The 72089-nt window shown below is 42.0% G+C and overlaps 1 protein-coding gene across 1 annotated transcript; it reads left to right on the top strand.

Moving 5' to 3' along the window:
• The first annotated feature begins 19264 nt into the window (after nucleotides 1-19264).
• On the top strand, nucleotides 19265-71886 carry SLC27A2 (solute carrier family 27 member 2). The gene is made up of 10 exons (XM_027971844.3): nucleotides 19265-19925; nucleotides 33920-34129; nucleotides 40755-40913; nucleotides 47583-47707; nucleotides 57633-57827; nucleotides 61610-61700; nucleotides 62563-62761; nucleotides 64448-64545; nucleotides 70341-70471; nucleotides 71416-71886. The coding sequence occupies exons 1-10, from the start codon at nucleotides 19448-19450 to the stop codon at nucleotides 71590-71592; spliced, it is 1863 nt and encodes a 620-aa protein (XP_027827645.1). The 5' UTR covers nucleotides 19265-19447; the 3' UTR covers nucleotides 71593-71886.
• The last annotated feature ends 203 nt before the right edge of the window (nucleotides 71887-72089 follow it).

Genomic DNA, 72089 nt, shown 5'->3' with positions numbered 1-72089 from the left:
ACTCCCTGCCTCACAGGAGACGCACTGACTCTGCTGCTACAGGGGAAACAACTTCCTCTCTCCCGCAACCCCCCAAAAACGCTAAAAACTGTCTAACAACTCCTACACGTCAGGCAGAAGCAGGGAAGGCCCACACGAAAGCGGGTGGGAGGGCCTGGGTTGCAACTCCGCCATGAACCCTACCTCTGGTGCTGCAGAGCCCAGAGTTGGGAGGGAACTCAGACCTGGAGCTTCTCCCTGAGGAGTGAAGGGTTTGAACCCCATATCTGGCACCCCAACTTTTAAGACTTGCGCCTTAGAGACCAGCCCCGAAACACCTGGCTTTGAAAACCAAGCGAACTTCCGCCCAGGAATCCCACAAGGCAACGGGGAAACCAGAAGCAGCTCTTAAAAGCCCCGTGGGCTCGGGCTCACCTGCAGGTGCCCAGATCTGATGTGAATGAGACTCACCTGCTAATTCTAAAGCTTCCGCTTGAGAGACAGGCGTCTAACTGAGCACCCTCAAACCCCTGCCGGCTTGCGGGCAGCCTGCTGAGCTCTCCCTCTGCCTCACTCTAGCCAGTGAGTGTGATCTTTTTCTCCTTTTCCCACCAAGCACCATCTCTCTCCCTCATCCCAGCTGGTGGGCGTCAACGTGACACTACCCCCTCCGCTCCAGAGCCCCACAGCCCCTACAGGGGACCTCTTACTCACATCTGATGGCCCGGTGTTTGTGGCTGCCACAAGGGGATTCACTTGATCGCCTGGTTCTGGTGGGCAGGGGGCTTTCAATCCTGGGTCTCATGGGACAGGAGCCATCAGAGAGACAGTTTTGACAAGCTACTACCCCCAGGGCACTGCACAGACAGCCAAGTGACACACACCCCCGTCTTTCTGTGAAAGAGGCCTATTTGCTTGCCCAGGAGCTTTGGCCTAGGGGCAGGCTTCTGCTCTGGCACACTTCTACAAACCCAAGACACTGTCTTTGCAATCTCATTCTGCCTTGCTGCAAATAGCTGGTATCTCCTAGAAAGGAGCTCGTGCCCTTGTCTAGCACACCAGTTTTTTGCAGCTGCCACCAAGGGACACCAGAGGGTGGCCAGTTGGCTTATACCTGTGGGTCCCATAGGTCTGTAACCAACAAAAGAAGACTTCTTAAACAGCTGCCATCCCCGTGGCTTGGAGAGGTTAAACGGCAACCCACTCCAGGATTCTTGCCTGGAGAATCCCATGGACAGAGGAGCCTGGTGGGCTACAGTCCATGGGGTCACAAAGAGTGGGACACAACTGAGCAACTAACACTTTCACACTTTCATGCCTCAGCCCAGTCAGGGCTATCCTGCCAGCTCATCTCAGTAGCCAGCTAGCAAGTGGGAGGCAGAGAAAGAACAGGATGAAAAGTAGGGGAATCCTGCAATTTGATACCTGGCGTAGAGTTTCCAGGCCTGTTCCCAAGCCTTCAGATATGTGGCTTTTGGCAGTAAGACTAATTCTACACTTGCCTAGCTATTGGAATGAGACTACAATTGGAAGATACTTAGTTCCTTTAGCCTAATAAAGTCACAGAAGACAGTGAGTGAAGTGAAGTTGCTCAGTTGTGTCCAACTCTTTGTGATCCCATGGACTATAGCCTACCAGGCTCCTCCATCCATGGAATTTTCCAGGCAAGAGTACTGGAGTAGGTTGCCATTTCCTTCTCCAGGGATCTTCCTGACCCAGGGATCAAACCCAGGTCTCCCGCATTGCAGGCAGACGCTTTACCTTCTGAGCTACCAGGGAAGCCCACAAAAGACAATAAGTGATATTAAATACTACTTTTTGCGAGATTTGCTAAGTTAATCAGGGTATGGTATTACCTCTATAATTTCTGAAAATAGTTGCCAGCTCCTAATCTAAGTTAGAATGAATCCTGCTGTTTAGTTTACTTTTCAATTTTGTCCTTTTTTAAAAACTGGTTTTTAAAATCAGGCTCAAACCAAAACTGAAAGGAGTTAAGATCATTTTTAGTAGAGAAATTTCAATTAACTTTAGGTTTAAAATACAGTCTACTGAGTCTTAAAATTAGTTTTAATATTTGCCCTCTATAGCATCTTGCCTGATTTGAGAACATATAGATTAATTCAGGCTTCACCTGAAATAGATTTTCACCTGCCAATGCAGGAGGTTTGATTAAATCCAGGTTTGATCCCCGGGTTGGGAAGCTCCCCTGGAGAAAGAAATGGCAACCCACTACAGTATTCTTGCCTGGAAAACCCTGGAAAACTCCATGGGGTCAGAAAAGAGTCAGACATGACTTAGCCACTAAACAACAACAACGACTAATAGATTGATTCAAGGTCACAGTCTGTCTGTCTCTCTCTCTCTCTCTCTGGCATAATATTAGATTACTGAAAGATGAACAGGATTGAGCCTGATATTTTTTTTAAGTTAAATTGGTATGATCTGAAGAGTAAATCCATTTAAAAGATTTCTGCACTGGGCGTGCTCCACAGTTCCTTCCTGGCAGGTTTATCCCCTTCTAGAACTTAGAAACCTTATTCCTAGGGCGTTACTGCCATCTAGTGGAAATTATATTAAATGCTCTCACAAGGCAAATTTTCTTCCCTACTTTCTCTACCAGTGTAATCAGCCATGCATTTCTTTTTCTGTTCCTCTACCTGATAGCTGCCTCAGTGCACCCAGAACAGAAAATATTTGGTCAGTCACTAGGGCCATCTTTGAAATATGGGACCTAGTGCCAATCAGACAGTTCAGTCGCTCAGTCATGTCTGACTCTTTGAGACCCCAAGGACCGCAGCACGCCAGGCCTCCCTTCCTGTCCATCACCAACTCCAGGAGTTCACTCAAACTCATGTCCATCGAGTTGGTGATGCTATCCAACCATCTCATCCTCTGTCGTCCCCTTCTCCTCCCGCCTTCAATCTTTCCCAGCATCACAGGCTTTTCAAATGAGTCAGTTCTTCGCATGAGGTGGCCAAAGTATTGGAGTTTCAGCTTCAGCAACAGTCCTTCCAATGAATAGTCAGGACTGATTTCCTTTGGGATGGACTGGTTGAATATCCTTGCAGTCCAAGGGACTCTCAAGAGTCTTCCCCACATCACAGTTCAAAAGCATCAATTCTTTGGCATTCAGCTTTCTTTCTGATCCAAATCTCACATCCATACATGACTACTGGAAAACCATAGCCTCGACTAGACGAACTTTTGTCGGCAAAGTAATGTCTCTGCTTTTTAATGTACTGTCAAGGTTGGTCATAACTTTTCTTCCAAAGAGCAAGTGTCTTTTAATTTTGTGACTGCAGTCACCATATGCAGTGATTCTGGACACCCCTCCCCCACAGAAATAACGTCTGTCACTGTTTCCACTGTTTCCCCATCTATTTGCCATGAGGTGATGGGACTGGATGTCATGATCTTAGTTTTCTGAATGTTGAGCTTTAAGCCAACTTTTTCACTTTTCTCTTTCACTTTCATCAAGAGGCTCTTTAGTTCTTCACATTCTTCCATAAGGATGGTGTCATCTGCATATCTGAGGTTATTGATATTTCTCCCAGCAATCTTGATCCAGCTTGTGCTTCATTGAGCCCAGCATTTCTCATGATATACTCTGCATATAAGTTAAATAAGCAGGGTGACAATATACAGCCTTGATGTACTCCTTTCCCAATTTGGAACCAGTCTGTTGTTCCATGTCCAGTTCTAACTGTTGCTTCCTGACCTGCATATAGGTTTCTCAAGAGGCAGGTTAGGTGGTCTGGTATTCCCATCTCTCTCAGAATTTTCCACAGTTTATTGTGATCCACACAGTCAAAGGCTTTGGCATAATCAATAAAGCAGAAGTAGATATTTTTCTGGAACTCTCTTGCTTTTTTGATGATCCAGTGGATGTTGGCAGTTTGATCTCTGGTTCCTCTGCCTTGTCTAAATCCAGCTTGAACATCTGGAGGTTCATGGTTCATGTACTGTTGAAGCCTGTGTTGGAGAATTTTGAGCATTACTTTGCTCGCGTGTGAGATGAGTGCAATTGTGCGGTAGTTTGAGCATTCTTTGGCATTGCATTTCTTTGGGATTGGATGAAAACTGACCTTTTCCAGTTCTGTGGCCACTGCTGAGTTTTCCATATTGAGTGCAGCACTTTCACAGCATTATCTTTTAGGATTTGAAATAGCTCAACTGGAAATCCATCACCTCCATTAGCTTTGTGTGTAGTGATGCTTCCTAAGACCCACTTGACTTCACATTCCAGGATGTCTGGCTCTAGGTGAATGATCACACCATCGTGATTATCTGAGTTGTGAAGATCTTTTTTTGTATAGTTTCTGTGTATCCTCACCACCTCTTCTTAATATCTTCTGTGTCCGTTAGGTCCATTCTGTTTCTGTCCTTGATTGTGCCCATCTTTGCATGAAATTTTGCCTTGCTATCTCTAATTTTCTTGACAAGACCTCTAGTCTTTCCCATTCTATTGTTTTCCTCCATGTCTTTGCATTGATCACTGAGGAAGGCTTTCTTATCTCTCCTTGCTATTCTTTGGAACTCTGCATTCAGAAGGGTATATCTTTCCTTTTCTCCTTTGTCTTTTACTTCTCTTTTTTTCTCAGCTATTTGTAAGGCCTCCTCAGACAACCACTTTGCCTTTTTGCATTTCTTTTCCTTGGGGATGGTCTTGATCCCTTCCTCCTGGACAATGTCATGAACCTCTGTCCATAGTTTTTCATGCACTCTATCAGATCTAATCCCTTGAATCTATTTGTCACTTCCACTGTATAGTCATAAGGGATTTGATTTAGGTCATACCTGAATGGTCTAGAGGTTTTCCCTACTTTCTTCAATTTAAGTCTGAATTTGGCAATAAGGAGTTCATGATCTGACCCACAGTCAGCTCCCAGTTTTGTTTTTGCTGAGTATAGAATATAATCAATCTGATTTTGATGTTGACCATCTGGTGATGTCCACGTGTAGAGTCTTCTCTTGTGTTGTTGGAAGAGGGTGTTTGCTATGACCAGTGCGTTCTCTTGGCAAAACTCTATTAGCCTTTGCCCTGCTTCATTCTGTACTCCAAGGCCAAATTTGCCTGTTATTCCAGGTGTTTCTTGACTTCCTACTTTTGCATTCCAGTCCCCTATAATGAAAAGAACATCTTTTTGGGGTGTTAGTTCTAGAAGGTTGTGTAGGTCTTCATAGAACCATTCAACTTCAGCTTCTTCAGCATTACTGGTCGGAGCATAGACTTGGATACTATGATATTGAATGGTTTGCCTTGGAAACTAACAGAGATCATTCTGTCATTTTTGAAACTGCATCCAAGCACTGCACTTTGGACTCTTTTGTTGACTGTGATGGCTACTCCATTTCTTCTATGGGATCCTTGCCCACAGTAGTAGATATAATGGTCATCTGAGTTAAATTTACCCATTCCAGTCCATTTTAGTTCACTGATTCCTAAAATGTCGATGTTCGCTCTTGCCATCTCCTTTTTGACCACTTCCAATTTGCCTTGATTCATGGACCAAACATTCCAGGTTCCTATGCAATTGCTCTTTAGAGCATTGGACTTACAGCCAACAGGACAACAATATTTCTATTCAGTCAAAAGTGAAACACATGTAAGAGAAAATTAAAATTTTAAAATATTTATGTGAATAAAAAATAATTTTAAAATATGAAAAACAAAATATATATGGTATGCTACCTTTTATGAGAAAGAAGGTAAAATTTTAAAATATTTGCTTACAGGAATTCCCTGAAGGTCCAATGGTTAGTGGCACCTTCACTACCATGGCCCAGGTTCAATCCTTGTTTGAGGAACTAAAGTCCTGCAAGCTGTACGGTTCAGCCAAAAAAAAAAAAAGTGCTTGCAATGTTGTATATCAATTGTATCTCAATCAACCTGGAGGAAATACATTTGCTTATTTTTCCAAAATGAAATGCAGAAAGGATAAATAAGAAACTAATGGGATTGGTTACCTAAAGAGAAAAGAAAAAAATGAGTAGAAAAGATACAGAAAACAATGGAACCACTCTGATTATATATTTGATTTTTGAATCCTGTAAACATTTATATTTTTTAAAGATAAAAATTAAGCCAACAGGTTGCAGGAACTCTAAATTGAACAGAAACAAAGCAACCTGAGTATGAGCTGCTGCTGCTGCTAAGTCGCTTCAGTCATGTCTGACTCTGTGCGACCCCATAGATGGCAGCCCGCCAGGCTCCCCCGTCCCTGGGATTCTCCAGGCAAGAATACTGGAGTGGGTTGCCATTTCCTTCTCCAATGCATGAAAGTGAAAAGGGAAAGTGAAGTCGCTCACTTCGTGTCCGACTCTTAGCGACACCATGGACTGCAGCCCACCAGGCTCCTCCAACCATGGGATTTTCCAAGCAAGAGTACTGGAATGGGGTGCCATTGCCTTCTCCGTGAGTATGAGCACATCAATAATATGACTACTTACAAGAAGAAAAAACTATTACAAATAATTTTCGAATGTAAAACTAACTTTCCATCTTTAGGGAGCATTCTAAGGATAATGAGAACTGTGAGAAAATCTTGAACCTGGTAAAGTTTATTGTTGGCAGCAGTAGTAATTCTGAATCTAGTTTTGTGTGTATTTTAAAATGCCAAATAAATATATTGATATTGTTGGAAACAAGTTTTCCAGGAGAGATTTTTTTTAAGTCATGGAATGGGGAAGAAGATGCAAACCGTAAGGCACTGGATTAAGAAATTGGTGGTATTATTACAAATCCATGTTTTTTAAAAGTACTTATTTCCACCTATATGGGAATAAAATCTAAAAAGAGTAGATATATGTATGAGTGAAGTGAGTGAAGTCTCTCAGTCGTGTCCGATTCTTTGCAACCCTGTGGACTGTAGCCCACCAGGCTCCTCAGTCCATGGGATTCTCCAGGCAAGAATACTGAGGTGGGTTGCCATTTCCTTCTCCAGGGGATCTTCCCGACCCAGGGATCGAACCCAAGTCTCCTGCATTGCCGGCAGACACTTTAACCTCTGAACCACGAGGAAAGCCCGATATACGTATACTCCAATAAAATTTTTTTTTAACTTGCAGACATCAAATATATAATAAAAGAAATTTAAGTATATATTTCCTAGGTTTGTCTGTTAAAAGAGCTTAGAAGCAATGAGTCTCCTGTAACAGGGAGTACACTTTATATCCTGATCTCAGTGTCCAAATGCCACAGTCCAGGGGAAGGAAGCAGGGTCCCATGATGAAATAACTAACTCCAGGCTGAGTCAGGGTAATCCTGGAACATATTCTCATTTCAGAGCATAAGAATGTGCTCAAAGGCTGATCATTCTTGTTGTTATTTAGTCACTAAGTCATGTCCAACTCTTCTGTGACCACATGGACTGTAGCCCACCGGGCTCCTCTGTCCATGGGATTCTGCAGGCAAGAATACTGGAGTGGATTGCCATTTACTTCTCCAGGGGATCTTCCTGACCCAGGTATGGAACCTGTGTCTCCCACACTGGCAGGCGACTTCTTTACTACTGAGTCACCAGGGAAGCCCCTCAAAGGCTGAGGGGGACATGCAAAAGGACACAGAAGCCAGCCAAGATAGACAGCAGAAAATAATTACGCATTAAACTCTTTGAAAACCCATGAGTGTATACCCATCCTCAAAAAGAAAGGAAAAAAGAAATGAATGCCAGTGAATGCATGCAGAAGGAATAATAAAAATGAAAGATCATTATTCTAGAACCACCATAGAAATAATAGATTCAGGCAAGAATAATTAAAGCATGCTAAAATCATTCAGTGAAACAGTGGGGCATAAAAGAATATTTATACAGTCTGAAAGTGTCACTCCACAGTGATATAGATTTGTTACAAAGGAAAATATACCTTTACAACACATCTGGCAGCCAGCACTTTGACTAAATGATTGAACTTAATATGGGTAAAAATCAGCAGGCTCCTCTTGATATGACACACTGAGAAGGATTCAACATCATCCCAGTGATATTCCTTCCCCAAATGCCTGGGCTGAATCTATTCTTAAGGAAACATCAGATAAATTCAATTGAAAAACATTCTACAAAACAACTGGCCAGGACTCCAAAAACATCAATGGCATAAAAGACTAAAAGTGACTGGAGAACTGCTCTTGATTAAAGGAGACAGATAATTAAATGCAATGTGTAATCCTTGATTGGCTCTTAGATGACTAAAACATTATGAAAGACATTATTGAAATAACTAGGGACATTTAAATAAGTACTTATCTTAGAAAATAATATTAAATATAATATCAGATCATAGAATTGTATCAATTTTAAATTTCCCATGTGTTATAATTCTATTCTAGGTTAGAGAATGCTCTTTTTAGGTGATACATGATGAAGTCTTTAGGAATAAAATGTCACAATGTCTGTAAGTATCTCTCAAATGGTTTAGCATGGTCTTGTTCATTAATATGGGCTTCCCAGGTGGCTCAGCAGTAAAGAATCTGCCTGCAATGCAGAAGACACAGGTTCAGTCCCTGGGTCAGGAAGCTCTCCTGGAGAAGGAAATGGCAACCTACTCCAGTATTCTTGTCTGGGAAATCCCATGGACAGAAGAGCCTGGCAGGCTACAGTTCATGGTGCTGCAAAAGAGTCAGACACAACTGAGCAACCAAACAACAAATGTGCTCAGCCATTCAGTCACGTCCGATTCTCTGTGATCCCATGGACTATAGCCCACCAAGCTCTTCTGTCCATGGGATTTCCCAGGCAAGAATACTGGAGTAGGTTGCCATTTTCTACTCCAAAACAGTAAACTTACATCCATTAACAAACTAGTATGTTTCTCAAAAATATAAGAGGTCCTAGAAAATGATTCTATGCCTAGGAGAGAATGTCATGATTGGTTGCCATGGTGCCCAGAAGGTTCCTATATATTCTCTGGAACATGTCATAAGCATGAAACATGTAGACACAAAAGAGAGCTACAAGCTAGAAGATAAAAAGGAAATCCCAGCACCATTAGTTGAGCCAAAACTTTTCTTAGCTAGCTGACCTCCTCCCTTGCAAAGAAATGAGGACAAGATCTGTTTTTCTAGTTAATGATAACTAACAGTACTTCTTAAATATTTATTTATTTGGATGCTCGCAGTCTTGGGAACAGCATGCAGGATCTTCAGTCTTCATTGTGGCACGCAGGATCAATTGCAGCATTCGAACTTTTAGTTGTGGCATGTGGAACCTAGTTCCCTAGCCAGGAATCAAATCCAGGCCCCCTGCATTGGGAGTGCAGCATCTTAGCCACCAGGCCACCAGGGAAGTACCGTGACTAACATTGTAATGAAACAAAAGGCAAGTGTGTAGGGGTATATGTGTATGTGCTTTAAACTTTCAAGAACTCTTGAAATGGGTAGGAAATAGCTGTAGAGAAGAGCTCTTTAGAGTAAAGCCACTATAAAAAAAAAAAATGCATGGGCAGTGTGAGGAACACTAGTAGAAATGGAAAGTACATGAAAGAGTCAAATGAAAATGCTGGATTAAAAAAATAATACCAGGAGTAAATAATTATTTAGATAAACTTATGACAGCTGAGGGAAAAATTCAATATATGGAGATAGGTCAAGAAATTCCCCCAGCTGAAACACGAAGAATTAAAAAAAGAATGCATAAAAAACTGTTGAAACGTGTCAGATGGCCCAGTATATGAGTAACTGGAGCCATAGAGGGAAAGAGTAGAAACTTAGGGCAGAAGAAATATTTGAAGAGATAATGATAAAAAAAATTTTTCCAAAATTAGGAAAGACATCAAACCATAGATCAAAATTTCATAGAACCCCAAATAAGATAAATTAAATACCATACACACACACACACACACACACACATACATGCCACTAGTCTAATTGCTGAAAACTAAAGAAAAAATCATGAAGACAGCCAGAAAAAAAATCAATTACATAAGAAAAAAAAAAACCACAAAGATACAAAATAAAGGAGTCATGCTCAATCGTATTTGTGTATCCACTGTACAGACTCTAGATATCGTCAGCTACCTCGAAGGAGGAAGAAGTATAGTCATAGATTACTGGACAGTAGGGAAAAGGGAGGATGAAAGCATGCCTTGCAGCTCGGAAGGCATATTTGTGCAGTAGTTTACTTGCATGGTCTTTGGGGGCAGACAAACTTTAATTCCATCCTGAATGTCATTGACCAGTTGTGTTCAGTTTTCCTGTCTATCAACCAGAGATAATGATGTATACTCTGGAGAGGCACTAAGAGAACTACATTTTAAAGAAGACATAAAGCACTCAACAGAGGGTCTGGCATAAAATCAGTGCTCCGAATTATAAGCTGAATTATTAGCATAAGTTTTGTACCTATGTCTTAATGAAAAATTCCAAGCAAGTGCAGAGGCTTCAGTAAGCTGTCTTGGACTCATCTCAGTAGTCTACTTCTATCTCCTCCCTGCAATATTGTCAACATAGTCTGTGATCAGACCTAACAGCTTTATATCCAAAAAGCTTTCAAGGAAAATCCAAACTCTTCTACTTGCCATTCATGGTAATTTCTACACTTTCAGTCATTCCTACTAAATGATGTAACTTAAATTCATTATGGACTACCCTCTTGAATAGAAAGTACATTCTTTCATCTTTGAAGATTTTAAGCAAAATTTATGTATGTCCCCATGTTACTAGGGGTTTCCAGGTGGCTCAGTGGGTAAAGAATCTGCCTGCAATGCAGGAGACCCAGATTCGATCCATGGGTGGGAGAGATCCCCTGGAGAAGGAAATGACAACCCACTCCATTATTCTTCCTGATAAATCCCATGGACAGAGGAGTCTGAAGGGCTACTGTTCATGGGTGGCAAAGAGTCAGACATGACTTAGTGACTAAACCGTCACCACCAAGTTGCTAACAGCAATTGCCTCTAGGAGAATCTGAGGGACTTGGGTTCAGGATGGAAGGAGCATTTACTCTGCACAATTTTCTACTCTGACTTTTACTATGCTTATTTTCTTAACCCTGCTCATGTGCTATTTTAAAATAAAAATAATCTTTAAAATTACCAGGAGATAAAAGAAATAGAGCAGTTAGAAACTATGCAAACCAGAAGGCAAGAGTGATATCTTGAAAGTACCAAAAAGATTAGAACTATTCATACCAGAATTCTTTACCCAGTGAAAATACCATTCAGAAATGAAGGTTAAATAAAGACTTTTTCAGAAAAACAAAAGCTAAGAGAATCTATTTCCAGAAGACCTATAGTTCAAGAAATGTTAAGGAGAAGTTCTTCAGACAGAAGGACCATGATACCAAACTTGCTGCCGCTGCTGCTAAGTCACTTTAGTCATGTCCAACTCTGTGTGACCCCACAGACGGCAGCCCACCAGGCTCCCCCATCCCTGGGATTCTCCAGGCAAGAACACTGGAGCGGGTTGCCATTTCCTTCTCCAATGCATGAAAGTGAAAAGCCAAAGTGAAGTCACTCAGTCGTGCCCAACTCTTAGCGACCCCATGGATTGCAGCCCACTAGGCTCCCCCATCCCTGGGATTCTCCAGGCAAGAGCACTGGAGTGGGTTGCCATTTCCTTCTCCAATGCATGAAAGGGAAAAGTGAAAGTGAAGTCTCTCAGTCATGTCCTACTCTCAGAGACCGCATGGACTGCAGCCTTCCAGGCTCCTCCATCCATGGGATTTTCCAGGCAAGAGTGCTGGAGTGGGCTGCCATTGGATCTGTACAAATAATCTTGCCACATAAGTATGGCAATTATAATTTATTAGTGAATAGAAGGTAGTTACCCATAACTGCTGTATATAGTAGAACTCAGTGGAGACATTACAATCTGAACAAATGGAAGAGAAACATAAGACAAGCCAATTAATATGTAAGGTTGCAGTCTCCCCTGGAGGCATGGGTTTGAATCCCACTGGAAATGGCAACCCACTCCGGTACTCTCGTCTGGAAAATTCCATAGATGGCTACAGTCCATGGGGTCACAGAGAGTCGGACACAACTGAGCGACTTCACTTTCTTTCTTTCTTTTCTTTCTGACAAAACTATCTTTAGGGCTTCCCGGGTGGCACTAGTGGTAAAGAAATCGCCTGCCAATGCAGGGGACATAAGAGATGCGGTTTCAACCCCTGGGTCAGAAAGATCCCCTGGAGAAGGGCATGACAACCCACTCCAGTATTCTTGCCTGGAGAATCCCATGGACAGAGGAACCTGGCGAGGCTGCAGACCATGGGGTCGCAAAAAATTGGATACAACTGAATTGACTAAGCACATCCACACACACACCATCCCCATAGTCCCTTTACAGGAAAACTGCCAAGTTTCCACAGCTGAGTACCTATACAGTGATGGTATTTGGAACTGGGAGACTCCATGCCCCTCCCCCTTCCCACCCCCATGCATCTCTATGAATGAACAGAGCTGACTGGACCAAGACCATGCACTTCATTCAACTGCAGTTATCTATAGGCTGGACAGCAACCTATGGATATTTGCTTTAAGAATTCTATACAATTGTGTATACAAGTGATTTGTTTGGGCTACCAGATTTGTTATCTCAAGAATATGAGCTAGATATTTGGCATCTTGTAATAACCTATAATGGAAAAGAATCTAAAAAAAGAATAGATACATGTATAACTGAATCACTTTGCTATATAGCTGCAACATTGTAAATCAACTATACTTCAATAAAAATATGAATATAAAAAAAGAAGATGAGCTATAAAATTAGGGGTGTAATTGAGCAAGAAGAGAGTCCACGCTGAAAGATTTGCAGGGAGAAGGAAATAACCACATGATGTAAGGTAATAGAAGACACCATTTTAAGCAGAATCCATGCAGTGGGCTGCAAGGCAATAATTTGAAGATCTGAGAGTTTGTGGGAGGAGCACCATTCAACCCACAACACTTTATATACCAGTGCCTACAGGAGCCATAAAACTGGGGGTGTAGTCCCTGCTCCACAACCGACCTGCCATGTCTGACCTTTAGTACATTGGCTAACCTCCCTGGATCTCAATTCACTGACCTGAAATAATAATAATATTTGTCCTACCAGTTTCACTGTGAAATAGTGTTCACCTAGTACACTTTAAATAAATGCTAAATGAATAAATTAGCAAGTGAATAACTGAATTCATGTGGAGGTATTCAGTGTGCCATATCAAACCAGATTAGGAACTTAGCAGAAGGTAAGGGCTGAATATTTAGACTTGGGAGTCCTCAGCATTAACCGGAATAGATGAGGCTACCTAGAGAGAAGGAGACAAAGAGAAGATAGAGTTCCAGAAAAACATCTATTTCTGCTTTATTGACTATGCCAAAGCCTTTGACTGTGTGGATCACAATTAAACTGTGGAAAATTCTGAAAAAGATGGGAATACCAGACCACTGACCTGCCTCTTGAGAAACCTGTATGCAGGTCAGGAAGCAACAGTTAGAACTGGACATGGAACAACAGACTGGTTCCAAATAGGAAAAGGAGTCCATCAAGGCTGTATATTGTCACCCTGCTTATTTAACTTCTATGCAGAGTATATCATGAGAAATGCTGGGCTGGAAGAAGCACAAGCTGGAATCAAGATTGCTTGGAGAAATATCAATAACCTCAGATATGCAGATGACACCACCCTTATGGCAGAAAGTGAAGAGGAACTAAAAAGCCTCTTGATGAAAGTGAAAGAGGAGAGTGAAAAAGTTGGCTTAAAGTTCAACATTCAGAAAACTGAGATCATGGCATCTAGTCCTATCACTTCATGGGAAATAGATGGGGAAACAGTGGAAACAGTGTCAGACTTTATTTTTCTGGGCTCCAAAATCACTGTGGATGGTGATTACAGCCATGAAATTAAAAGACGTTTACTCCTTGGAAGAAAAGTTATAACCAACCTAGATAGCATATTCAAAAGCAGAGACATTACTTTGCCAACAAAGGTCCATCTAGTCAAGGCTATGGTTTTTCCAATGGTCATGCATGGATGTGAAAGTTGGACTGTGAAGAAAGCTGAGGGCCAAAGAATTGATACTTTTGAACTGTGGTGTTGGAGAAGACTCTTGAGAGTCCCTTGGACTGCAAGGAGATCCAACCAGTCCATTCTGAAGGAGATCAGCCCTGGGATTTCTTTTGGAGGGAATGATGCTGAAGCTGAAACTCCAGTACTCGGCCACCTCATGCGAAGGGCTGACTCACTGGAAAAGACTTTGATGCTGGGAGGGATTGGGGGCAGGAGAAGGGGGCGACCGAGGATGAGATGGCTGGATGGCATCACGGACTCGATGGACGTGAGTCTGAGTGAACTCCAGGAGATGGTGATGAACAGGGAGACCTGGCATGCTGTGATTCATGGGGTCGCAAAGAGTCAGACACGACTGAGCAACTGAACTGAACTGAACTGGTGGCTCAGTGGTAAAGAATCTGCCTGCCAATCCAGGAGACATGGGTTCAATCCCTGATCCTGGAAGATTCCACATGCCTCAGAGGAACTAAGCCCATACACCACAGGGATTGAGCCTGTGCTCCAGAGCCCAGGAGCTGCAATAAGAGAAGCTACTGCAATGAGAATCCTGAGCACCACAACTGGAGAGTAGCCCCTACTTGCCACAGTGGGAGAAAATCCTGCACAGCTACAAAGATCCAGCACAGTCATAAATAAATAAATAAGATTTTTAAATAAAATAATTAGGAAATTTTTTTAAAAATAAACCTTCTCCAATACTTTGGCTACCTGATGCAAAGAGCTGACTCATTGGAAAATACCCTCCCTGATGCTGCAAAAGATTGAGGGCAGAAGGAGCAGGGGGTGACAGAAGATGAGATGGCTGGATGGCAACAATGAACATGAGTTTGAGCAAACTCCAGCAGACAGTGAAGGACAGGGAAACCTGGCATGCTACAGTCCATAAGGTCAAAAAGAATTGTACATGACTTAGCAACCGAACAACAACAACGAAGAACATTTGAGGTTGGGACTGGGGACACTGGGGCTTTCCAGGTGGCACTAGTGGTAAAGAATCCACCTATTACTGCAGGCGACCTAGGTTTTGATCCCTGGGTCAGGAAGATCCTCTGAAGAAGAAAATGGCAACCCAGTCCAGTATTCTTGCCTAGAGAATCCCATGACAGGCTACAGTCTATCGGATCGCAAAGAGTCGGACATAGCTGAAGCAACTTAGCACACACACTGGGGACATGATGGGATTTGGGAGCTGCCACTTGGAGTCTTTCTCTAAGATACCAACAGAGGTGGATGAATGAGGGTGAAGCATCGGGAAAGTCCTGACCAATGCCACCAGGTGTCAACATGTGCTCCAGTTACCAAGTCTATCTCCTGAATTCTTCTTGCAGTGACTCAGAAGAGATCAGAAGAGAGTGGGGATTTGCAGTAACCTAGTGCCCTGTGGGGCTTCCCTGATACCTCAGCTGGTAAAGAATCTGCCTGCAATGCAGGAGACCCCAGTTCAACTTCTGGATCAGGAAAATCCCCTGGAAAAGGGATAGGCTACCCACTCCAGTATTCTTGGGCTTCCCTGGTGGCTCAGATGGTAAAGAATCCACCTGCAGTGCAGAAAACCTGGGTTCAATCCCTGGGTTGGGAAGATCCCCTGGAGGAAGACATGGCAACCCACTCTAGTATTCTTGCCTGGAGAATCCCAGTGGACAGAGAAGCCCGGTGGGCTACAGTCTATGGGGTCACAAAGAGTCAGACACAACTGAGTGACTAAACACAGCAGAGTGCCCTGTGAAGAGAGTTTAAGAAAAAGAGGAGTCTAAGAGGCTGCATTGAAGTGACTGGTCAGGAAGGAACCAGACTCTCAGTGAAGGTAGCAGGCTCAGTGGACATGGGGGCATGAGAGAGGAGGGAATTAGGTGGCTTCATTAAGGGTGTGGGGTGAGGACGCGCCATGACTGAGACCTCAGTGATGAAACAATCCTGACTCAATATCCAAGAGATTTGGTTGTAATTCATGTATCACTGTTGAATTTGTATTTTCAAATGTTCAAACTTACATAGAAACAATATCTATAGACAAAAAAAAATACAATAAAAGTTGTATTTATTCTGCATTTTAAAATATTTTAAGTTCTATCTTTTGTATATGTTGGTATAATGTAGTCTTCATCCTTCCTTGAAAAGGTCTATACTTTTCTTCTGGTGTGTATTTTTCCTTTTTGTGTATATTTTTGTGGTAAAATACACATAAAATTAACCATCTTAAACATTTTTGAGTATACAGTTCAGTTATATTTGCCTTTTTAATGCTGAAAAATGTCCTTTTTTCATGAAATAGTAGTAAAAACAGACTATAGTTGGCTGGGGGAGCTGAGTTTTCTGGAAAATTTTTTAAGTTGGTACTTTATTTTGAAATGCTACTGGACTGAAAAAACCAGAGAGTTCGGGGGTGGAAATAGGCAAGAATAGTCATACAGAGAGGAATATGCAGGGCATTTTTTTGAAAGGTATAGACCAGATTTGTCAAAATACAGTGCAATTAAGTTTTGATCCATTTTCGAATACTTAGTGTCTAGTGATATCCGGCTCATAATAGAAACTCAACACAGATTTGTTAACTGAGTGCAGCGAAAGTTCAAGTCAGAATCAGAAGAGCCAGAAAATAAAGTGTGAACTTCATTTTATAAACCAGAGCTGCCACCGCAGATGTTTCTAGAATGTGTAACCAATGTGCTAAGCTACCAATCTTCTCCCTCCACATGGGAGCCAGGCAGGACCCAGGGAGTCTAGCCACCTCTAGCCTAGATGTGTTCTGGTATGCTATACAAACATGACAGTTGTCTATAGACACCATGAGTGAAAGTGGGTGGGAGGCAATGAGGCAGCCACTGAAGATAACTGAGCATTAGAGAGGCAATTCATGATAGCATTTCCACGAAGACCATCAGGCTGGTGGGAGAGCACTCAGCACAGCCCAAGCTGGAAGCTAGAATCATTGGTAAAGAGAGTTCCAAGATATATATAACAAACATTAAATATCTCTCCAAATTTATTTCTTCTCCCCACTTCCTTTTTAACAAGACTCTGATTTTTCCATAGTATGGTGTACATGGAATTGACTTTACCCTCAGCTCCATGAATGAGCCCTGACTGGCTTAAATCAATCAGCACTTCTCTTCCCCCATCCCACAAAGACAGACACATATCCCAGGAAGAGCTTTCTTTCTTCTTTCTCTTTCCTTCTTTTCTTTCTGTCTTTCTAATGAGGACTTTTAAGGAAAAGTTTCTTACATTTCTGTTTGAAGTCGGCTCAGGAAACAGGTCACTCTAAGGGGTTGGCAGCCATCTTTGCACCATGAGGGAAGAGCTTGTCTGAGAAAGGAGTTGATGGAGCAGAGAAATGGAGAAAGGGAAACTTGGTCCAGATCTCAGTACTTTTAAGCCACAGAGGAAGGCTTACCTGAAGCCCTGCCCTGGACCCTGAGTTTTAAATTCCCATGTCTGCTGAAGCCAGTTTGGGTCTTGTTCTCTTTCATTTGCCACTGAAAAACTATGGATGCACAAGGCTAAAGTGATCCTCAGAGTAAGAGAGGAGAAAGTGGGCATTTGGGGCAATCAAGCACTCTGAAGAAGGAGTGACTGTTTAAGGACAAGACAAGAGAGGTCGGTCAAGGAGGCTATGCTGAAGTGACTGGTCATGAAGGGACCAGGTGGCACTGGGCTGGAAAAGGAGGGCTGGATCTAGCTTTAACATGAAAAGAAGAGGTGCACACCTGAATGGTTTCTGTCCTGGCTTCTACTTTAACACTACAACCTTCCCCTCAGGGATAACCAAGTCCACAGGATCCTTCCCTCTCTTACTCCCAAGGGAAATGATGCAACCAGTCATTAGACAGTAGCTGGTTTAGCCATGGAAAAGAGAAAGGGTTGTTGCAGCAGGTTCAGGGATTTAAAAAGGAGGATTAAAAAGAAATGAGGGAAGGGGAGTTTGTGATAGGAGGTGGGGGGAGAAAACTGCTAAAGAAAGAAGAAACCCAGAGAATAAGAGAACAGCATAACACATTGCTCTTAATAAAGCAATGGGCCCAGGACCAAACAGATATACCAATTCCCAAATCTGAAGCATCACTTACCAGCTGTCTTACTTCACCTCTCTAAGTGTCCCTTTCCTGTCTATAAATGAGCTTGAAAATTCCACCTTTAGTTGACCATGAGGCTCCAAAAATATCATATAAGGAAGCCCCTAGCAGAGAGGAGTGAGCATTCATTTCTCCTGGTTGTCGCATAGAATATAATGAATGAACAGCAGGAAGACAAGCAAGGAAGAGAGGAAAATGCTGCTTTACTTAAATTCTGACCCTCCTCTATAGCAAGGAGCCAGGGTTCACTCAGTACAGAAGCAGCACTTGAGGAAGTGAAAAGAAAGGATGACACTCAAAGAGATGGCTTCTGAAAAATGCCGACGTTTGCTTCCTTTTCTCTGCGTTGTGCCTGTTTCTCACGGAACCACTTAGTAAACCGAACTGAATCGGACTGACAATACTTGAGAATTTTCAATATACGGTGGGGGGGGGGGGGGCACTTAAAGAACAACGTATCATAACAAATCAAAACTTCCCCGAAGCTTGATTTCATGTGGCAAAGTGTGGCACCACTTCCAGCCTAATCTGAGCTAGCTGGGGCCTGCAGGACGTCTCGGATTAGAACGCCCGGGCCTCACGCACTGCCCCCCAGGCTGGGATGAGCTGGAGGCGGCAATCTTGAAGGCGCTATTGTTCACCCCTGAATTCTTCATCACTAGAGCCTGCCTGGCAATTAGCTCGGGGTTTGGCGGGGTCCGCCGGGGGTGGGGGTGGGGCTGAGGTTGCAGGGGGCGGGGGGGGGGGGGGGGGCGCGTGGCAGAAAGCAAATGTGAGAAACAGAAAGAGACCAGGCGGAAAGCCCCGGAGACCAGGTAGGAGAGATGGGATTCTGATTTGGCAGTGGCACCTGCTACCCGCTACTAGGAAATCATAGGATTGTTCTCGTATTTATAAGACACGTTATTGGTAATAACCATCAGTCATCTCTAAAAGGTGCACTAGCGCTCCGCCTGTATTATCCCCTCTAATCTTCTCAGCGTCTTCTAAGGCGTCTTACTGTCACCATTTTTGTAAGGTCACACCGTCGGGGAGCCCAGCTTTGCCCCCAGGCCGCCACGCTCGCGCGGGGAGGTGGCCGAGGCCTCAGGGAGCCGCGGAGCCGCCCTCCCAGCCAGCGGAGGACCGCCGGGGCGGGGCATACGCGCAGCTGCACCCTCACGACGGGGCAGGCTCAGCCGGCCTGTCACACCCAACAGCCAGCACCCCGGCTCCTTCTGCCAGAGATCCCGCAGCGGTGCGCGGGCGGCCCAAAAGCTCCACTGTCGCCCCCTCCTCGCTGTGCAAACCCGCACCGCCCGCAGCCCGGAGGAAGTCCATTCCGCCGCCGCCGCCGCCCTGCACGCCCGAAGTGCGCCCACCGCCCTGGAGGGGGTAGGGGGCTCCGCCGCCGTCATGCTGCCAGTCGCCTACGCGGTTCTGGCGGGGTTGTTGATGCTCCCGCTGCTGGTGAACCTCTGCTGCCCTTACTTCTTCCAGGACTTGCGCTACTTCCTGCGGGTAGCCGGCGTGGCCCAGCGGGCGCGCAGCAATGGAAAGCGCCGGCCGGTGCGCACCATTCTCTACGCCTTTCTGGAGAAAGTGCAGCAGACTCCACACAAGCCTTTCGTGCTCTTCCGCGACGAGACGCTCACCTACGCGCAGGTGGACCGACGCAGCAACCAAGTGGCTCGGGCGCTGCGCGACCACCTCGGCCTGCGGCAGGGAGACTGCGTGGCAATTTTCATGGGCAATGAACCAGCTTACATATGCCTGTGGCTGGGACTGATCAAGCTGGGCTGCGCCATGGCGTGCCTCAACTACAACATCCGCGGAAAGTCCCTGTTGCACTGCTTTCAGTGCTCTGGGGCGAAGGTTCTACTGGTCTCACCAGGTGAGCCTGGGGACCACCTCACCCTGGCACTGAGCTCCTTCTCTTCTTGGCAGCCTGGCATAGGGGTTGCGGGGAACGAGGGTTCAGATCGCAACTAGAGATGTAGAGAGAGGGGATGGCAACTCTTCCTCCAAACGCTAATTAATGGTCATTAGAACCTTCCGTTGTAGAAGCTGATCAAGCCAGATACTATGTGAATCACCGTACATATAGTGTTGCTGGTAATACTTACAACAGATAGGGTTGACTTTGTAGATGAGACCAGTCAGGCCAGAGAGGTGAAGCTTTATGTCCCAGATCACAGAATTGGGAGGAGGAGATTAACTAGATCTGTCTACCTCCAGAATTCAAGTTCCTAGCTGGTGCTGACAATATCTGCATTAAAATGCAGAGGGTCTAGAGTGTGAAGTCCAGAGGATCCAGAGAGACTGCTCCCTCTGCTCCTTGATTGACTGTATAATCCTGGGAAAGTCACTTTCCCTCTCCATATCTTGGTTTCCTCCTCTGTAATGGTCTTCAAGGCTGCTTCCAGCTCTCAAATTCTGTTAGCCTCCCTGGATTCTCACTGCAGAAAGAGAGAATCCACCTGATCCCCAAGAAGACTTTGATCCCCTGCTGCAAGCCCTAGTGAGCACTCATTACGTTTATAGCGACAGTGACCTTTGGTTCTGTAGTTGCCTTCTGCAACTTTTCAACAAGACTTAAAATGGTAACTTCATGCTCCAGTGGTGACCAGGTCAGGAAGAATCCAAGAATCTGTTACCCAAAGGACTGACTGGGTTTCCTATCCCAGGAAGCTTGTCCCTACACTTGAATAAGGACCAGGATTGCTTTTCACTCTCTCAGTAAGAGGAGGCCTAAACAGGTGTGGGCTAAAAGATGTGGAGAAATAGGGAGCCAGGAAGTCTCACCTTTCTGGAATGTCTTTCTTTCTGTGCCAAGCTCTATACTAGATGCTTTTATTACCCTGAGAATTAATGTATCGTTACCCCCTGTCACACAGCTGAAGAAACTGAGGCTTAAAATTCCAGGCTAGGTCTGTCTAGTTTCAGAGCTCATCACTCTCCTTATACCATGCTACCTTTCTCTTCACAAATGAAAAGTGTTAGAGCTGGAACAGACTAAGCATCCATCTTTTCTCCGCCTTCATTTCATAGTTGAGGACTCTGAAGTATGCTAAGGAGTTTGCCTAGTTACAGTAAGTCAACATGTCTATTCATTTTGGGAAGCCAGGAAACTACACACCTGTTCCATCAGACATAAAATAAATAATCCAAAAAGAAATGAAGGCTTTGTATAAAAGCTGAAAAGCAAAGAGGTAATTTTAAAGGCATAATCTGAGGTCTTTCCACGTGACATAGTGGTAAAGAATCCGCCTGCCAATGCTGGAGAGGCAAGAGATTCAGGTTCAACTCCTGAGTCGGGAAGATACCCTGGAGAAGAGCATGGCTACCCACTCCAGTATTCTTGTCTAGAGAACCCCATGGACAGAGGAGCCTGGTGGGCTACAGTCTATGGGGTCACAAGGAGTTGAACACAACTGAGTGCCTGAGCACGTGTGTGTGTGTGCACACACACACACACACACACACATATTATTTGAAAGGGATAGCCTTTTGAAGAAAATTCCCAACAATTTCTAGTTGCCTGGGAAGAGAGACAACTTCACTATTTAGTAACTGGAAGACTCTCTTAAACCTATTTACCAGTTGATTCAGAGGAAAGTTATTAACACAGTGATCTGGGTACCACTTCAGGAGTCATTTAAGTAATTTTACCTGCATATTATCCCAGGTCCCCTAGTGAGGGAGTCCAGGCCTGGGAGTTTTGTTGACAAAGAAGCTTCGATTTAAATGACTACACTGGAGTTTGGTTCTGTAATCAAATCAGAAATACAACCAGATATCTCCCTTTATGCCCAGGCAACAGTCTTCTGTCACTGAGTATTATGTGGTCAGCATACATAGATAGTGTAATGAAATTCCAACATTCAGATCAAATTTGAATGACTTTCCAGGGGACCTACAGCACTCTGACAGTAAACTGACCTTTGAGAGAGGCCACACATTTGAAAACCATTCTGTTTTTCCAAATCACTGAGAGACCATTACACCACATGCAGAATTGCACTCTGATCCAAAACAGTTACTGTCATGGGGGTAACAGAGTCCAAAGTTGCATGCTGATTAGTAAATGTGCCCATGTGCAAATGTGTTGAATGGACTGATTCTTCAAATTCTTTAAAGTTGGAAAGAATTTTAGAGATATCCTAAGATTAACAAGTGTGTTATATAACAAGTGTGTTGTTTATATAACTCTTAACAAGTGTGTTATACTGCAGTAAAAAGTTTAGAAGAGTCACTTTAATGAGTGGAAGAATCACCTGGGGAGCTCATTTTAAAAAACAATTTCCTGAGCCTCATCCCCAAAAAACATTGATTCAGCAGGACTGTGGGGGAGGCAGGAAAGTATATTTTTATAGCTAGCCCCATCCCACTCCTAGATGATTTGGAAGCAGATCATCTAAGGAATAGGCTTTGAGTCTGGTAATTCCCACTTTGTTTAATAGTTGTTTGTTTAAAGTTGAATGAACGAAGGCCCAGAGGAGTGATATCAATTGCCCAGGGTCAGAGAGAGCTGGAGACAGAACCTAATTATTTTTGTCTCACTTCTAGGATGTTTTTTTATATTCTATTATGCCATCTAAACATGGGACATAAAGATAAGAAGTTTTACAAATGTTGGAGGGGTGACAATTCAACAGGGTTTGATTCTTCACTTCAAATTTCAACCTCAGAGCACATGGGTTTCTTGAGTTTCAACTGTGTCAAATTCTGGAGTGTATGCAAAGGACTGGCACAGTGGTGTTTATGATGAAGATTGATCCCCTTATCATGAATTTGGGGGACTCTTCATAAAGTTTAACAGGGCTCAATCCTGTCAGGCATTTCAGTGCCCAATTTTTTTCATCAGAACTTACTATACTTAGAGAAAGCCAAAGACTCACAACACCTCCCCGCATCAATCAGAAACACCCATCTCCCGGAGAACAGGATTTTCTCTGTGTGGTGCATTTCAGAATCCTTATCCATAGAAGGCTCTAATGTAAGTAATCACATGGTAAAATTACCTTCAGCTATTGGAACCTCCGTCAGTGTTGTAGTTGATAGAAACCAATTTGTTGGGCCAGTATTTTTTTCAAGCAGTTTCCCAAAACAGGTAAGACAGAGAGCCATATTTAATTTCATACAACATAGAATATTTTTTTTAAAAAAAGAGTCCCCCAAATAGTGAATTTGCTTGTTTCCATTTATGCTAACATTAAGATTGTTACTAACCTAGCTCTTCTCCTGGAAGGATAACTCCTTCATTAGCTCACTGGCCAGGTCTACCTTGCATGGCTCAACCAATGATGCGCAACACCCCCAGTGTTGATACTCCTCTTGTATAAGGGTTTAGTAACAAAGATGGGCTTCCCAGGTGGCGCTAGTGGTAAGGAGCCCACCTGCCAATGCAGGTAGACATAAGAGACCTAGGTTTGATTCCTGAGTTGGAAAGATCCCTTGGAGAAGGACACAGAAACCCACTCCAGTATTGTCTGAAGAATCCCTTGGACAGAAGAGCCTGGCAGGCTGCAGTCTATCGGGGCACACAGAGTTGGAGATGACTGAAGCGATTTAGCACCAAGCAACAATTAAAGATACTTTGTGTTTCAAGATTGAGATCCAGAGAGGTTATAAAATGTTCCCAATTATCTTTGACCTGGTCTTTCAGGGTTGTAAAATATAAAATTTGACCTCCAATGTGATAAGATAAAATGTTCCCAATAGCTTTCAAAAGTATTGCATCACTGAAAGTTCTAAAAGAGGAGAACATTCTAAAACTAGTGTCAGGACCAAAGAGAACTCTTGTCAAATAAACTTTTGAGGTTAGATGCAGAAAAGCAGATGGTATAACAATTTGATATCATATCAAAAAAACATTTCCCACAAGGTACAAGCTAGTTGCCCTGGTGGGAGGCAGAGAGAGAAAGCTAAATTAGTTTAAGGATCTTACAGTCCAGTTGAAGAACTAAGTCACATGTGATTGGAATGACGAGGAGAATGTGATAAGTATACTGGGAGGGCTTCAGAATGCTCTAGAGGAAAAAGAAGAGATGAATGTTTCTTAGGGGCATTGATAACAGCTGCTGCTGCTGCTAAGTTGCTTCAGTCATGACTGACTCTGTGTGACCCCATGAATAGCAGCCCCATCAGGTTCCTCTGCCCAAAGGGACTCTCCAGGCAAGAATACTGGAGTGGGTTGCCACTTTCTTCTCCATGACAACAGAGCTAGGCAAGTGCAATTGGGGAGCAGGAATTCTAGGCAGGAGGAGCCCAGAGGCATTTTTCCTCAGGTCTCCAACTCACTCCAGTATTCTTGCCTGGAGAATCCCATGGACAGAGGAGCCTGGCAGGCTTCAGACCACAGGGTCACAAGAATAAGACATGATTTAGTGACTAAACCACCACCAGCACAATGAGTTGCTTTATTAAAGAGTTTTACTATGTAAGGACTATAGCAGGCTGGACTTAAATGTTAGTCATTTTTAAACTGTTTACTGAGGAAACTACTGTAGAGAAAATAGGACTCAGAAAACCCAAGGAATGGCCAACAGTGGTGGCCTCACACTCATGCAAGGAGATAATTTTCTAGTGCAAACTTCAGTCAAGAATCAGGGCATAGATATAGCCTGTCTCCATGCCTCTTCTGGGCTGCTCAAGGAGTAACTTAGGTGTGTTGCAACTTAGGTGTGTTGCTTCAATGTACTTTGTCTCAACAGCTTACAGTTCTCTCATATATCTTTGAATAATGCCTTAGTAATACCTAGCACATAGTCGTCACTCAGTAAATATTTGCGGCATTAATCAGTTCAGTTCAGTCACTCAGTCGTGTCCAACTCTTTGTGACCAGATGGACTGCAGCGCGCCAGGCCTCCTTGTCCATCACCAACTCCCAGAGTTTACTCAAACTCATGTCCATTGAGTCTGTAATGCCATCCAACCGTCTCATCCTCTGTTGTCCACTTCTCCTCCTGCCTTCTGTCTTGCCCAGCATCAGGGGCTTTTCCAATGAGTCAGTTCTTCGTATCAGGTGGCCAGAATATTGGAGTTTCAGCTTCAGCATCAGTCCTTCCAGTGAACACCCTGGACTGATCTTCTTTAGGATGGACTGGTTGGATTTCCTTGTAGTCCAAGGGACTCTTAAGAGTCTTCTTCAATACCACAGTTCAAAAGCATCAATTCTTCAGCATTCAGCTTTCTTTATAGTCTAGCTCTTACTTCCATACATGACTATTGGAAAAACCATAGCTTTGACTAGACAGACCTTTGTTGGTGGCATTAATAAGTTCCATTTTTTTAAAAAAAGTTCCATTATTTTGGTTAGTTGTAACAAGCTTTCTTCTTTGAAGTTTAAGAACTATTGGGATGGTCATGAGGGCATGAAAAAAAAATGATATTAAAACAGTCAAATATATCCTGATCTGAGAAAATCCATTTAGACCCAATCTGCCCCAGGCCCATCCTCTCCCTACCACAGACTTTTAAAAAAATTTTTTAATATAAATGTATTTATTTTAATTGGAGGCTAATTACTTTACAATATTATATTGGTTTTGCCATACATTGACATGAATCCGCCACAGGTTTTTTTAAACTTTTTATTTTATATTGGGGTATAGCCAGTGGGCTGCCATCTATGGGGTCGCACAGAGTCGGACACGACTGGAGTGACTTAGCAGCAGCACCAAGCAATGTTGTGATAGTTTCAGGTGAACAGCAGAGGGATTCAGCCAGACATGTACACGCATCCATTCTCCCCTAAACCCCCCTCCCATCCAGGCTGCCACATAACATTGAGCGGAGTTCCCTGTGCTAGTAAGTCCTTGTTGGTTATACATTTTAAATACAGCAGTGTGTTCATGCCCATCCCAGACTCAAACTATCCCTTCTCTCCATCCTTCCCCTCCACCCGGCAACCATAAGTTCATTTTCTAAGTCTGTGAGTCTGTTTCTGCTCTATAAGTAAGTTCATTTGTATCATCTTTTTAGATTCCACATATGAGGGATGTCACAATATTTCTCCTCTGACTTACTTCACTCAGTATGATGCTCTCTAGGTCCATCTATGTGGCTGCAAATTGCATCATTTTGTTCTTTTTTATATCACAGACTTATTTTGCCTCCCAGTTTTCTTCTGGCAGAGGGCTACAGGAGAGACTCTCTCTCCAGGACTCACTGCCAGAGAGGGAGCTGGTGATGGGCACAGAATGGGCTGCTGGGGAGAGTCTGTGCCCAGGATGGAACAGCACAGAAACCCATACAACAAATGAGGAAGGTATTCAAGAGCTAGGATCCCAGACAAGTAGCCCAAGGTCTGAAGACAGCTCGCTTAAAGACGTTCTGTGAAATTTTTCTTCTTGACCTGCTCATAACTAAAGCTTGCAAGGGAGGACAATTGTACATCTCCATTCAAAGACAAACCAGCACATTGCTGGCATGTATGAGAATGCTTATCAGTTTATTTTCTTTAGCAATACAACAGAGTGAAGGGGTAAAGACAAAATAAATTCTAAATCCGCAGTGAATGTTATTGAATTAGGAAGAAGGACAGAGTTCAAATTATACTGCATACTGAATGTAAGCAGTCAGTGTTTGAAAAAGACCTCCCACAGCCTCTGAGAAACCGGGAAGTACACAGGTGGTAGATAGGTGACTTGTTTGCTTATGGATATCAAATGATTATATAGGGCCTGGTATGATCTGGTAATCTCTGACAAGGAATTACCTTTGATTCTAGAGCTAGTTAGAAAGCAAGATACTTTGACCAAGAACTTTAACTGAGAGAAGTGAAAAATAATGTTAAGAAATTATGTAACTATATAAATATGAGATGAGTGTGTATCTCCCTGCTAAAAATTTCTTTACTCTTGAGGGATTTAGCCTTGATTAAACGTCTTTCTGACCTCCGGGTGATTTGCATTGTGGAGGGAAGGTGAGGGTATGCGAAAAGTGAAAGTGTCAGTCATTCAGTTGTATCTCTTTGAGAACTCATGGGCTGTAGCCCCATAGGCTGTAGCCTGTCAGGCTCCTCTGTCTTTGGGACTTTCCAGGCAAGAATACCAGAGTGGGTTGCCATGCCCTTCTCCAGGGGATCTTCCTGACCTAGGGATTAAACCCAGGTCTCCTGCATTACAAAAGGATTCTTTACCTTCTGAGCCACCAAGCAAGCCCTGGGGGAGGTTATGTTTGGAGGGTGTTCTATGACATTGTGTTGATGTACAGACCATATGCTAGATTATTCATTATTATAATTCCAAACTGCCAATAACAGAAATGAGAGATCACAGTTACAAACTGTATTTTTTAAACATTGAGATCTCCATGATCTCTGTTAGAACCAGTTTGTTTCAGTTGCCTTTCTGACTGAAGGAAAGTCTTCAATCCTGATTTGGTCATCTGCCAATCAGTTCACATCATCCTGAAATTCTGATCAAAACCATTTCTTTTCACTGCCTTCTTTTCAAATCTTACTTCATTGATAAACATTTCTGGGGTGCTTTATGTAACTAACTTGGTTAGTTACTTGCTGCATGAGGCAATCTAATAGCAAAATAAGCTACTAGATTGAATGCTTTTCCTATTTAAAAGCAGTGGGTTTAGCCAGTAGCATTTTGCCACTTTGGTGATGAAGATTGATTCAGCTCACTACCCACGCTGTCTCGCTGCTTTCAAGGAATGGGCCTGTGTCCTCAGAAATTTATCTTCTGACCTTCTTTAAAAAAAAAGTAAATGGGAGAGGAAACTTCATATGCTAACCTGATTTTTTTCTTTTCTATAAAATGGATCTTAAGGAGTACAGATTTTATAATCAGTTGATTTTCCATCATCCAAATGTGTACTGCTTTCTCTGAGATTCTATAAGTGAAAGTGAAAGTGTTAGTCACTCAATTGTGTCTGACTCTTGTCTCCTACATTACAAGCAGATTCTTTATCATCTGAGCCACCAAGGGGGCTCTCTGGGGTTCTACACCCATCCATGATTTCAGCTCAGGCTAATGAAGAAAGAACAGATCTACTGTACACCCTTCAGGTGCAGGCAACTTTCTGTGAATACTATTTCTCATACCCATGCTTTTCGTAAAACTTGAGGTTATTCTCTTCATCAGAAAGACAAATAAGAGATAATCCATATTACTATTGAAAGGCAGATCCGAATGCTTTCACGAGCACTGAGCATGTCAGGTAGACAGTGTCTTCCAAAATTTCAAGGTCCTTTACCGAAACTTGAACTTGAATCACTAGTACTAGAAAGTGGTAATCCTTGAAGCCCAATATAATTCTTTTCATTTTGTAAGTAATGATCCATATAGAGACTCACTGAGCTTCTGTCCTCATTTGTAGAAACAAGGTTACCATCGTCTCTAACACAGGATTGTTGGGAAAATTATGTGAGGTGATGTATGTAAAGCTACTATACAAACTGTCCTCCACAAAAGAAATTTGTAAATTTTTAATCAGTAAGAATGAAAGGTGTGGTGGATGCTGTGATGCGCTGCCCAATTCCCCACTCCAGGACTGAGGTACACCTTCCTCTGCTGCTGGAGGCATTGGCAACTGCCAGCTGTCAGCCGAGGACCATTCCAGGACTTGGCGTTGGTTGAAGGAAGCCACTTTGCCCAAGTTCAAGCACTACCGCCCCAATCTGCATCCAGTGACTGGTTGGTGGGCAGGCACAGAGGTAGAACCCACTTTGTTTCACTTGGGACAGCCTGAAGGGCCATCCCGGGCCCAGAGTCCCCGTAGGATCAATTGAGGGAGGCCACTGTGCGGCTGGCATCGAAGCACAATCTCTTTCTCCATCCAGTCTACCTCCATTGCAGCCCCACAGACATCATTCCCAAGAGGACCCCTATACAAAGGTCTCAGAATTCCAGGGAGCTCAATCTGTGTCAAGTAGAATTATTTGATCTTATGTGTCCTTGTTGATTGCCACATCTATCTTAAGTGGGTTTCCCTGGTGACTCAGATGGTAAAGAATCTGCCTGCAATGCAGGAGACTCAGGTTTGATCCCTGGGTTGGGAAGATTCCCTGGAGAAGGGAATGGCTACCCACTCCAGTGTGCTTGCTTGGGAAATTCCATAGCCAGAGGAGCCTGGTGGGCTACAGTCCATGGGCACAGAAAGATACAACAATATGGGCACATGGACACAACTGAACAACTGACACTTTCACTTTTCACTTAGTCTTCAGTAAGCAGATTTATAGTAATAATTACCCAAAAAATTCCTGTGTGAAGCAGAAAACATGGGGGCCAGTCCTATTTATAACAGATGTAAGAAAAGACATTAAATATTAAATATACAGTTAATGAGTTACATTCACATCCAGAATTTCCCTTCCAATCTCAGTTTATATATGTATGTATAGATGTATTTATATAAATATTGCATCTTTAGTTTAAAGGGGAAATGTCTGCTACCATAGGACATATGTTGTTCAGTCTTTAAGTTGTGTCTGACTCTTTGGCACCCCATGGACTGCAGTACACCAGGCTTCCCTGTCCTTCACTATCTCCCTGAGTTTGTTCAAACTCATGCCCATTGAATTCGTGATGCCATCCAACCATCTCATCCTCTGACGCCCCCTTCTCCTCCTGCCCCCAGTCTTTTCCAGCATCAGGGACTTATCAGGTAGGTAAAGTAAAGGTCAGTATAGGACATGTGAGGTATGCCTTGATATGATTGGGAGCCACTGGAACCTCAAGTCAATATCCAAACGTAAATTCTACACCAACAGCCCAGAGGTCAGATAAAGAAACTGTGCTGGGCAGGGGCAATGGCCTTCCCTTCAGATAAGATGACCTCTGTGAAAGGTCAGGGATTATAAACCAAAAGCAGGCAGAGGACCAAGTGGAAACATGAGGGAACGGAAGCCCCAGTTATCCAAATTACTTGAACTGTGATCAAGCATGATACCTGCTTAATTGCATTTCCTTTTACCTTTATTATTCTGTTGTTGTTGTTCAGTCACTAAGTTGTTACATGGACTGAAGCATGGACCAGGCCGCCCCGACCCTCACTATCTCCTGGAGTTTGTCCAAGTTCATGTCCATTGAATCAGGTGATGCTATCCAACCATCTCACCCTCTGCTGCCCTCTTCTCCTTTTGCCTTCAATCTTTTCCAGCATCAGGGTCTTTTCCAATGAGTTGGCTGTTTATTTTATTATTACTATTATTATTTTATATAATAATTATAAATTATATAAGAAACTACTAATTTTGGATATATCACTAATGCCTGCATACATCTACTTTCAAAAAATTACGGAAAAAATTAAAGTCCCTTTTGACTTATAATTTTTCTCTCATCAAGACTTATCAAATCTTGTCTGTTCTACCTCCCAAACATCTCTTAAATGCATCTACTTCTCTCTAGGCTCTGTGGCTACCTTAATGCAAAGTTTGATCTACCAAATGGCCTCCCCACCTCTGGTCCTTGCCTTCTCCAACCCATGTACCTGATGTAAGCCAGAGACCTGGTCCCCACCTACATCCAGTTTCTTCTTCCAACATTTTTCCCTCTCATTCTACGTTGCAGTCAGCTTTAGCCTCTTTGAGCTGCTCTGGCAACCTGCTGTTTGCCTCTGGGCTTCCCTGGTGGCTCAGACAGTAAGGAATCTGTCTGCAGCACAGGAGACCCAGTTTCAGTTCCTGGGTCAGAAAGATCCTCTGGAGAAGGGAATGACTATCCACTCCAGTATTCTTGCCTGGGGAATCCCATGACAGAGAAGGCTGACAGGCTATAGTCCATTGGGGTCACAAAGAGTCAGACTCGACTGAGTGACTAATGCTCACTTGTTTGCCGGTGGGTCTTTACATAAGCTGTCCCTTGGCTACAAACAGGCTCAGTCCATCTCAGTGGGGCTTCATCTTGCCAACTCCTACTCACCCTTCAGGTCTCAGTTGAGATAACACTTCCTCTGGGTTGTTTTCGTGCCCCTCCTCCGTGCTTCCAAAACACCACCTATGACACCTTATTTTAATGGATTATTTCTTGATTCCTCCCCCTTAGACCTGGGCTCTGTGAAAACAGTATCTGCCATACACACTGTTGCTTCCAGTGCTGAGAACCGTGCACACAGGAAACACACTTTAAATAGATGTCAAATAACTGTTGGGAGAGAGAGAGGAGAGGAATAAGAAATAATCCAGGTAATTTATGAACACACTATTTAACTAAATAGGCTCAGTCTCGGGTAGAAGAGAAGGAGGGAGAGAGATTTCGTAATTCTTTAAGTAGCAATAGTAGTTATGTTTTGTTTTTAATTTACTTTCGTGTCCTTCACTTGGATGTAAGACATACCTCTATCACAAAAATGATTTAATTTTGCATTTGACTGGAGATTTATCAACTCACAGTATTGCAATATCTAAATCCTTGAACGTCAACAGCTTTCGCTTATTCCTCTGTCTCTTCCCCAGTGAGTAATACAATATTTTGTGTAGATTCTTTCAGCTGTAAACACTTGTTAAGCACTTACGGCAGGGCCAAGATGCTCAAGTTATAATCCCTTCACCTCAAAGTTTTCACTGCCAAATAGAGGAGAAAAAGAAGTGAAGTGTGTCACACTACACACTAAACAACTGCTAACCGTATAATGCAAACTCCTGTGGGAGGACCACAGAGTTAAAAGCAATGAGACTGTTTTAAAAGATGAACAGAAGTTTTTCCAGTGACCAGGGGCTGGGGGCAGGAGGGCGTTCCAAGCAGATGAAACCACCTGGACAAAGGTGGTAAGATGTGAGAATTATAGCTCCATTCACTTCAGATAAATCAGTGTGGTTAGAGGAAAGGGGACAAGGATAGTTAAGAAGATGACATCAGAAAAATTGGGGCGAGTGATGTAGGCTGAGAAGAACCTTAGAACCATCCGCTGCATTAGAAAGATTCTATCACAAGGGATAAGCAACCACTGAAGGATTTTAAACAAGGCAGGAACAAGAAGTCGGGCAGTGGTGTCACGGATACTGGAAGCAGGGAGAGGTTAGAGGCAAGATCGGTCAAGAAGCTGTTGTGACAGTTTCAGTAGGAAATAATGAGAATCTGAACCACGGCACTGGCAAGGGACCTTAGCAAGCCAGTTACTGTTTTTACAACAGTAATATTTCTGATGATCTTCTCGAAATACTGAAGAACTAAAGAGCAACCATTCAAAATGAAAGAGGGGAAGAGAGCATCAAAAGGAATAAGCTGATCTGATGGAGGTTAAAAAAGAACTGAGACAAATAGTACATTAAGGAATGATAGCCAGTAGACACTCCAGGAGAAAACTGTTCAAGAAAGGAAAGATGATTATAGTGTGTTACTTGGCTCTACAGTCATATTTGAAATAATTACATTGTCATAATCTTGTCAATCCTGATTATTTGTTCTAGAATCTAGAGTCAACACATAGACAAAGCTAGAAAGACAGAATTATAGTCTCAGAATAGATTAAAAATACCATTAACCCTGACAACATAAAGTGAAAATAATATCTGTTGGGGGTGAACAAGGGGGGAATGGGGGTGGGTTTCAAAAATGGTAAGTCACGAGGTAGCAGGGAAAGTATGTAATTTGGTGATGAAGAACTGACTGCTAGAAGAAACAGCTAAAAAAAAAAACCCCTAAAAGTCCCTGCCTCCAGGCAGCAGGTTTATTTGTGAGATAAGGGCATACTGACTTGTATTATAAACTCTTTTGTACGATTTCATTTATATTTATCAGGTGCATGACTGCTTTGGTTACAAAACTTTTTAACTTTTTAAATGCATCTATCCAGATGCTATCTCATGTCTTGATGGAGACATCATACATAAATATCTGAAAAACAAAGCTTGAAATATGAATCAGATATAGCCTCCCTAAGGTAATTCCCTGGGATATTGAGTCACCTTCCTATTAAGAATAAGCCTATTCACTTCAGTTATCACAATTCAAGACAAAGAAGCTTAAGGAGCATCTCATCTTATGATTTAAAATTTAAAATAAAATTTTAAATGGTATAAAAATTCAAGTAACAAGCCAGAAATGTGGTTTACACATTACATCAATGCCTTTAAAATGTTTTACCTTGACCCCTATGAAAACTACATTTGTGTGTAGCTCAGCACTCACACACTCACACACCTGAAACAAAAAAAAAAAAAAAAAAAAAAACCTTACCTCTTCCTATGTATGATATACTTTCTATTTTATTTTTTAGAATAATCATCACTTTAAATTATTTTAACAATCCACTGCTGTATTGTGACTCAGAGTTTGAAAAACATGCTAATCAGTCCTTTTTTTCTTAGGTCGGATAATGTGCTTATGAAATTTGGAGCTTATGTCTCAGATCAGCTGAACCTTCCTAGTAGAACTACTTGTTGCTGATATTTTTAAAATGTGTTACATAAAGTTAGCGTCTCTTATCCTTTTAGTAGCATGGTTCCCTTCTTTTCATTTCTCTTTTTCCTTAAAATTTTCTTTTTTTAAAATCTCTGGTCCTGTGGGGCATACATTGGGAATAACTAAATTCATTTCTGAAGTGTTTTGAGATATATATATATATATATATATATATATATATATATATATATATATATCAGATATGCATATAAGTCATACACATATAATCTTGGTTTTTACCCTTATGTGGCTTGTTGGCACTTACCATGTAATGTATAGATTTCAATCATCTGTCACTTTTTAAACCATCAAAACCCAGCCTTCCCATAAATATTGGGATCTTGTGATATTTTTAGATGTGGTAAATTCCATGTTAAAAATACATAACTATAAACATTACTGTGTCTACATGCTTTAACAACACTTAGTGGAAACAAAATCAGTACAAAATGTATTGCACTAATAGAGCTTAAATGAACTAATTTAGTTTGTTTGGATTTTTTTCTCTTATTAAATTAAGAACTACAAGCCGCTGTTGAAGAGGTGCTGCCAAGCTTGAAGAAAGATGATGTGGCTGTCTATTATGTGAGCAGAACTTCTAACACAGATGGGGTCAACTCTTTCTTAGACAAAGTGGATGAAGTGTCAAGTGAACCTGTCCCAGAATCCTGGAGGTCGGAAGTTACCTTTTCCACTCCTGCCTTATATATTTATACTTCTGGAACCACAGGTAAAAAATAGAGGATTCTCAAAGCAATGGACCTATCCTGAAAGAGTTAAATGTTGGGTTAGATTTTTAAATGCTCTCTTTCTTTGGCAAAGCTTATCAGATAACTAATACTTCAGGGGATTTAGCTCATTGCCTGTGGGAAGTATGATCTTGTTCCATAGCATAAGAAAACATTTGGGTTTCTCTAAGGTATGCATACTTCCCCCAGTTGGTGTATAGAACAGGTAGAGAGATTAACCAAGAACTACAAAAATAATTAGGGTGATGATAAGATTTGGCACTGAATAGGTTGTTAGGATTTTTTTCAAAATGATTGTTGCTTTTTGATTAAGATTTGGCACTGAACAGGTTTTGGAATTTTTTTAATGATCGCTACATTTTGATTATACTCTGTCCAGCATCCATATATAATGTATAACCAATTATAAGTGAACCACCAAGAAGACTGTAGAACAATAATGGGGTTATATTTGTACGAACATTTTGATCACTATCTTTCCATGCAACAATGACTTGAAGCTGTTTGGTTCTGTGGGTGTAGAATGGCTCTTAGCTCAGGGCCTAAAATGGTATATTTCATCAAATCTAGGATGTCTTACACCTTTGGTGTAAGCTGTACTATTGTTTTACATAAGCCGCTAAGAGAAAACACTGCCAACTGTCATATTACTGAAACACTGCTGTGTGGAACAGGCGACATTAAAGGTAGATAGATGTATTAGGTGCTCTTCTAGGAGCTCTGTGGTGTTCATACATTTCTCCCACCGCTCTTAAGACAGGTACTACTCTTATTCCTGTTTTACAGATTCAGAAACTGATGCCTAGAGAGTTTAAGAACTTCCCATGATAGGAAGTAGAAGTGTCAGGCTTCACTTTGCTAGGCTGACTCCACAGCTCACACAACTGACCTCTCTGCCAGAATACCTCCTAGTTCATCCATCTGATAGCTATTTGGTGTCTGCCTATTCAAGGTCAGGGAAAATGTTACCAAAATGTAATCATATGAAGACTGAGAGATACATTTAAGAAAGGATAGGAAGCTACCCCCAGCATCCTAATTATTCTTAATAATATTGGGAAGTTGAATATGTGAGTCATTCGGTTAAAATTTTAATTCAAGCAGATAATTATAGCATGCATTCTCCTTGTAAAATAATCAAACATTAGAGATAAGGGTTACTTTGAGCCTTATGAGGAGGGGTATCTTGGGATGACCTATTAAAGCTAATCTCGAGAGCATAATAGCTATCGTTCTTTTGTTTGTCAACAGTTCTATTTCACCATGTCAGCAGAATGGTAGGATGACATGGTTTAACCAGATGCTTCCACTACATCCAGAACTACCTCAATATATGGAACTTATACCCTCATTTCTCAATAGAATAGTAAAACTAAACTGTAAACTTTGATTTGGGAAGTAACTGAGGTAAAACAAGCCCTTAACTAGTGACTGGAAGTTCTAGTCTTAATACTAAATAGATAAGCACAGAACTTGTTCACAACTGCAGGTTTTGCAATGAAGTATAAAACCCATCTTAGGTGAAAAAGAGATTAAGCACTCTTTCATCCAATCCCATAATTCAGAATTTAGATTAATTGGAATATAATTGGCTTGATGTTTATTTTACCTTTCTTCTTATCTCTGAATAAAATATCTGCCAAGTTACTAGTATTCAGTTCAGTTCAGTCGCTCAGTCATGTCCAACTCTTTGCGACCCCATGAATCGCAGCACACCAGGCCTCCCTGTCCATCACCAACTCCTGGAGTTCACCCAAACTTATGTCCATCGAGTCGGTGATACCATTCAGCCATCTCATCCTCTGTTGTCCCCTTCTCCTCCTGCCCCCAATCCCTCCCAGCATTAGAGTCTTTTCCAATGAGTCAACTCTTTGCATGAGGTAGCCAGGGTATTGGAGTTGCAGCTTTAGCATCAGTCCTTCCAATGAACACCCAGGACTGATCTCCTTTAGGATGGACTGCTTGGATCTCCTTGCAGTCCAAGGGACTCTCAAGAGTCTTCTCCAACACCACAGTTCAAAAGCATCAATTCTTCGGCGCTCAGCCTCCTTCACAGTCCAATTCTCACATCCATACATGACCACAGGAAAAACCATAGCCTTGACTAGATGGACTTTTGTTGGCAAAGTAATGTCTCTGCTTTTTAATATGCTATCTAGGTTGGTGATAACTTTCCTTCCAAGGAGTAAGCGTCTTTTAATTTCATGGCTGTAATCACCATCTGCAGTGATTTTGGAGCCCCCAAAAATAAAGTCTGACACTGTTTCCACTGTTTGCCCATCTATTTCCCATGAAGTGATGGGACCAGATGCCATGATCTTCGTTTTCTGAATGTTGAGCTTTAAGCCAACTTTTTCACTCTCCTCTTCCACTTTCATCAAGAGGCTTTTTAGTTCCTCTTCACTTTCTGCCATCAGGGTGGTGTCACCTGCATATCTGAGGTTATTGATATTTCTCCTGGCAATCATGATTCCAGCTTGTGCTTCTTCCAGCCCAGCGTTTCTCATTATGTACTCTGTGTATAAGTTAAATAAGCAGGGTGACAATATACAGCCTTGATATACTCCTTTTCCTATTTGGAACAGTCTGTTGTTCCGTGTCCAGTTCTAACTGTTGCTTCCTGACCTGCATACAGGTTTCTCAAGAGGCAGGTCAGGTGTTCTGGTATTCCCATCTCTTTCATAATCTTCCACAGTTTATTGTGATAACTCCAGAAAGAATGAAGGGATGGAGCCAAAGCAAAAACAACACCCAGTTGTGGATATGACTGGTGGTAGAAGCAAGATCCAATGCTGTAAAGAGCAATATTGCATAGGAACCTGGAACGTTAGGTCCATGAATCAAGGCAAATTGGAAGTGGTCAAACAGGAGATGGCAAGAGTAAACGTCAACATTCTAGGAATCAGCAAACTAAAATGGACTAGAATGCGTGAATTTAACTCAGATGACCATTATATCTACTATTGTGGGCAGGAATCCCTCAGAAGAAATGGAGTAGCCATCATGGTCAACAAAAGAATCTGAAATGCAGTACTTGGATGCAATCTCAAAAACGACAGAATGATCTCTGTTCGTTTCCAAGGCAGACCATTCAGTATCACAGTAATCCAAGTCTATGCCCCAGCCAGTAAGAAGCTGAAGAAGCAGAAGTTGAATGGTTCTATGAAGACCTACAAGAACTTCTAGAACTAACACCCAAAAAAATATGTCCTTTTCATTATAGTGGACTGGAATGCAAAAGTAGAAAGTCAAGAAATACCTGGAGTAACAGGCAAATTTGGCCTTGGAATGCAGAATGAAGCAGGGCAAAGGCTAACAGAGTTTTGCCAAGAGAACGCACTGGTCATAGCAAACACTCTCTTCCAACAACACAAGAGAAGACTCTACTCATGGACATCACCAGATGGTCAACACCGAAATCAGATTGATTATATTCTTTGCAGGCAAAGTTGGAGAAGCTCTATACAGTCAGCAAAAATAAGACTGGGAGCTGGCTGTGGCTCAGATCATGAACTCCTTATTGCCAAATTCAGACTGAAATTGAAGAAAGTAGGGAAAACCACTAGACCATTCAGGTATGACCTAAATCAAATCCCTTATGATTATATACTGGAAGTTACTAGTATAAACATTAATAAAAAGAATTCCTTTAGAGAACAACATGTTTTCCCTGTGCCTCAAAGGCAGTCATTAGCACAAAATTATATAATAGTTACCAAATATTATTTCTTCACTAATACAAAAGTTTATATCAGGAAGTTTTCTGAAAGTGCTTAACACCACAAAAGATGTGTGTTTCTGTTTTAAAAAATATAATTCTGAGTTTTTACTATCTGGATAATTTTTTTTCAAGGTGACTACAATTGATTTGTTGATTCTTTCTTCTGTTTCTCATTATTAGTATAGAATGGAGCATTAATACTCATGACATCAAAGACCATCAACTGTGAACTGTGTTTACAATGATGGTAGTTTGCCAGTCATACTGCTTTGCCTTCTAACAAATTGCTTTTATTTAGGCAATACCATCAAATATTGAGGCATCTTAATCTAAACAGAATTGCCTTTCTCTTCACAAAGCCAATTGACCCACTCTGGTTTTAAACTCTAGACTCATCCGCTGTGCAATGACTTCATGGCCTCCCCAACTAAACTGACTCCCATGGGCAACAATATAAGCATACTCTTTCAATTGAGTCTTATAAAAAAATCTACATAAATTATAGTTCAATTCAGTTCAGTTCAGTCGGTCAGTCGTGTCTGACTCTTTGCGACCCCATGAATTGCAGCACACCAGGCCTCCCTGTCCATCACCATCTCCCAGAGCTCACTCAGACTCACGTCCATCGAGACCGTGATGCCATCCAGCCATCTCATCCTGGGTCGGCCCCTTCTCCTCCTGCCCCCAATCTCTCCCAGCGTCAGAGTCTTTTCCAATGAGTCAACTCTTCGCATGAGGTGGCCAAAGTACTGGAGCATCAGCTTTAGCATCATTCCTTCCAAAGAAATCCCAGGGTTGATCTCCTTCAGAATGGACTGGTTGGATCTCCTTGCAGTCCAAGGGACCCTCAAGAGTCTTCTCCAACACCACAGTTCAAAAGCATCAATTATTCGGTGCTCAGCCTCCTTCACAGTCCAACTCTCACATCCATACATGACTACTGGAAAAACCATAGCCTTGACTAGACGGACCTTATTCGGCAAAGTAATGTCTCTGCTTTTGAATATACTATCTAGGTTGGTCATAACTTTTCTTCCAAGGAGTAAGCGTCTTTTAATTTCATGGCTGCAGTCACCATCTGCAGTGATTTTGGAGCCCCCCAAAATAAAGTCTGACACTTTTCTACTGTTTGCCCATCTATTTCCCATGAAATGATGGGACCAGATGCCATAATCTTCGTTTTCTGAATGTTGAGCTTTAAGCCAACTTTTTCACTCTCCTCTTTCACTTTCATCAAGAGGCATTTTAGCTCCTCTTCACTTTCTGCCATAAGGGTGGTGTAATCTGCATATCTGAGGTTATTGATATTTCTGCCGGCAATCTTGATTCCAGCTTGTGTTTCTTCCAGTCCAGCATTTCTCATGATGTACTCTGCATAGAAGTTAAGTGAGCAGGGTGACAATATACAGCCTTGACGTACTCCTTTTCCTATTTGGAACCAGTCTGTTTTCCATGTCCAGTTCTAACTGTTGCTTCCTGACCTGCATACAGATTTCTCAAGAGCCAGGTCAGGTGGTCTAGTATTCCCATCTCTTTCAGAATTTTCCAAATACAAATGTAATTAGTGTACTAAAAATATACTGAGATACCATTTTTTCACCTTTCAGATTGGCAAAAATGTCAACATTTGAAAGGACGTTTTTGAAGGGCTATGAGGAAACAGGTGCACTCCTGTATTACTGATGGGGGAGTCAATGGGGACAGCCCTAATAACTGGCAAAGTGGCAGTGTCTATCAAAATTACAAGGTCTGATACCTTTTGGCCCAGCAGTCTCACATCGACAAATTTATCTTACAGATGGAGCGTCATTCACAGTGTGAAGTGCCGTGTGGACCAGGTTTTTCCACATGTGGACCAGCGTCATTTGAAATTGCAAAATAGTGTAAATAAACTATAAAACACACACACAAAGGAGTAAATGCAGAGAAAATAAGTGGATGAAAAAATAAGGGAAATTTCTACATACAAATATGGACAGAACTTAAAAATACTTTGTTAGTGAAGAGGGGAAGTGCAGAATAGTATGCTTTTTTTTTTAATTGGGGGAAAGGGCAAGAACATAGAAGCAAATGAGCCTATATTTACATAAAAAACTCTAAAAGAGTATGTGAGAAATTCATAGAAGTGGCTATGAAGGAAAGAGATAGGATGGATGGGCTATGAAATCTCTCTGATTCTCAGTCTTCTCATCTGTGAACCAGAGAACATAATTCTACTTATATCATTCATTATGAGCATTGAGTGAAAACTTGGCAATACAGTTGACCCTTGAACAATACGAGGGTCCACACAGCAGAAGATCTACACATAACTCATAGAAGGCCCTCCATATAGGTTCTTCCGCATCTGCGATTTTTCATCCATGGATTCAACCAACCATGGGTGTGTTCACCACTGAAAAAATCCTCATATAGTGACCCCAGACAGTTCAAACCCCTGTCCTCCAAGGATGCTTAGCAAGATGGTAGACCCAAATCAGAAATTCAATAGACAGTCACTCGTTTTTCCTCATCTTACCACTCTAATAACCAGCTAACTCAGGGGTCAGCAAACCATAGCCTGAGGGTCACGAACACCACACCACCACAAGTTCTGTAAATAAAGTTCCATGTCCACAGGGCCAAGTTCATTACTTTTTGTGTTTAGCTGCTTTCAGCTATAATAGCAGAGTTGAGTAGTTGCAATAGAGACTTATGGCCCTGCAAAACCTAAAATGTTTACCATCTGGTCCTTTACAGAAAAAACTGTGAACTTCTGGTCTCACCAAATGCAGTCTTCTAATCACTAGATGATGAATCTTCCTAAGACACATCTCTCTCCCAGATCATGTGTCTGTGAATGACCATTCTTGATTCACACATGCTTCTCTTGTACCTTTATGCAGGTCTCCCGAAAGCTGCAAAGATCAATCATCGACGCATTTGGTACGGAATTGGCCTTGCTCTTGCCTCCGAGGTTACAGGGGATGATGTAATCTATACCCCCCTACCCTTGTACCACAGTGCTGCGCTTCTGATTGGCTTACATGGATGTATGGTGACTGGTAAGCTTTTCTTCTCAACAAGGTATTGAAGCCCAGTACACATTCAATGTGCTCATTCAGTTCAGTCACTCAGTTGTATCCGACTCTTTGCGACCCCATGAATCGCAGCACGCCAGGCTTTCCTGTCCATCACCATCTCCCAGAGTTCACTCAAACTCACATCCATTGAGTCGGTGATGCCATCCAGCCATAAGGAAAAGTAATACAAAATTTTCTATTTTCCTGTGTGCTAGGAATAGTGTTTAATTCCATGTTAATACTGAGTTTGTTTGGCTTACACATAGCAAACATTTAAAAGAATTTATAGTGAATGTCATGATGGTCCATTGGTTAGGATTCCACATTTTCATTGCTGAGGGCCTGGGTTCAATTCCTGATCAGGAAACAAAGATCCGACCAGCCCCAAGGCCAAATAAATAAATAAAAAGAATTTCCATTTTCTCATGCCTGCATGTCTTTTAATATAATGCTGTAATTGTTCAGCATATCAGAGAGCAAGCTTCTTTTAAATCTTTTAGGTCTTTATACAGGTTAAGATACTCGATCCTTTGATTCCACAAATAATTCTCTTATGTCGTTTCTACCTTCAGAAATCTGCATGTTGATCTCCATTAGCACCTGGTTTAAACTTCTCATTCAGTTGGCCCATTCTACTTCATTCTTCCCTCTTCCCACAGGCTCTCAGCTCTGGTCAGAATACTTAGATTTCCCCATCTCTTCTCTTTCCTTCTGAAACTTTACATTTAAATTAGATTTGCCATTCTTACTACTGTCAACAGGATTTCTGCACCTTGTGTACATAAAGTCTCAGCCCAATATCCACCTCTTCAGGAGACTACCTCTAACTTGCCAACTAAACTAAAAAACTTAACTTTTTCTCCCATGTGACATTTTAAGTAATTACATATGTATATACAGTAACATATGCATATATTAATTCATATACAAATACACATGACTGCCCAAACCTCTGCTCCTTTTCCTCATCAGCTTACTGATCGGCTATAAAACACTTAATCTAGCATCAATACCAGCCTCCAAATCAGCAAGGAATGCCTGGGTCTGATCATACTGTTGGGCCCTTCTAAAACAGAATGACTCTGAAGCCCTCCTGGGGATAAATCAATCAGTCATACATCTATTTAAGCATAATAGATAAATGCTAAGAAGTAAAATGTAGTATTTTTTTTAAATTTCTCCTAAAACACTTGATTTTGCATGTTTAGGAGTAGAAATAAACTAATAACATGAAAAATACCTGTGATATTTTTATTCCACTTTTCTACATTCCATGCTTATGTTAGGTTGAATATGATAGGTACATTGTTTTGACCTATCATATTAGTTTTCTATTTCCACTGTAACAAATGACCATGAACTTTGTGGTTTAAAACAACACAGGTTGGTTCTCTCCCTTTTTTGAAAGTCAGAAGTCCAAAAGTCAAGATGTTAGTGAGGCTACATTCCTTCTGGAAGCTTGTAGGGAAGAGTCCATTTCCTTGCCTTTCCTAGCTCCTGGAGGCTGCTCACATTCTTTGGCTTGTGGCCCCTTTTTTCATCTTCAAAGCATTTCACTCGCGTCTTTTGTTTTTGTCATGCTTTGTCCTACAACCCTTGACCTTCTTGACTTCTTATCACACCCTTGTGATTACATTGGTCTCTCCCAATCAGTTCGGTTCAGTTCAGTAGCTCAGTAGTGTCCGAATCTTTGCGACCCCATGGACTGCAGCACACCAGGCCTCCTTGTCCATCACCAGCTATGAGAGTTTACTCAAACTCATGTCCATTGAGTCGGTGATGCCATCCAACCGTCTCATCCTCTGTCGTCCCCTTCTCCTCCCACCCTCAATCTTTCCCAGCATCAGGGTCTTTTCACATGAGTCAGCTCTCTGCATGAGGTGGCCAAAGTATTGGAGTTTCAGCTTCAGCATCAGTCCTTCCAATGAGTATTCAGGTCTGATCTCCTTTAGGATGGACTGGTTGGATCTCCTTGCAGTCCAAAGGACTCTCAAGAGTCTTCTCCAACACCACAGTTCAAAAACATCAATTCTTCAGTGCTCAGCTTTCTTTATAGTCCAACTCTCACATCCATGCATGACTACTGGAAAAACTATAGCTTTGACTAGATGGACCTTTGTTGGTAAAGTAATGTCTCTGCTTTTTAATATGCTGTCTAGGTTGGTCATAACTTTTCTTCCAAGAAGCAATTGTCTTTTAATTTCATGGTTACAGTCACCATCTGCAGTGATTTTGGAGCCCAAATAGTCTGTCACTGTTTCCATTGTTTCCCCATCTATTTGCTGTGAAGTAAAAGACTCAGATGCTGGGAGGGATTGAGGGCAGGAGGAGAAGGGGAAGACAGAGGATGAGATGGCTGGATGGCATCACCAACTCAATGGACATGAGTTTGGGTAAACTCCAGGAGTTGGTGATGGACAGAGAGGCCTGGAGTGCTGCAATTCATGGGGTCACAAAGAGTCGGACACGACTGAGCAACTGAACTGAACTGAATGGGACTGGATGCCATGATCTTTGTTTTCTGAATGTTGAGTTTTAAGCCAACTTTTTCACTCTCCACTTTCATTTTCATCAAAAGGCTCTTTAGTTCCTCTTCAATTTCTGCCATAAGGGTGGTGTCATCTGCATATCTGAGGTATTTGATATTTCTCCCACCAACCTTGATTCCAGCTAGTGCTTCATCCAGTCCAGCATTTCTCATGATGTACTCTGTTCAGGTCAGTTCAGTCACTCAGTCGTGTCTGACTCTTTGCGACCCCATGAATCGCAGCACGCCAGGCCTCCCTGTCCATTACCATCTCCCAGAGCTCACTCAGACTCACGTCCATCGAGTCCATGATGCCATCCAGCCATCTCATCCTCAGTTATCGCCTTCTCCTCCTGCCCCCAATCCCTCCCAGCATCAGAGTCTTTTCCAATGAGTCAACTCTTCGCATGAGGTGGCCAAGTACTGGAGCTTCAGCTTTGGCATCATTCCTTCCAAAGAACACCCAGGGCTGATCTCCTTTAGAATGGACTGCTTGGATCTCCTTGCAGTCCAAGGGACTCTCAAGAGTCTTCTCCAACACCACAGTTCAAAAGCATCAATTCTTCGGTGCTCAGCCTTCTTCACAGTCCAACTCTCACATCCATACATGACCACTGGAAAAACCATAGCCTTGACTAGACGGACGTTAGTCGGCAAAGTAATGTCTCTGCTTTTGAATATACTATCTAGGTTGGTCATAACTTTTCTTCCAAGGAGTAAGCGTCTTTTAATTTCATGGCTGCAGTCACCATCTGCAGTAATTTTGGAGCCCCCAAAAATGAAGTCTGACACTGTTTCCACTGTTTGCCCATCTATTTCCCATGAAGTGATGGGACCAGATGCCATGATCTTCGTTTTCTGAATGTTGAGCTTTAAGCCAACTTTTTCACTCTCCTCTTTCACTTTCATCAAGAGGCTTTTTAGTTCCTCTTCACTTTCTGCCATAAGGGTGGTATCATCTGCATATCTGAGGTTACTGATATTTCTCCCAGCAATCTTGATCCAGCTTGTGCTTCATTGAGCCCAGCATTTCTCATGATATACTCTGCATATAAGTTAAATAAGCAGGGTGACAATATACAGCCTTGATGTGCTCCTTTCCCTATTTGGAACCAGTCTGTTGTTCCATGTCCAGTTCTACTATGTTGCTTCCTAAGCTGCATACAGATTTCTCAGGAGACAGGTCAGGTGGCCTGGTATTCCCATCTCTTTAAGAATTTTCCACAGTTTGTTGTGATCCACACAGTCAAAGGCTTTGGCATAGTCAATGAAGCAGAAGTAGATGTTTTTCTGGAACTCTCTTGCTTTTTTGATGATCCAGTGGATGTTGGCAATTTGAACACTGTTTCCTCTGCCTTTTCTAAATCCAGCTTGAACATCTGGAGGTTCATGGTTCATGTACTGTTGAAGCCTGTGTTGGAGAATTTTGAGCATTACTTTGCTCGCATGTGAGATGAGTGCAATTGTGCAGTAGTTTGAGCATTCTTTGGCATTGCATTTCTTTGGGATTGGATGAAAACTGACCTTTTCCAGTTCTGTGGCCACTGCTGAGTTTTCCATATTGAATGCAGCACTTTCACAGCATCATCTTTTAGGATTTCAAATAGCTCAACTGGAATTTCATCACCTCTACTAGCTTTGTGCATAGTGATGCTTCCTAAGACCCACTTGACTTCACATTCCAGGATGTCTGGCTCTAGGTGAATGATCACACCATCGTGATTATCTGAGTTGTGAAGATATTTTTTGTATAGTTCTTCTGTATATTCTTGCCATCTCTTCTTAATATCTTCTGCATCTTTTAGATCCCTACCATTTCTATCCTTGATTGTGCCCATCTTTGCATGAAATGTTCCCATGCTATCTCTAATTTTCTTGAAGCAATCTTTAGTCTTTTCCAGTCTATTGCTTTCCTCTATTTCTTTGCATTGATCATTGAAGAAGGCTTTATTATCTTTCCTTGCTGTTTTTTTGGAACTCAGCATTAAAATTGGCATATCTTTCCTTTTCTCCTTTGCCTTTCACTTTTCTTTTCTCAGCTATTTGTAAGCCCTCCTCAGACAACCATTTTGCCTTTTTGCATTTCTTTTCCATGGGGATGGTCTTGATCCCTGTCTCCTGTACAATATCACAAACCTCCGTCCATAGTTCATCAACCACTCTGTCTATCAGATTTAGTCCCTTAAATATATTTCTCACTTCCACTGTATAGTCATAAGGGATTTGATTTAGGTCATACCTGAATGGTCTAGTGGTTTTCCCTACTTTCTTCCATTTCAGTCTGAATTTGTCAATAAGGAGTTCATGATCTGAGCCACAGTCAGCTCCTGGTCTTGTTTTTGCTGACTGTATAGAGCTTCTCCATCTTTGCCTACAAAGAATAGAATCAATCTGATTTCAGTGTTGACCATCTGGTGATGTCCATGAGTAGAGTCTTCTCTTATGTTTTTGGAAGAGGGTATTTGTTATGACCAGTGCATTCTCTTGACAAAACTCTGTTAGCCTTTGCCCTGCTTCATTCTGTACTCTGAGGCCAAATTTGCCTGTTACTCCAGGTATTTCTTGACTTCCTACTTTTGCATTCCAGTCCCCTATAATGAAAAGGACATCTTTTTGGGGTGTTAGTTCTAGAAGTTCTTGTAGGTCTTCATAGAACCGTTCAACTTCTGCTTCTTCAGCACTACTGGTTGGGGCATAGACTTGGATTACTGTGATACTGAATGGGTCTGCCTTGGAAACGAACAGAGATCATTCTGTCGTTTTTGAGATTGCATCCAAGTACTGCATTTCAGATTCTTTTGTTGACCATGATGGCTACTCCATTTCTTCTAGGGATTCTTGCCCACAGTAGTAGATATAATGGTCATCTGAGTTAAACTCACCCATTCCAGTCCATTTTAGTTTGCTGATTCCTAGAATGTCGACGTTCACTCTTGCCATCTCCTGTTTGACCACTTCCAATTTGTCTTGATTCATGGACCTAACATTCCAGGTTCCTATGCAATATTGCTCTTTACAGCATAGACTTTACTTCCATCCCCAGTCACATTCACAACTGGGTGTTGTTGTTGCTTTGGCTCCATCTCTTCATTCTTTCTGGAATTACTTCACCGCTGATCTCCAGTAGCATATTCCGACCCAAGGGAGTTCATCTTTCAGTGTCCTATCTTTTTGCCTTTTCTTACTGTTCATGGGGTTCTAAAGGCAAGAATACCAAAGTGGTGTGCCATTCCCTTCTCCAGTGGGCCACGTTTTGTCAGAACTTTCCACCATGACCCATCTGTCTTGGGTGGCCCTACCCAGCATGGCTCTTAGTTTCATTGAGTTAGACAATGCTGTGGTCCATGTGATCAGATTGGTTAGTTTTCTGTAATTGTGGTTTTCAATCTGTCTGCCCTCCCATGGAGAAGGATAATCTCCCCTTTTCAAGATCCTTAGTTTAATCACATCTACATAGTCCCTTTTGTCATGTAAGGTAGCATATTCATGGGTTCTAGAGATTCGGATGTGGATGTGTTGAGAACCATTATTCTGTCTATATCATCCACCATAGAAGACTATCTCCTGCTTGCTCAAGACGCTTACAAACTCTCCAGAATTGCAACCCTAGCTGCTTCTCCACGTTCATCTCCTTTGACCCACTCACCTTTCACCACTCTGGTCACAGACCAACTGAATCTTGGCCATCCCCCAACCTTCTGGACTGTCCTATCTTTATGTCCATGATTTTTCCTCTGCCAGGAAGTCTCTCATTTTTCTCCATATTCATTTCTCAAGACCTAATTCAAATCCTACCTTTTTAAAAATATGTCTTTCTCAGCCCTTGCCCAGGAAAAATTAATCTACCTCCCCCAACACACACACACACTTAGGGCTTCACTGGACTGTGTTTATTTATTGCAAGCTGACTTTTGCTAGAAAACCTTATGTCTTTTCCCCCACTATACTGTAATCTCCTATTGAATAAAACCATGTCTTATTCTTTTTTTTTTGCATTGAATATAGTTGGTCCCTAACACTTGTTTATGAATGTAATTCACATATGAATTTCAAAAGTGAAAAATATAACTTGGGACTGTTTTGGTAGCAATCCTTTATTGGTACCTTCTATTCCTTCTCGCTAGGTGCTACTCTTGTTTTGCGGACCAAATTTTCAGCCAGCCAGTTTTGGGATGACTGCAGAAAATATAACATCACTGTCATTCAGTATATTGGTGAACTGCTTCGATATTTATGCAACTGTCCTCAGGTAACACTTCCTATGTTTCATTATCTTTTTGAAATGCTTAAGATGGGAATTCAAGTCACTTTGGATCATGCTAGGTTTCAACTGCTTCTCATATATCAGTTTTCAGTTTATACTATAGTTTTTCATTATAAAGTCTTGGCAGCACACCTACCATAGGGAATTTGTTGGTTAGTGTGTTAGTGGCTCAGTCATGTCCAACTCTTTGCAGCTCCATGGACTGTAGCCTGTCGGGTGCCTCTATCCATGGAATTCTCCAGGCAAGAATAATGGAGTGGGTAGCCATTCCCTTATTCAGTGGATCTTCCAGATCCAGGGATCAAACCCGGGTCTTCTGCATTGCAGGCAGATTCTTTACTGTCTGAGCCACCAGGAAAGCCATTCCTTGATGGCAGTCATTGTAATAGGGCTTCCCAGGCAGCTCAGTGGTAAAGAATTTGCCTGCCAAGCAGGAGGCACAGGTTCGATCCCTGGGTTGGGAAGACCCCTGGAGAAGGGAATGGCAACCCATTCCAGTATTCTTGCCAGGAGAATTCCATGGACAGAGGAGCCTGACGGTCTACAGTCCCTGAGGTCACAAAAGTCAGATATGACTGAGCATGCACACAAAGCAAAGTCGCTGTGATAGCGTTATTCCCTGCCTTTGTGCCTGTTTTCATACCTTACCCTCTACCAGCATATCCTCTGTTTCCTCCTCTAGTTTAAACCTTACTCACTGTCAAAGCCCAGCTTCAGTGATACCTCACATGCTAAACTTATGTGAGTCACCCAAACAGAAGTCATTGCTTCCTTCCTGTACCTCATTTCTTTTCTCCCCCTTTGTGGCCCTTGTCACTTTGCAAGTGTTGGTCTTCATGCCTCCCATGGGACCACATCTCATCGCCTTGCCCTCTCTTATACCACATTCATGCAGAAAACTTTTACTTAATGTTGCTTAGTGAATAAACTTAGGAACCCTCTAACTAAATCTGTTACCAAGCTTAGAACAGATGTCCCAAGGTAATGACTCCAAGTACTGTGGATCTGCCCTGCCTGTAGATACCCACATATCTTGATGGGGTTGTTTGAAAGAGCTCGTTCTGCCCAGGTTCTCAGCTCTCATCAGAGAGGGCAGCCTGCCTGGGACCACATCAAGGTCCCAATTTTTTACACCCATTATTTTGCACCTACTCATTCTTTACCGTATGAATTTATCCCGTGCACCATAGGATGTTTAATAGCATTCTTGGCTTTTACGCAGGACATGCCAGTGATACCCTCCCCATCCTCCCAGGTCATCATAATCAAAATGTCTTCAGACATTGCCAGATATCCCCTGGCAGGCAAAATCAACCCTTCATTAGGACCACTAAACTAGACAATGCAATAAACTCACCAGATTCTACTTTCTTTAATCCTTTTACTCATCAAAAGAAAACAAACTCAAAGGATCACTAAGTTGATCAACTGCTATTTATAAGCACCAGTTATGTTCAGTTTCGGAGAAGGCAATGGCACCCCGCTCCAGTACTCTTGCCTGGAGAATCCTATGGACAGAGGAGCCTGGTAGGCTGCAGTCCATGGGGTCACTAAGAGTCGGACACGACTGAGCAACTTGACTTTCACTTTTCACTTTCATGCATTGGAGAAGGAAATGGCAATTCACTCCAGTGTTCTTGCCTGGAGAATCCCAGGGACAGGGGAGCCTGGCGGGCTGCTGTCTATGGGGTCGCACAGAGTCAGACATGACTGAAGTGACTTAGCAGTAGCAGTATGTTCAGTTTATATATAGACCACCTTAGAAATATTGCAGATCCAATTCCAGACCATCACAGCAAAGGGAATTCCACAATAAAGCAAGTCACATGAATGTTTTGGTTTCCGAGTGCACATAAAAGTTATGTTTATACCATACTGTAGTCTTTTAAGTGTGCAATAGCATTATATCTTTAAAAAACAGTGTATATACCTTAATTTTAAAATACTTATATTGCTAAAAATGTTAACCATCATCTAACAATGCTGGCTTGCCACCAACCTTCAATTTGTGAAAAAAATAAAGAAGTATCTGCAAAGCACAATGAAGCAGGGTATGCCTGTAACAAAAGCAGTGTGACGTAAAGAAGTATAAGATGCTCTTGCCTTAGTTCTTTCCCTTCTAACTTCATGTGGTCTCTGCCCGTATGGCTCTTCATTAGAGAGATCCTTGCTACTGATTCTCAAGCACACCGTCCTGCCCCTCACCATGCATCTCGTGGGTTACTGCTTTCTGTGGCACTGTCACTTCTGACACAGTGCAGGTTTGTATGATTGTTGTCTTTCTCCTCCAGTTAAATGAAAGCTCCATGCACCAGGGGCTTTGTTGATTGCCAGATCTCTGGCACTGAGATCCGTATCTGGCACATTCTAGGCATCAACAAATTTTGCTGAATGAACCTCTAAATTCTTGCTCCTGAAAGATATATAATTGACTTGAGGGAAGTAATGTGTTCCCCCAAAATATCTGGGCTTAGCACACATTATTCTAATTCATGAAGCAGAGTCAACAGATTCCTGAGGGTCATAATTAGCTATGAGTTGGGTGAGGACCTTTCCCATAGCAATTTCTGTTTTTCACATGAATATTCCACCTGGTCTGGAAGATTGCATGCCTCTGTATCAAACCCCAGAAATCCATATAGGGCCTGCTGTTTGGCTTTTCTTCTCTGCCTTAAAAACACCTCATTGTCAGTTAGAAGTCTCCTGAGGGAGGGAGCATGTTAGGTTTTTTCCCTGTTAGTTCTAAGGGGAGCCACCTTTGGAGTTGAGGAAAACGTTCATATGTCACTTTTTCAGGTTCATACCCATACACACACTTCCACATTTCCTTTTTATTTTGTCTCAGATGCTGGAAAGCATTCAGTTTGATTGGGGTTTTACATCATCAAAATATATTATGATTTGGTGTATAATAGTAGTACATGGACAGCCTCTAATCTAGAAAGAGATTTGGAGTTTCTGTTTGCCCTTGATTTACCCCACCCCTGAGTTCTGGTCTGGTTTGTCAGGAAAATACTTATTAGTATTGTAAGAAATGCTCAATGTCATCTCAATAAACCTTCAGTTAAAGGCTTTTTAAAATGTTATGATCTTTTGTATAGAAAATGCAAATCAAAAATACAATGAGGTAGCGTAGTGGTCAGAATGGCCATCATCAAAAAAATCTACAAACAATAAATGCTGGAGAGGGTGTGAAGAAAAGGGAACCCTCCTATAGTGTTGGTGGGAATGTAAATTGGTACAGCCACTATGGGGAACAGTATGGAAATTCCTTAAAAACTAAAAATAGAGCTACCGTTTGATCCAGCAATCCCGCTCCTGGGCTTATATCCAGAGAAAAACATGGTCCAAAAGGATACATGCACCCCAGTGTTCACTGCAGCAGTTTACAATAGCCAAGGCATGAAAGCAGCCTAAATGTCCATCAATAGAGGGATGGATAAGATGTGGCAGATGTATACAATGGAATATTACTCGGCCATTAAACAGAATGAGATAATGCCATTTGCAGCAATATGGATGGACCTAGAGGGTGTCATACTGAGTGACGTCAGTCAGACAGTGAAAGAGAAACATCCTCTGTTATCACTTAAATATGGAATCGTAGAATAAATATATAAATGAACTCATTTACAAAATGGAAATAGACTCACAGACTTAAAGAACAAATTTATGGTTGCCAGCGGGGGAAGGAATAACTAGGGAGTTTGGCATCGACATGTACACAGCGCTATATTTAAAATGGATAACCAACAAAGACCCACTCTATAGCACAGGGAACTCTGCTCAAGATTATGTAACAACCTAAATGGGAAAAGAGTTTTTAAAAGATTAGAAACACGTATATGTATAACTAAATCATTTTGCTGAACATCTGAAACTTTCACTGCATTGTTAATCAACTATACTCCACTAAAAAATAAAAAGTTAAAAAAGAGGAGATGATATATATGTAATGAAATATTGCCATTTGTAGCAATAACAGCAAAAGTGGATATAAACTAGAACTGATGGTGGAAGGTTCTGCATCAATATCATCAGAAATGCCCTCAGCTTTCAAGCTTCTGAAATTGGCTGATCCTGGAGCAGCTAACTCTACCGTCAGCCGCCAGGCACTGGATATCAGGGAGGCAACTCCTACCCTAGCTAAGCATATGAACCAAATGACACCCATCCACAGAATGACCTGGTTCATCAGGAGAATCTGGGGCAATATTGAGAAGATGCTTCTCTTCCCTCTCCTGGGTCATGTCCAGTAGCTCCCTTGGTAAAGCAGAGGACTAGGGAGAAATGCACGAGCCACCCTAAGGCAGGAGTTCAGTTTTGGCTCAACAGGCTTAATATAGTTCTTAAGAGCAAGGACTCTGGAGGCAGCATGGTCAACCTCTCTCAATCTTTTATCAGAGACAGGAGACTTATTGTCTGGGGAAGACCTAGAGAAGCTCTGAACTTCTCAAGGACCCTAGGAGCAGAGGAGGGCAGGGATTGAGGCACTGAGAGCAGAGACTGAGTAACTGTCTACTCACTGACCAGCTGCCTTCCCCTGCACAGCTTTCAGAACTCTTAGTAAGTGATGCTAGCAGGCAAGATGTCGGAGGAGAGGTATACTTTGTTGTTGCTGTTCAGTCCCCTAGTTGTGTCTGTCTCTTCGCGACCCTATGGACTGCAACACGCCAGGCTTCCCTGACCCTCACCATCTCCTGGAGTTTGCCCAAGTTCATGTCCATTCCATTGGTGATGCCATCCAGCCATCTTAGGGAGTCATTCTTAGGGAGAACTAAACTTTCCCAGAAAAGAAACTGGACATTGGCTTAGACAGAGCAGCTCAAGCATCTTTTTGTTGCCTTGTGCGTGCTCAGTTGCTTCATTGGTGTCCGACTCTTTGTGACCCCATGGGCTGTAACCCATCAGGCTCCTCTGTCCATGGGATTCTCCAGGCAAGAGTACGGGAGTGGGTTACTGTGCCCTCCTCCAGGGGATCTTCCCAACCCAGGGATCGAACCTGCGTCTTTTAGGTCTCCTACATTGGCAGGTGGGTTCTTTACCACTTAGTGCCACCTGGGTTGTCTTACTCCTAAATATGAACAGATTCCAAAGGAAAACCTCTAATAGGAAAGATCATTTTTAAAACAGAAGAAGAAAGAGCATTAATTCAGACAGTAGGAGAAGACTTCCAGAAATCAATAATTAATATTCTCAGAAATGTTAGAGTAGATATTATATCCATAAACAAAAATAGTATGCTACTAAAAAAGCCAGAATAATGCCTCCTGAAAAATAAAAATATGATTTAAAAATTACTTAATCCATAGAAAAGTTGCCAGATAAAGTTGAGTAATCTTACAGAAAATTGGAGGAAAGATAAAGTGATAGACATGAGTGGAGACAAAATAAGAAAATTAGAGGATCCAAAAGATTCAGTATCTGATTAATAGGACATTAGGGAAAGGATAGCAAAAATGGAGAGGAGGAAATAATTAAGAAATAACACAAGAAAACTTCCCAAAACTGAAGGATGCATTGAAAGGGCTAACTGAGTACCTAAGAAAATTAGTGGAATTTTTTTTAAAAGCTTAAACTACACTATGATGTTATTTAAGGCTATCAAAAGAGAGGGAGGATTCTATACGAATAACATTTGACTTGCCAACAGCAACATTCAAGCTGGAAGACACAGGAAGCTGTGCCTTCAAAATTCTAAGTAAACATTATTAATGATCTAGAATTTTATATACAACCAAATTATTAATCAAGGGTAAAATAAGATTTTTCAGACATTCAAAGTCTCAAAAAAAAACCTTACCTCCTGTATACCGTCCTTTAGGAAGTTCCTAGAGAAAATATTCCATCCAAACAGGAGAGTGAAAAACCAAAAAGGAAAACCCAGGATCCAGGGAAAAGAGACAAAGGATATTCCTAGGCCAGGAGAACAACTAGTCCAGATTGGAACAAAAGGATAAAAGGAAGAAAAATGGAAAAAAAGGAAATTATATCATCTGATAGAAGGCGTATCATTGTATTTAGATGCTTTTGGAGGATAAGGAAAGAACTACAAATAAAAACTAAGAAAATCAAGCAAATGGGCAGGGAGGAAATTATTCCTAAGAAAAACAAACATTTGTTCAAGAATTTGTTCATAGTATGTTACTGAGTTCATCAGTGGTGAGTTAGGGGCAGAATAATGTGAACATTGAATATTGTTTTAACCAAAAATTGTGATATTGGAAAATTGAGAGAGAGTTTAATCCCCATCCAGCACAATGGGAAATCAGTAAATAATGTCTAAAGTGTTTACTCGAAAGATAGCAGATCTTTTCATTTAGAAACACGGAGGTGAGAAGCAGCAGCAACAAGCATTAAAGGCATCTGCCTCTGGGTAGTAGGCTGGAGTCAAAGGATGAAGACAGATAAATGGAATAACATTTCTTCATATAAAAGCCTTTCAGTACTGTTGGGTTCTTAAACTCTGTGTGTGTGTGTGTGTCGCTTTTTTTTAACTAAGGAAAAGCATGCTCTCTGAAGTCATATAGATTTGGATTTGAATTTTGGAGCAACTGTGTTTCTACCCGTGTGATCTTGGGCAAATTACTTTAAACTTTTCAAAGTTCTGTTTCCTCAACTGTAATCTGAGGCGAATACTTGATTATCTCTCACATTTCAGTAGGGCTCCTTCGGACCTTAAGATAATACAGGGCAATTGCCTGACACATAGCAAAACCCTTAATAAAAGTCTTCTGCTTCTTCTGATTACCTGGCACCCTTCACCCTCTCTGAACACCCTGACCTCTGACCCTTCATCAGTCATTCAATCCGCGGTGGATTAAAATGCCCCAGGTGTGTTTGCATGTTGCACCTCACCTGTAACGTGGAATAGAATGTTTGATCTTTGTTTAAAAAAACAAATGAGCAGGTGACCCTTGACCTAAAATACAGTTCCTTTGGGGAGTGGCTCTGGTAATGAGGAAATTCCAAAAAGAGAAACACTGCTACTCACAGGCCCTGGTGATCAAAAGCTTAGGTGAGAACCAGACATCTCCAAAGGCTCCAGGAACTCTCAAACATTTCCAGCCTACAGCCTTAATCCTTTTTGCTGGTGTAATTGGATCTCTTGGTTTATGATGAACACTAAGCTGGTGGTATTGTGACTGTGAGCCCAGCTACCTGGCACCTGCAGGTGACAGACGCACCTGTGAGGCCAGCCCACTTCCCACGTTTCAGAGCGCTGCAGCCTCCTGCATCCTAAGCCCTCCCTGGTGTGGATGTCCCAGCTGTGAACTGTTGAACAGGATGGCTGGTGTTTTCATGGCGGAGGTTATGTCTTCTTTTACTACAGGAATTATACTCTATGCAAAGCACAGGGCCAGGCACTATGGACAATATATAGAGAAATTTGGACTAAAAGGAGCCTGCAGTTTAATTAGACAAAGAAATGAACTAAGAGGGCAATGGTGGACTGCATGTAGAAGAAATAAGGTCTTGGGTTTACATTCTGAATTGCTACTCTTGAACTTCTCACACAGGCCTTGGGACCAAGTCAGGTGGTTATTTTTAAGCAAATATTTTTAATGTTTTATTCTCAGAGTGGCAGTGAGGCACACCAGTGTTGGGGCAAGGATAGTCTCTGCAAAGCTGACAGTCCTTGCTGAGGAATAGTGCCTTATAGACAAGGTGACCCTATCTATAAGTCACTATCCAAACAGGGCCATTTGAGAGCAGAAGCCGTGTCGCTAAGAAGCACATCGGAACAACAGGTGTAAACCAGGACTGGCCCTGGCAAACCAGCTGTATGGTGTCCTGACTGCAGTTGTTATTGTTTTAATCACCAAGTCGTGTCCAACTCTTTTGCAACCCTCTAGACTATAGCCCACCAGGATCCTCTGTCCCTGGGACTTCCCAGGCAAGAATACTGGAGTGGGTTGCCATTTCCTTCTCCAGGGAATCTTCCCCACCCATGGATGAAACTTATGTCTCCTGCATTGGCAGCAGGATTCTTTACCACTGAGCCACCTGCAAAGCCCATCCTGACTTATCGGTACTTGATAATTATAAAAGGGATCCAGGTAACCTAGGGACCAAGAGAGCTGATGAAGAGAATAGGTTCCCACTCAGAACAAGTAGATTCGTGCAAGTTCAGAAGGCTTCTCAGGTAAGACTTCTCAATACGCTGGTTAAGAACCACTGGCTCAGACTTCCCTGGTGGTCCAGGGATTAATAATCTGCACTTCCACTGCAGAGGGTGCAGGTTTGATGCCTAGTTGGGGAACTAATATCCTGCAAGCCATGTGGTGGGGCCAAAAAAAAAGAACCACTGGCATGAAGCCCCTAGTCTGTCTCTCTGCCTACACATTTCCTCCTCATAAGACTGCACAAGGGGCCCGCTTTTAACTAGGGACAGGTATTGTCCACCTCTCTGGTTAGATCTCCTGAAAGAACTTTGTAACTTGAATTTTGACCAAGGAGCTACTTAAAAATTAAATGCTCACACACTGCTCCACTGGCTCCTTGACACCTCTCGCATGGAAACCATTCAAGTTTTGTTTGGTTCGGTTTTTAACCACCGGATCAAAGGTTCTCCCCTTGTCAGAGAACTGCCAGCCTCTCACTGCAAACAGTTTTTTTTTGTTGTTGTTGTTCCCAAAAAGGGTCTCTTATTCCAAAATCATTTCACAGTGATTTCACAGAGTAAGAAATAATGTAGAAATGCTCTTCAGAATGTCTGCTCTTTTAAGCAAATCGCTGTTCAGTTAAAGACATTCGTATTTGACAGTAGAGGAGAGCCATAGTTACCTAGCACTTTCACCTCTCTCCATCCTGTTTTCTCTCAAAGGTCATCGAGCTACACATTTTGCAAGTTAAAATTATACTTATTTACCTGCCCCTCCCTCCAAGCTGTGATCACCTGACCTCAATCAAATGTCTCATTAATATAAAATATCATTAAAATTACCTAAGGTTCGGGCATATTTATAGGGCCTCATAAATGTGATTGAATGGAAAACAGCCCAGTTCTTATCCACCTCTCTTGCTGATTGATAAAGCTCAGCTTTCAGTTGTGTATTCAAAATAACTTTTCCATTGTGATTTCTATTTATAGCAAAGCATATTCCTCCAGGCCACCTGAGGCAGCTGGAAGCCAGTTCCCACCCCCTTTTCCCCTCCACCTGCTCTTGTGATCACCTGGTCTCTCTAGACAATGAATGCGTGAGCAAGAGTCTTCTGTCCAGTCCCATCAGGCCCTCACGGGAGCGCTCTTGACTGACTTTATGGAAAATGATCCTCTCTCTCTCCCTGGACTGTGTTCCCATTTTCTTCTTCACTGTCAAGTGAAGACTATAGCTTCAGATTGTGTCCCTCTCTGACAGACCGCTTCCCATGGCACCTACAATTCACTGAGATTCGCCAGCCTCATCAAGAGAACAGTCAACATGCGCAGGGAGCTCAGCTCAGTGCTCTGTGATGACCTAGAAGGGTGGGATGGTGGTGCAAGAGGGAGGGGATATATGCATACATGTAGCTGATTCACATCATTGTATAGCAGAAACTAACATAACATCATAAAATAATTATACTTCAATATAAAACTTAGAAGGAAAACAACATGTGACTCAAGCTTCAGATTGGATGGGGATTAAATACTGGCATCACTTAGGTTTTGGTCCAGTTGTCTCATATCACCCCTTAAAAATCAAAATGGGAAAATACAAGTCTTTCGGCTATTAAGTTCCCAGTGTCAGCCCATGCTGTGATGGGAGTGAGGGGTTGGGTATAATATGTGTGGGGGACAATAAAGGCGTGCACTAAGGTCAATTCATAACCAACATAAATATGTAGAAACACAAAGGCCATTATTAATATGCAAGTACAGCCTCCCAAGATGTTTCAGTTTGGTCTCTTCTTTCTCCTGCTACAGAAACCAAATGATCGTGACCACAAAGTCAGAATGGCAGTGGGAAATGGCTTACGAGCAGATGTGTGGAGAGAATTCATCAGGAGATTTGGGGATATTCACATTAATGAGTTCTATGCTTCCACTGAAGGCAATATCGGATTTATGAATTACACGAGAAAAATTGGTGCAGTTGGAAGAGTAAACTACCTACAGAGAGTAAGTATGTTGGAAAACAAGGGCATCTATAGCCAGCTTTCAGTACATGGAGATTTCTTGAAAGCTGTATCATGATGATGCTCTTATAAGAATTCCATGACCCATCTATATCACCAAGAGAGGTTTTGCTCATTCTCTATGACAATGACCTAAAAATGACAGGGTCCTTTAATTTTCACATATGAATTTCTGTTAATGACAATCCACTATGTTTTCCATCTATAACTTGTGTGAAGTCTTTAATGCCATTTATACTTGTATATGTTAAAAACACTTGAAGGTTACCAGTTCTGTATGTTAACTACACATTGTGACATGTGTCACCATCAAGAGGCTGGTGGAGGGTCTTTTTATACATATAGGTGCAGGGCCCTGTCCCCAGAGGTTTGGAAGGAGGGACACCTTGTGTTCACCTTTGTTCAAAGGAGGGCTTCCCTGGTGGCTCAGAGGTTAAAGTGTCTGCCTGCAGTGCGGGAGACCTGGGTTCAACCCCTGGGTCGGGAAGATCCCCTGGAGAAGGAAATGGCAACCCACTCCAGTATTCTTGCCTGGAGAATCCCATCGATGGAGGAGCCTGGTGGGCTATAGTCCACGGGGTTGCCAAGAGTTGGACACAACTGAGCAACTTCACTTTCACTTTCTTTTGTTCAAAGGAGGGTGGGCCCAAACATCAGTATTTTTTTTAGTATTTTTAGAAATAAAGTTCTTAATTGGAGGATAATGGCTTTATAATGTTGTGCTGGTTTCTGCCATACAACAACATGGATCAGCTATGAGTGTGTGTGTGTGTTTATCTTCTGTCTTGAACCTCCCTCCCACCCACCTCATATCCCACCCTTCTAGGTAGTATTTTTTTAAAGCTATTCAACCAAGATTAAGAACTGCTCCTTTGAGAGAACCAGGATGCATCCGAGTTCTTGGATGCAATTGTGTTCACCTGGTAACCACACTGGGCTTCCCAGATGGTGCTAGTGGTAAAGAACCTGCCTGCCAATCCAGGAGACTAAGAGACACAGGTTGGGAAGATCCCCTGGAGGAGGGCATGGCAGCCCACTTCAGTATTCTTGGCTGGAGAATCCCATGGACCGAGGAGCCTGGCGGGCTACAGTCCATAGTGTCACACACAGCTGGACACGGCTGAAGTGACTTAGTACCACGCCATAGTAACTATACGAGAAAGATATTTCTTTTGTGTAAGCCAGCTCATGCAGCATTTTCTTTTCCCTCTCAGTCATTTTATTGCCTCATCTCCAGACAATCTCTTTGCTTTTTATTGTGTCTGAGCAGTCTTCCAGATGACCACCTATTCTGCAAAATTCCAGAAACGTTCAGCAAATGCTGAATCTTCACTGACTTGAGCAGTCATTACTGTTGTTATGCCTTGAGCACCTCATCCTGCCTGGGCATGAAACAGCCACACCAGAGCTCCCAGGCAACCGATGCCCCCAGGGACTGACCAACCAAGTACAGAGGACAATAGTCCTTGTGCATAAGAGAGCTGGCCCAAAAGACCAAATTCCAGTACCATCCCAGACTAGCCCAAGGTCATGCCCTTTCCCATGGTCATGCCTCAACTTCAGAAATAAAACAGAAAGGGAAAATATAGAGCCTAGTACCTGGCCCAAACTTATGTAATAAGGGGAAAGAGTTGTTGAAAGAATTACATTAGACAGAATATAGCCCAATGCCTGCCATATAACAGCCTTGAATAGCTGTAAAGATTATTATCGTTCCATTCTTTGTATCCTGGCCTGATCTCCTGGGATTTCCAAGTCCAAGGCACCTCTCTAACAATAAGAGCCAAGCCTATACTACACATGTCCCTCCACTGTCGTCTATACCTGTGCCACCCAGTACAGTAGCCACTGGCTACACATGGCTATTTAAATTATGTCAATTTTTAATCAGTTCTTCATTTGACCTAGCCACATTTCAAATGCTTAGTAGCCACATGTGTTTAGTGACTACCACGTTGACTAGTTCAGTTATAGAACATTTCCATCACCATAGAAGATTCTACTGGGCAGCTCTATTACAGACTTGAGAATCACTGTTGAGAGGGTCAATCTTCTCTAGTCAGGGTCAGGCCAACCTGGATGAGTCCAAACCTTGGAGACCCAGGATAAATGTGGTTCAAAAACAAGAGAGGGCAGACAGCTGAGCTGAGGCCTGGTGCAAGATATCTATGTGGTCACTTAAGTGTTAGTCACTCAGATGTGTCTGACTCTTTGTGACCCCATGGACCATAGCCCGCCAGGCTCCTCTGTCCATGGGATTCTCCAGGCAAGAATACTGGAGAGGGTTGCCATTCCCTTCTCCAGGGATCTTCCCAACCTGAGTCTCCTGCATTGCAGGTGGATTCATTACCATCTGAGCCACCAGGGCACTACTGACACTCAAAGACATGAGTTGCAAGGACTTCCGTGCTGGTCCAGAGGTTAAGATCTCACCTTCCAATGCAAGGGGTGCAGGCTCAGCTCCTGGTAGAGGAGCTAAGATCCCACATGCCTTGCAGCCAGAAAACCAAAACATAAAACAGACATAATACTATAACAAATTCAATAAAGACTTTTAAAATAGTCCACATCAAAAAAGATATCTTTTTAAAAAGTGAGTTTCAGGGAAACATTCAAACCAAACCTGAGAAGTTGATGTTGTGTATTACTAGTTCTTTCCTTCTCATCCACTGATTGCCATGTTTTGTCATTTTCTACTTTAAACAAAACCATATTTTATAACTAAAAAAAAAGGTTACCATACATTTGATAGGGAAAGAAGCAATAGTTACCACCCTTAATTTTTTTTACATTCTTGCAAATAAACAAGATCTATATTTGTTGACTATATATACTATTTGGTTTTTAATGGTTATCTGCTACTACAAAAGCATATGATTGGTTAATTTATGTATAGATTTGAATATAAATTTGAAATGGACATAGTAATCATAGTTAATAATTAAGTCTAAATACTATGATGTTTGTGTTTTGCTGCAAGTGTAGATAATAATATACTTATTGCTCTTACTGAGTTATATAAATTTAAATTCTTATGCCCTTGGATTATAGTAACAAGAAATACAGTAAAATTTTAATAATTTTATAGCCATGGCATGAAACAAATTATACCATTGTACCACTGAATCTTAAATGTATTTGAGGACATGTCCCTGGAACAGAAAACATTTAACCGTGGTGTATTAACATTAAACAAGATTTTTTGTTTGTGGGGGGGGGGGTGTTAAATAAGACTTTAAAAGCCCATTAGTGATATATCCATCAAAGAACATGTATGAGAATATTCATAACAGCTTTATATTTAATAGTCTAAAACTACAAATAATCCAAATGTCCATTAACAGGAAAAGAGATAAATAAAGTATGGTATATTCATACAAGGAAAGTTGCATGTCAATAAAAAGTATATCACTGACACAAACACCAGCAGGGAGGGAGGAATATCACAGACATGTTGAGTGAAAGCAGCAGATACGAAGGCATATATTTATTTCATGTATTTGATGCTTAAGACTACTTGATAGTAATAAAAATCAGAATAGTGACTTGAGAGAGAAGGGCAGGAGGAAACTTCTTAAGGTAATAGAAATGTTTAGTATCTTGATCTGGACAGTAGTTACGTAAGTGTATGCATATGTAAAAATTCATCAAGCTGTACACTTATGGTATCCGTACTTTATATACTTTCTGCATGCTATAACACAATAAACAATGAAAATTTGTGAAAGAATATGTGCTCAAAATGATCCATTTTAATTTTACTAGAAAGTCATAAATTATGAGCTGATTAAATATGACGTAGAGAAAGATGAACCCGTTCGAGATGGAAATGGATACTGCATCAAGGTTCCCAAAGGTACAGTAAAATTTTGTTATATTAACCTGTCATGTCTTATCTTAACCGAGTGAACCTTAAGAACTAACATATCACTGCTAAAATGAACATGTGAAATTTTCCAGAGTGGGTGGGGGAAGAGGTTTACTTTGTACCTCTGGAAATAGAGAAATTCCAAAAGGCAATGATTTATGACCACATGTAATGTAACTATAATTTGAAACCTTGCTTAGTAACTTCTTCATTATGAACGGGATATGTAATTATGGTTACAAAACTATAGCTAGTTTTAGGAGGCTTTTACTTTAAAGCTTAAACTACCATGCATTTGTCAAATTATGTATATAAATCATTATTCAGTAAAATATTAGTATTAAAAGAATTACAAATGTGTAAGCATAGAGAATATGTACTCTGTGTGTGTGTACATGGTGTACATATGTCTGTATATGATGTACATGGAAATATACATACATGTGCATGTAAAATGATACTTTCTGCAGCCAACTTGTTACCAGTGGGTTGTATGCCATCTGTTTGAAAGGCAGGTTAATAATAAAATTTTCCTACTGCTAGCACATAAAGCAATGGCACCCCACTCCAGTACTCTTGCCTGGAAAATCCCATGGACAGAGGAGCCTGGTGGGCTGCAGTCCATGAGGTCGCTGAGAGTTGGACAAGACTCAGTGACTTCACTTTCACTTTTCACTTTCATGCATTGGAGAAGGAAATGGCAACCTACTCCAATGTTCTTGCCTGGAGAATCCCAAGGACGGCGGGGCCTGGTAGGCTGCCGTCTATGGGGTCGCACAGAGTCGGACACGACTGAAGCGACTTAGCAGCAGCAGCACATAAAATAGCTATATTCTTCCTTCTGTCTTAGGTGAACCTGGACTCCTGGTTTGCAAAATCACAGCGTTAGCACCATTTAATGGCTATGCCGGAGGAAAGAGTCAGACGGAGAAGAAAAAACTGAGAGATGTCTTTAAGAAAGGAGACCTCTATTTTAACAGTGGAGATCTCTTAATGATTGACCACGAAAATTTTATCTACTTCCACGACAGAGTTGGAGACACATTCCGGTTGGTTTCTCTGAATTATTGAACCAAAAACAAACACATGCACAATTTGGCTTACTTCTAAATTAGAATCATGTTCCATTTTGGTTGTGGTGTTCCATTTCCTTCTCTCTGTCATGTCAGTTCAACCTCCTGTATTCCCAGAAAGGTCTTCCCTGATGGCTCAGCGGTAAAGAATTCACCTGGAATGCAGGAGACACAGGTTCAACCACTGGGTGGGGAAGATCCCCTGGAGGAGAGCATGGCAACCCACTCCAGTATTCTTGGCTGGAGAATCTCATGGACAGAGGAGCCCGGCGGACTATAGTCCATAGAGTCTCAAACAGTTGGACGCAACTGAAGCAACTTAGCACACACACATATTCCCAGAAAATATGGAACAAGATACACAGGGTGTCGCTCTGCACTGTGCAGTGAACTTGGCTGAGCAACCAGATGAGACTAGGAGAGAATACCTGTGTCTGCTTTGGGGCACCTCCATAACTTAGTCTGTTCAGTTCCTCTCATTATCATCAGTTATTACCAGCCACTCAGGTCAGCCAGGGATGTTCACACTGTTTTCTATCATAAGGCTTTTTTTCAGATAAAATCAAATGCAAATTAATATGAAGATGATCTAGTTGAAGAGGAGGCAAGGGTTCTGAGCCCCACCTGGGCCTCTCCCTCCCACTTTCCATCCCCAACCAAATGGTTTCCCACAGAACCCCTAAGTCAGCACAATGAACATTGAAAGTCATTGTAACAGACCATGAAATTAATTCTCAGCAACAGCATTGTCCTCCAGCCTCATGACAATTTGTTTAACCCAGCTTCCTTATTGTATAAACTCCCTGAGGCCAGACTCTGTCTGCTTGTTCACCCCCAACCCTAGCACCTAGCACAGTGATTACTTTTTGCATGAATGAATAACGAAGAGATGGGAGTTGTCTAGTAGAAAGAGCATGGATATGAATGAGAACTCAGCTCCCAGGCTTCCTTTGCCTGTGAGCAGATGTATTATCAAGGCAGGTAACCTTTCTCCACCTCAGTTACTTCACCCAGGAAATGAAGGTCCCAGTGATCCTTAGGGTTCCTTCCATCTCTAACACCCCATGACTCTGGATCTAAATTGTTAGTTTATGCTGCCTTCATGTTACTAAAAAGATACCTTGGGGAGATCTAAAGAATTTTAAATGTAAGTTAAAATTTAACTAAAATTCAACATTTTATTCTCCCTACAAATAAAGTATGATGTTTTCTTTCTTACTAAAAGCATTTTCATAGACCTAAGACCCTGAAATACAAGTATGAAATTCTATTTAATAGAAATTTGCTAACTGAATTAAAAATAGCAAAGTTAGTGAATGAGGAAAGGGAGAGACCTATACGCAACAAAAAGTCACTGAGATTTATTTTTTATTCCTAGTGCCTTTCTTAGGCCAAACCTGTATTTTAACATTAGAACATCATTCTGTGTACCACATTTCATGTCTGGAGGTTAAAATTTCACATTTTATTATTTAGGTCTATGCCTTTGTCTTTCATGCCTCAGGCAGGATGCCTCTCCCATGAGTTAAGTTGGAGAGTTTGAGGACCAAGGTGAGGAAGACAAACGCAGCCATCCCACAGAGGCCTGGAGAAAACACCTGCCACACACCACCTGGACCACAGACCACCAATGACCTCTGCTAACCTTGCCTTTTCTTCCAGGTGGAAAGGGGAAAATGTGGCCACCACTGAAGTCGCTGACACAGTAGGAATGGTTGATTTTGTCGAAGAGGTGAATGTTTACGGTGTGTCTGTGCCAGGTATGCACAATGTATGCTAAATCAAAGCCAAAACTCCTACACTAACTGAACATAATTTTAACCCCAGGGCAAAGTTTGTCATCACTTTTTCCTGCCAGCTGGAAAAGCAAACAACTCTTTGCCAGCTCCTGGGAGTAAAGGGCTCATGTCTGGTTTATGTGCATTCTAAACCAGCCACGTGAGTCCCTCTGAACCTGGCCTTCCTCTGTGGTTCAGCTCCCAAGCTGTTCTGAGACTCTCCAGCAAGACAAATCTCCCAGAGATGCAGGGCCCATGCAGCGTTCGGCATGTCTCAAGAAAAGACGTGTCACTCTTGAGAGCTTAGAAATGGCATCTTGGCCTCTGAACTGGAAGGCACAAATAACAGGCAAGTGCAGTTGCTATAAGAAAAAAGCCAAGAAGGGGCTGAGTTTTCCCAGACTTTAACAGCAAGTTCCTGATCCCCGCTTGCCCCACTGAGTTTGAGAAGCTTCACACAAAGTGCTGTCACCAAGCCTGTGTCTGCTGATCAGCCTCTGCTAAGAGAGAGGGGTGTGTGGGGTCTGATTTGGGGTCCTGACTCCAACACCTGCTGGCTGTTTGACTTTAGGCAAGCCACTAAATTAGGGAGAATACCAACCCTGCAGTTAAGATTGCCAAGAAAACTAATTCATTTTAATTACATAAATACTAAATATATGTTTATCAGATATGTACATGAGGGTTGTCATGAAATCATTGTAATTATAGATGTCAGGAGGATTAAAACCTCCAAATCACTATCCAGATATAAGGTACTAGGGGTAATGGTGTTTCCTAGAACTCAGTACTTGGGATTCTCATCTATATTCAGAATGGAAATCCCAAAGTCCCTTTTCCTTGAGTTATGATGGTTTCACATGACATCATGCTGTCCTTTTGTTTATTAAAGACTATTTGAGGCTTTCTCTTGCCTGTTCCTCTCCAGCTCTGTGACAGTGACATGATAGGAAATGTAGCCACATCTTGGGTCAGAATCTGACCCAAGTCCAACTTCTCATGTTGGACTTCAGGCTGAATTATCACAAGGGCCTATATCCTGGTTGTCAGCCATCACACCATGTTCTCACAGATCCCACCCAAAATGTTGCATGCACTTCTAAATGCTGGGGTTTTTTTTTTTTTAAGTAACAATACAAAAGAATGAGTATGACAAGGTAAGAGAATATGGGAAATGGAATGAAAGGCCTAATCCATGTTCTTCAAAGTGGTGTCACCTATAAATTGGAACTTGCCATTGGCACTTGCCATCTGCCTCTACAAGGATCAAATTATGAGCTGCTACAGCTGGAGTTCCGGGTAGAGATCAGGAATTAGGCAATCTGTGCTTTGGGAAAAGCTAGTAGAGCAGGTCTTCAGGTAGATATTTTCAGAAGATTTTCTTAAGCTAATTCTTGCATCTCCTTTATCTTTTGTAGAAAAGCACTAAATTCTTCATGGTGACATCTGCTCCTCATGACTAGCAGTAACCTGCAAAAATATATATATATATATATGTGCTTGATTGCATGTACTCCCCATTCACTAAAGTCTCGTATATACTGACCTTTCCCACTACCTCCTTGGAGCAGTTTCTCAGAGCCATCTGAAATGCTATCTTCTAGGCTATAGCCCTCATTTTGCCCTCAAAACTTAACTCACAACTAATCCACCTGCAATGCAGGAGATCTGGGTTCAATCACTGGGTTTAATTCTTGGAGAAGGAAATGGCAACCCACTCCAGTATTCTTGCTTGAAGAATTCCATGGACAGAGGAGCCTGAAAGGCTACAGTCCATGGGGTTTCAAAAGTCAGACATGACTGAGCAACTAAACCACCACTTACACTGTACATTTTTTTTTTTTTTTGGCTGACAGTGGGGTCCCTGGACCAGCAACAGCATCATCGCCTAGAAGCTTGTTAAAAATGTGCTATTTCTCATATTAAAAATGCCCACCCCAGACCTACTTAATCAGAATCTCTGGGCTAGGGCCCCAGAAAGCTGTGTTTTAACAAGCCCTGCAGTGATTCTTAAAAACAATCAAGTCTGGCTTGAGGTGATGAATATTATCTAGAACTAGATACTGATAAGAATTGCACGACATTGTATATGCCACTGAACCGTACACTTTAAAATGGTTAAAATAACGATACATTATTTTACCATAATTTTTAAAAAACACTAAAGTCTGAGAAGCATGGAGGCCTAGTGGTTCTCAAAATCTAGCCAGTCTTCAGAGTCATCTGAGAAACTTTTTAAAGCTAGGATCTAATGAGTCAGAACCTCTGGGGTTTGGGACTCAGTCTTTTGTGTCTTTTTAAAAATTTTATTCCCAAGTGGGTCTAACAACCAGTAATGTTTCGGAGCCACTGATATAGAACAAAGAAGAGGAGGCTAATGGGTTTCAAATGATTGGGAGACATCAGAAAGAACAAGGAGCAGGTGTGTTCATATTACTCTGGAGAACAGAATGAAAATGGATGGATTGAAATGACCAGGGAGCAACTTTTAGCCTGAGACCTCTCCTGTAACCTGAGGGACCAGCAACAAAATGCACTGTCTCCTGAGACAGACAATGTCCCACCAATGTGTAAAGAGGCTGGCTGTCCACTAGGAATCCTATGAGAATTCTCACAGAAGTGAAAGATCAGGTACAAATCCCAACATCTCTCCTGTTTTCAGATTCTGTGAGTCTCAGTTCAGTTCAGTTCAGTCTCTCAGTCGTGTCCAGCTCTTTGCGACCCCATGAAACGCAGCACGCCAGGCTTTCGTGTCCATCACCAACTCCCAGAGTTCCCCCAAACTCATGTCCATTGAGTCGCTGATGCCGTCCAACCATCTCATCTTCTGTTGTCCCCTTCTCCTCCTGCCCTCAATCTTTCCCAATATCAGGGTCTTTTAAAATAAGTCAGCTCTTCATATCAGGTGGCCAAAATACTAGAGTTTCAGCCTTAACATCAGTCCTTCCCATGAATATCCAGGACCAATTTCCCTTAGGATGGACTGGTTGGATCTCCTTGCAGTCCAAGGGACTCTCAAGGGTCTTCTCCAACACCGCAGTTCAAAAGCATCAATTTTTCTGTGCTCAGCCCTCTTTATAGTCCAATTCTCACATCCACACATGACCACTGGAAAAACCATAGCCTTGACTAGGTGGACCTTTGTTGGCAAAGTAATGTCTCTGCTTTTTAATATGCTGTCTAAGTTGGTCATAACTTTCCTTCCCAGGAGTAAGTGTCTTTTAATTTCATGGCTCCAATCACCATCTGCAGTGATTTTGGAGCCCAGAAAAATAAAGTCAGCCATTGTTTCTCCAACTATTTGCCATGAAGTGATGGGCCTGATGATCTTAGTTTTCTGAATGTTGAGCTTTAAGCCAACTTTTTCACTCTCCTCTTTCACTGTCATCAAGAGGCTCTTTAGTTCTTCTTCACTTTCTGCCCTAAGGGTGGTGTCATCTGCATATCTGAGGTTATTGATATTTCTCCCAGCAGTCTTGATTCCAGCTTGTGCTTCATCCCAGCAGCCTTGAAATGTGGCAGTTCATCTAGAGAAAGACATAAGTCCGCTGGGGTGATTCTCAGTTCCAAAGGACTTAACAAGGCTTTCACAGATCTCAGCTTTGAGATGACATCAGAACTGCCAAGCTCCTCTGTAAAACTTTATATTATCAACAGAACTTTCTGCAATGTTCTGAAAATGTTCTATATCTGCACTCTCAGCCAATTGCTACCATATGGCTGTTGAGCAGTTAAAATGTGGCTGGTGAAACTGAGGAACTGAATTTTTCATTCTATTTAATTAATTTTAATAGCTACATGTGAGCAGTGGTGACCATGTTGTTAGTACAGCTCTAGAGAACCCCTGGCTTAAATTGTTGCAGACAGGAGCCGTCCCCCTGGAACTCAACTAGCCCCAGCCGACCTCTGGGAATCAGAACAGAGACCTGAGATCCATCAGCCCCATTGCCTCTCAGAAGCAAGGTGCCAGCTGACACTGAAGATTTCTGTTGCATCAGCCTCTGCCTTCATTCTAAAAGGAGCTCACTGGAGACATTCAAGATTCCTGAGACTAGTGCCTTTGACACAGCTACCAGGGGACCCTAAGGAAAGAGGGTCCGGTGCCCTGCCTCCCTCCTTCAGACAAGAGGCAAAGCAAATGTGGATGCATTTCCTTTCTTGTACGCTTTCCTCTGGTTTTCTTTAGAGTCATAGGTAAACATGCAATCACCATGGGAGAGATTTCGAAAGCTGGGGCCCAAGTGACAAAGGGTGGCTCAATCTCCTTCTCTGGTTACAGTTAAGTAGTTCAGAAAAATGGACCCAGACTCCCACTGGGTCTCCTGGATCAGGTAGAAGATGTATTTATAAGTAATTACCACTGTCCTCACAAGAAAACAATGGTAATTGTTCTGAATGCCTCTCCGCTTACAGCCCTGCCTTATAGGATCTGTTTTCTCAGTGGAGAGTCCAACCTCTCCGGACTAGTATGGCATCAAGGTGGAGGCTAGGGGTGACACAGCCCACCCTTGATCTGCCTTCACCTTCCCGCCTGTCAGCCTCTCTGGAATGCAGAGGCAAAGCTGTTAGGAACCATAATTATATAACTAAGCCTCAGAGGTGACATTTGTACCTGAAGCACAGTAGATCTGACCTGCTACCTAAAGAACAACCTAAGCCCAGTTATCCCTGAACAAGAGTTTTTCATCAGAGTTCAAAAAATTTCCTTTAGGCTCTAGTTCAACCGGTTGTCCATACAGTAGTTTACATCTAGGCTGTCAAACCGCAACATGAATCAGCCTCCCTTTTGAACCTCCCTCGCATCTCCCTCCCCATCCCACCCCTCTAGATTGATACAGAGCCCCTGTTTGAGTCTCCTGAGCCATACAGCAAATTCCCCTTAGCTATCTATTTTACACATGGTAACATAAGTTTCCATGTTACTCTCTCCATACATCTCACCCTCTCCTCATGTCCATAAGTCTGTTCTCTATGTCTGGTTCTCCACTTCTGCCCTGTAAATAAATTCTTCAGTACCTTTTTCCTAGATTCCATATATATGTGTTAGAATATGTTTTTTCTCTTTCTCTTTCTGTCTTACTTCACTCTGTATAATAGGCTCTAGGTTCATCCATTGAACAAGTCTTTTAATGTCACTAAGCCTCAGTATCCTCACCTGTAAAATGGAGATAACGTTTGCACCCCTTCATACAGTTGTCATGAGGTTAAATGAGATAGTACATAAAACACATTTCATGGACTTCCCTGGTGGTGCAGTGGGTAAGAATCTGCCTGCCAAAGCAGGGAACATGGATTCAGTCCCTGGTCCAGGAAGATTCCGCAGGCTGAGGGGTAGCTAAGCGCATGGGCCACAACAACTGAGCCCTCGCACCACAGCTACTGAAGCCCGCATGCCTAAAGCCTGTGCTCCACAGCAAGAGAAGCCATTGCGATGGGAAGCCCCTGCACCGCAACTAGAGAAAGCCCACGTGCAGCAGCGAAAACCCCACAAGCCAAAAACAATAAATAAATATAGCAGTGTGGACATGTCAAAAAATAAATAGATACGAAAACATACTTCGTAAAGGGCCTGGCATGTAATAAAGATTCAATCAATGTATAGCTTGTTGTTTTACCATTAATTCACTTCAGAATTTAACTTCAAAATATATTTTGAAATACAAATTCCAGCTATCCGAAAGAAACCCATGCCATAATGTTGTCTCAGTTCACTATCCTCTGACCTAGCAAAGCACCATAAAATAAACACACCCAATTTTTATTCCCTTTAACTCTAGGTCATGAGGGTCGAATTGGCATGGCCTCGATCAAGATGAAGGCAGACCATGAATTTGATGGACGGAAACTCTTTAAGCACGTGGTCGATTACCTGCCTAGTTATGCAAGGCCCCGGTTTCTAAGAATTCAGGTGAGACCCTGCAGTTATCCTTTCTCTTGGAGACCCCTGCCTCTTAGGAAACAACTCTTCTCTACCATGGCAACCTTGCCAGCCAAATTTTCACTACCCTTTTCAGGGAGCTCAATGAGGAAGCAGAAATACCAGAAGATAAAACTAGCTGAAACTGAATCCTAATCCCTTTCTCCTTAAAATGACAGACAGTTCATTTAGCAAGAATGTTAGCAAATAACTCACAATGTCTGTTTGATGCAGTATAACAGACACATAAAATAGAAATGCTCTGACCTTCTTATTGTTTCCAGTTTTAAAGAATGGTTTAAAAAAAAAAAAAAAACCTCACTGAAGTCCTGCACCTGTCTACGGCCTGAAATTTAATTGGGCGTCATTAGCCAGTCAGAACTCCAAAGCTAAGCTATCACTGATAGAGGGACTGTTTTCTTTCTCAAACATTAACCCCTTAGTTTAACTCACTTTTGGATCTTGGGCACTGTGACTCTGTAGCTGAGGATTTAAGAAAAGCAGTGTTAGATTACCAGATATTGCTAAGGTTATACAATTATCTCTGTTGATATTCATAAAGCCCTGACATTTGCTTTACAATGAGACGTTGAGAGACATCAAAGTTGAAATATCCTCAAATCCCCCTATTTATTGAAGTAGAGACAAGAAACAGAAAAAGTGTGAAAAAGCAGATTTGTCTGTGTGTGGATGATTGCTTTCCCCACCTCACCATTAATCAGAATTTTCCAGCAATACCTGAAGCTTGCCAAGCAAAAATGCTTCTGCTTCATATTCCACTGTCACAGCCCCTTCCGCCCCTCAAGTGATCTTTAAGCTTTAAGGGAAGGAAAAATACCTCCACAGAGGGCCCCCTAGTGGAGGTTCTGAAGACAGGCTGTACTGGTATCCCACAGAACCCGCCTCACAGCTCTTAAATGATTGATGTTTTTCAGGACACCATTGAGATCACTGGAACTTTTAAACACCGAAAAGTGACCCTCGTGGAAGAGGGCTTTAACCCTGCAGTTATCAAAGATGCCTTGTATTTCTTGGATGACAAAGCAGAAATGTATGTGCCTATGACTGAGGACATTTATAATGCCATTAGTAATAAAATTCTGAAACTCTGAATATTACCAGCAGGATAACTCAATGTATTTCCAAAAAGAAGCTAAATGGATCTAGTGCAGCCAACTGCTGATATAATCCACCTTTAATTTGAAGACTGTACGGTGCATTTTTTAATGTACAGCAGTAAGGGGAGACTTTTTTAAATCACACCTGAACCTTTGTAAGTGAAAAGATCTAGATATAATTATTTTTCAATTTGCACCTACTGTTTGTATTGCAAACTAAGATTGTTAGAGGCAGGGTGTTATTTTTTTTTAATATGCAATAAAATTGATGAACACCAAGATAAGAAATGGCACTTTTTCCTGACTTGATTCTAAATGCAGACCCTTCAGCAAGTGATGCTGGGAAGACTAGTCAATTGCATGTAAAAGAATGAAATTAGGGATGTCCCTGGTGGTCCAGTGCTAAGACTCTGTGCTCCCAATGCAGGGGCCCTGGGTTTTATCCCTGCCCAGGGAACTAGATCCCACATCTAATGACTTTTCATGTTGAA

This window comes from Ovis aries, chromosome 7 (assembly GCF_016772045.2).
Source record: "Ovis aries strain OAR_USU_Benz2616 breed Rambouillet chromosome 7, ARS-UI_Ramb_v3.0, whole genome shotgun sequence".
NCBI classification, from domain to species: Eukaryota; Metazoa; Chordata; class Mammalia; order Artiodactyla; family Bovidae; genus Ovis; species Ovis aries.
The sequence above is the reverse complement of the archived record's forward strand: the minus strand, read 5'-3'. Positions and strand labels throughout refer to the sequence as shown.

Excerpts from the sequence above, each read along its gene's own strand:
- SLC27A2 (XM_027971844.3), top strand. The coding sequence starts at position 19,448 with ATGCTGCCAGTCGCCTACGCGGTTCTGGCGGGGTTGTTGATGCTCCCG. Across the intron at positions 57,828-61,609 it reads GAGTAAACTACCTACAGAGA|AAAGTCATAAATTATGAGCT; the intron begins GTAAGTATGTTG and ends TAATTTTACTAG. Across the intron at positions 70,472-71,415 it reads CCCGGTTTCTAAGAATTCAG|GACACCATTGAGATCACTGG; the intron begins GTGAGACCCTGC and ends GATGTTTTTCAG.